This window comes from Saccopteryx bilineata, chromosome X, assembly GCF_036850765.1.
Source record: "Saccopteryx bilineata isolate mSacBil1 chromosome X, mSacBil1_pri_phased_curated, whole genome shotgun sequence".
In the NCBI taxonomy this organism is placed as follows: Eukaryota; Metazoa; Chordata; class Mammalia; order Chiroptera; family Emballonuridae; genus Saccopteryx; species Saccopteryx bilineata.
Genome location: NC_089502.1, coordinates 11,293,113 through 11,365,201, shown reverse-complemented (window position 1 = coordinate 11,365,201; position 72,089 = coordinate 11,293,113). Strand labels below are relative to the sequence as shown.

The window sequence follows — 72,089 nt, the reverse complement described above, 5'->3', positions numbered from 1 at the left end:
TATCCTTTGTTTTAAAGTCCAATTTGTCTGATATAAGTATTGCTACCCCAGCTTTTTTTTCATTTCCATTTGCATGAAATGTTTTTTTCCATCCTTTTACCTTCAATCTATGCGTGTCTTTTGTTCTAAGGTGTGTCTCTTGTAGACAACATATGTATGGGTCCTGTTTTCTTATCCACGCAGCTACCCTATGTCTTTTGATTGGATCATTTAATCCATTTACATTTAAGGTTATTATTGATATGTAGTTGTTTATTGCCATTTTCTTCTTTAAAGGTGTATTGCTTTTTTTGCTATATTCTTTTCCAACTTTGATCTGTTTACAACAGGCCCCTTAACATTTCTTGCAGCGTTGGTTTGGTTGTAATGAATTCCTTGAGTTGTTTTTTGTCTGGGAAGCTTTTTATTTGCCCTTTGATTTTAAACAATAGCCTTGCTGGATAAAGTAGTCTTGGTTGTAGGTTCTTATTCTGCAATACTTTGAATATTTCTTGCCATTCCCTTCTGGCCTCAATTGTTTCTGTTGAGAAGTTGGATGTCATCCTTATGGGGGCTCCTTTGTAGGTGATAACTTTTTTTTTCTCTAGCAGCTTTTAATATTTTCTCTTTATCGCTTAGCTTTGGTATTTTAATTATGATGTGTCTTGGTGTAGGTTTCTTTGGGTTTCTCTTTAATGAAGTTCTCTGTGCTTCTTGGACTTGTAAGAGTTTCTCTTGCATTAATTTAGGGAAGTTTTCAGTTATGATATGATTGAACAAAGTCTCTATCCCTTGTTCATTTTCTTCTTCTTCAGGAACCCCTATGATGCGGATGTTATTTCTCTTCATGTTGTCACAGAGCTCTCTAAGTGTTTCCTCTGACTTTTTGAGTCTTTTTTCTCTTTTCTTCTCTGCTTTCATGCCTTCATTCCAGTTGTCCTCCAACTCGCTGATTCGATCCTCTGCTGTATCCATCCTGTTTTTAATTCCTTCCATTGTGGTCTTCATTTCTGATATTGTATTTGTCATCTCTGACTGATTCTTTTTTAATATTTCAATATCCTCTTTTATACTTGCTATTTCTTTATTTAGGTTTTCAAACTGCCCCTCCATTCTTGTTCTAAGATCCCTAAGTATCCTTACAATCATTATTTTGAACTCCGCATCTGGAAGTTTGATTATTTCCATATCACTCAGCTCATCTCTCAAGGGTGTCTCTTGTGGTTTCATTTGGGTTGCACTCCTTTGTCTTCTCATAATGGTGTTTTATTTGTAGAGTTGCTTGAGTCTAGGCTTGGTGTTTTCTGCCTCCTGTTTTCAGTTGTGTTATTTCTAGGTTTTCTTGGGTTGGTATCAGCTATTATTTGTAATCCACTTTTGGATTTGGGCAGCTTTGAAGTCTTGATTTGTTTGTTTTCTTAACAGGTGATAGTCTTGTTAACTGATCTCAGCAGGGGGCTTCCTTGAAACTGTAACCAAGAATGCTGTGGGTTTAATCTGAGATGCTGCAGGTCTCTTCCACCAACTAATCTCACTGGGGGCAGGGTTTTTTCTCAGCTTCAGTAGGGGGAGGTGTATCTCAGATCTCCATGGAGACCTGAGTTACTGCCCCTCCTCCCCACTTCTTGTTTTCAGCTGTCTTGTTGTGCTGATTGGAGCTGGATAGATGTCCGGAGATCTCTGATCCGGAAGCACTTCAGCTCTGTTTTGTGAAAGGTTCAGTCCCTCCCCCTGCTATGGCCGCCTCCAGCATGAATGAGTCAGCTTTTTTATTTCGTTTCTTGCATACCTTAGCCCCTCACAGTCTGTCCCTCTCCTTGTCCTTTCCACTTGGGAGATAAGCTGGTCTTTTCAACCCACCTTGCTCCCTGGTTGCCAGGTTAGTGGCTGTGAGCAGTAGTTTCTGCTCTTTTTCCTCTGTGAAATCCTCACTGGGCTCACAGCCTCACCCCCCCCCGTCGTTCCTGTAAGCAGAGGAGATTCAGGCACTCCTTACCAGGTTTATTGTGGCTTCCTCTTTGCTCTTTGGTTTTTTAGAGCTGTTCTTGCAGTTCATTGTTGGTTTTTCATGCTGATTTTTCCTAAATTGACTTGTATTCCAGTTTTGTGTTGAGAGCTCGGTGTCTGTGCGTCCGCCTACTCCGCTGCCATCTTCCTGATCGCCAAAGGTTGTCAATCTTGCTTACCTTTTCAAAGAACCAGCTCTTTGTTTCATTGATCTTTTGTATTGTTTTTAAGCCTGTATGTTATTTATTTCTGCTCAGATCTTTATTACTTCTTCCCTTCAATTTCCTGTGGACTTTATTTCTTGTTTTTTCTCTAGTTCTTTTAAGTGCCGGGTTATTTTGTTTATTAGAGCTTTATCATGCTTCTTTTTTATATATAAATTTTTATTAATGTTAATGGGATGACATCAATAAATCAGGGTACATATATTCAAAGAAAACATGTCCAGATTATCTTGTCATTCACTTATGTTGCATACCCATCACCCAAAGTCAGATTGTCCTCCGTCACCTTTTATCTAGTTTACTTTGTGCCCCTCTCCCTCCCCTTCCTCTTCTCCTCATTCCCTCTCGTGCCCCCCTCCCCCCAGCCCCGTAAACACCACACTCTTGTCCATGTCTCTTAGTCTCGTTTTTATGTCCCACCAATGTATGGAATCATGTAGTTCTTGGTTTTTTTTATTTACTAATTTCACTCCGTATAATGTTATTAAGACCCCACCATTTTGTTGTAAATGATCCGATGTCATCATTTCTTATGGCTGAGTAGTATTCCATAGTGTATATGTGCTACATCTTCTTTATCCAGTCTTCTATTGAAGGGCTTTTTGGTTGTTTCCAAGTTTTGGCCACTGTGAACAATGCTGCAATGAACATGGGGCTTCATGTGTCTTTATGTATCAATGTTTCTCAGTTTTGGGGGTATATACCCAGTAGAGGGATCACTAGGTCATAAGGTAGTTCTATTTTCAGTTTTTTGAGGAAACACCATACTTTCTTCCACAATGGCTTCATTACTTTACAGTCCCACCAACAGTGATTGAGAGTTCCTTTTTCTCCACATCCTCTCCAGCATTTGCTATTACCTGTCTTGTTAATAATAGCTAATCTAAAAGGTGTGAGGTGGTATCTCATTGTAGTTTTGATTGGCATTTCTCTAATAACTAATAAAGATGAGCATCTCTTCATATATCTGTTGACTATCTGTATTTCTTCCTGGGAGAAGTGTCTGTTCATGTCTTCTTCCCATTTTTTTATGGGATTGTTTGTTTGTTTGTTGTTGAGTTTTATAAGTACTTTTCAAATTTTGGATATTAGGCCCTTATCTGAGCTGTTGTTTGAAAATATAATTTCCTATTTACTTGGTTCTCTGTTTATTTTGATGTCAGTTTCTCTTGCAGAGCAAAAACTTTTTAGTCTGATGTAGACCTATTCATTTGTTTTTGCCTTCACTTCTCTTGTCTCTGGAGTCAAATTCATAAAATGCTCTTTAAAACACAGGTCCATGAGTTTAGTACCTATGTCTTCTTCTATGTACTTTATTGTTTCAGGTCTTTGATCTATTTTGAATTAATTTTTGTACAAGGGGACAAGCTGTAGTCGAGTTTTATTCTTTTGCATGTGGCTTTCCAGTTTTCCCAGTACCATTTGTTGAAGAGGCTTTCTTTTCTCCATTGTGTGTTGTTGGCTCCTTTATCAAAGATTATTTGACCATATACATGTGGTTTTATTTCTGGACTTTCTATTCTGTTCCATTGGTCTGAGTGTCTATTTTTCTGCCAATACCATTCTGTTTTGATTATCATGGCCCTATAATATTGTTTGAAGCCAGGTATTGTAATGCCCCCAGCTTTCTTCTTTTTCCTTAGGATTGCTTTGGCTAATTGTTTTTTTTTATACTTCCATATAAATCTGATGATTTTTTGTTCCATTTCTTTAAAGAATGTCATAGGAATTTTGATGGGAATTGCATTAAATTTATATATTGCTTTGGGTAATATGGCCATTTTGATTATATTTATTATTCCTACCCACGTACAAGGAATATTTTTTCATCTCATTGTATCTTTTTCAATTTCCCTTAACAATGCTTTGTAGTTTTTGTTATATAGGTCCTTTACATTTTTTTGTTATATTTATTTCTAGGTATTTTTTTTCTGTATTTTTCTGAAGCTGGAAACGGGGAGAGACAGTCAGACAGACTCCCACATGTGCCTGACCGGGATCCACCTAGCACGCCCACCAGGGGGCGATGCTCTGCCCCTCTGGGGCGTCGCTCTGTCATGACCAGAGCCACTCTAGCACCTGGGGCAGAGGCCGAGTAGCCATCCCCAGCGCCTGGGCCATCTTTGCTCAAGTAGAGCCTTGGCTGCGGGAGGGGAACAGAGAGACAGAGAGGAAGGAGTGGGGGAGGGGTGGAGAAGCAGATGGGCGCTTCTCCTGTGTGCCCTGGCCAGGAATCGAACCTGGGACTTCTGCACACCAGGCCGATGCTCTACCACTGAGCCAACCGGCCAGGGCAGTATTTTATTTTTTTTGTTGCAATTGTGAAGGGGATTATTTTTTTTAGTTCATTTTCTAATATTTCATTGTTGGCATAGAGAAAGGCTATGGACTTTTGTATGTTAATTTTCTATCCTGCGACCTTAATGTTTATTGTTTCTAGTAAACTTTTTGTGGAGTCTTTGGGGTTTTCGATGTATAGGATCATATCATCTGCAAAAAGTGATACCTTTACTTCTTCTTTTCCAATATGGATGCCTTTTATTTCTTTGTCTTGTCTGATTGCTCTGGCCAGAACTTTTAGCACCACATTAAATAAGAGGGGAGAGAGTGGACAACCCTGTCTTGTTCCTGATTTAAGGTGGAATGTCCTCAGTTTTATGCCATTTAATATGATGTTGGCTGATGGTTTATCATATGGCCTTTCTCATGTTGAGATATTTTCCTTCTATACCCATTTTGTTGAGTGTCTTAAACATAAAGTTGTGTTGTATTTTATCGAATTCCTTTTCTGCATCTATTGATAAGATCATGTGGTTTTTGTTCTTTGTTTTGTTGATGTGGTGTATTACGTTAACCGTTTTACGTATGTTGAACCATCCTTGAGATTCTGGGATGAATCCCACTTAATCATGATGTATTATTTTTTTAATATGTTGTTGTATTAGATTTGCCAGTATTTTGTTTAGTATTTTAGCATATGTATTCATTAGAGATATTCGTCTGTAGTTTTCTTTTTTTGTGCCATCCTTGCCAGTTTTCGGTATGAGGGTTATGTTGACCTCATAAAATGTGTTTGGAAGTATTGCTTCTTCTTCAATTTTTTGGAAGACTTTGAGTAGAATAGGGACCAAGTCTTCTTTGAATGTTTGATAGAATTCACTTGTATAGCCATCTGGGCCTGGATTTTTATTTTTGGTGAGGTTTTTAATGGTTTTTTCTATTTCTTCTCTACTAATAGGTCTGTTTAGGCTTTCTGCTTCTTCTTGACTCAGTCTAGGAATTTTGTATTGTTCTAAGAATTTATTCATTTCTTCTAGGTTGTTGAATTTAGTGGCATAAAGTTTTTCATAGTAATCTACAATAATTCTTTGTATATCTACGATGTCTATGCTGATTTTACTCTTTCATTTTGGATTTTGTTTATATGAGTTCTTTCTCTTTTTTCCTTGGTAAGTCTTGCCAAGGGTTTGTCAATTTTGTTGATCTTTTCAAAGAACCAGCTCCTTGTTCTATTAATTTTTTCTATAGTTTTTCTGTTCTTTATTTCATGTATTTCTCTTCTGATTTTCATTATCTCCTTTCTTTGGCTGGTTTTGGGTTGTCTTTGTTCTTCTTTTTCCAGTTCCTTAAGGTGTGAAGTTAAGTGGTTCACTTGGGCTCTCTCTTGTTTGTTCATATAGGCCTGAAGTGATATGAACTTTCCTCTTATCACTGCTTTTGCTGCATCCCCGAGATTCTGATATGTCATATTGTCATTTTCATTTGTCTGTATATATCTTTTGATCTCTGTGCTTATTTCTTCTTAGACCCATTCATTTTTTAAAAGTATGTTGTTTAGTTTCCACATTTTTCTGAGTTATTTTTCCTCTTTTTTGTTGTTGAATTCTAGTTTCAAGGCTTTATGATCAGAAAATATGCTTGGTACAATTTCAACTTTTCTGAATTTGCTGATATTATTTTTATGGCTCAACATATGGTCAATTCTTGAGAATGTTCCATGTACACTAGAGAAAAATGTATACGCTGTCGCTTTGGGATGAAGTGTCATGTAGATGTCTATCATATCCAAGTAGGCCACTATATCTTTATTGATTTTCTGTTTGGACGACTGATCTAGAGCCGTCAGCGGTGTATTGATGTCTCTAAGTATGATTGTATTTTTGTCAGTTTTTTCTTTTTTGGTCAATATGTAGCTGTCTTATATATTTTGGTACTACTTGATTTGGTGCACATATATTAAGGATTGTTATGTCTTCTTGATTCAGCATCCCCTTAATCATTATGAAATGACCATTTTTGTCTCTGAGTACTTTTGTTGTCTTGTAGTCAGCATTATTAGATATGAGTATTGCTATGCCTGCTTTTTTTTGGATGATATTTGGTTGGAGTATTGTTTTCTAGCCTTTCACTTTGAATTTGTTTTTATCCTTGTTGCTTAGATGGGTTTCTTGTAGGCAGCATAGAGTTGGATTTTTTTTTAATCCATTCTGCTACTCTGTGTCTTTTTATTGGTGAGTTTAATCTATTTATGTTTAGTGTAATTATTGACACCTGTGGGTTCCCTATTGCCATTTTATAAATTGCTTTCTGTTAGTTTTGTATCTTGTTTGATTCTTCTCTTTTGTTTTTCTATCATTTGTTTTTGTTTGTTTGTATTCCATACTTCTTTCCTCTGTTGCTACCTTTTTTAATTCATTTGCTTTTCTGGTGGTTTTTTCAAGGGTGTTTACCATTAAGTAATTAAAAGGGTACTTACCATATTCATTGTAGTACCCTATCTTGTGAGTTTTTCTGCACTTCATCATCTGTTGCTGCTGTTAATCTCTGTCCTTTCCCCCTTTTTTTGCTTTCGTTGTCACAGTTTAAATTTGGTTTTATTGTGTTCTTGGTGGAGCTTTTACTTGTGGTTTTGTTTTGTTTTGTTCTTTGGATCTGGTTGGAAAACCTCCTTTAGTATTTCCTGGAGTGGGGGTTTTTTGATGATAAATTCCCTCGTCTTTTCTGTATTTGTGAATGTTTTTATATCTCCTTCGTATTTGAAGGATAACTTTGATGGGTATAGTATTCTTGGCTGAGAGTTCCTCTCTTTCAGGACTTTAAATATTGGGGTCCACTCTTTTCTAGCTTGTAGAGTTTCTGCTGAGAAATCTGATGATAATCTAATAGGCCTTCCTTTATATGTTGTATTCTTCCTTTCCCTGGCTGCCTTGAGAATTTTTTCTTTGTCATTGGTTTGTGCCATTTTCATTATGATATGCCTTGGAGGAGGTTTGTTGTGGTTAAGAAAACTCGGTGTTCTGTTTGCTTCTTGAATTTGAGGCTTTAGTTCTTTCCACAGGCTTGGGAAGTTCTCATTTATTATTTGTTTGAATATATTCTCCATTCCATTTTCTCTCTCTTCTCCCTCTGATATACCTATTATTCTTATGTTATTCTTTTTGATGGAGTCAGGCAATTTTTGTAGGGCTTTCTCATTTTTTTTTTAATTTTTGAGTCTCTCCTTCTCTCTGTGTGCCTCAAGTTGCTTGTCTTCTATGTCACTAATCCTATCTTCTATCTGGCCTGTTCTATTAGCTAAGCTTGTTACCTCGTTTTTCAGTTCATCAATTGAGTTTTTCATTTCTGTTTGATTTGTTTTTATAGTTTCAATTTCCTTGCTAATATATTCTTTGTGTTCGTTCAGTTGTTTTCTGAGCTCCCTAAGTTGCCTTTCTGTGTTTTCTTGTATATCTCTGAGTATTTTTAGGATTTCTCTTTTAAATTCTTTGTCATTTAGCTCCAACATTTCCAATATATTAAATTTTTTCTCCATAGATTTTTTCCACATCTATCTGTGTTACTTCTCTTTCTTTTGTATCCATGATATTTGATTTCCTTTTTCTTAATGGCATCTGAGGGTGGTGTTGTTGATAGCACTAATGAGAATTAATAAAGAATAAAAAGGAGAAAAAAAATTAAAAAAAATTGGAAAAAAAACACAAAAACACCCAACAATAATTTATTATTTTCCCCCCTTTTCCTTCTGCTCTTCCCTTCCTCTTCCTTCCTCTTTAGGAATATATTGTGATAAAATGAATTATATTATGCTAAATGAAACAAAAACTGCATATAACAGAGGGCCTGAGTTGGGGGGAACTCTTCAAGGGGCAAAGAAGGAAGTCAGGACCCACAAAATGCAAAAACCGAAAAAATTTGAGTCAATTATAAAATGATTTGCTTGTAAGTAATGGTTGACTACGAGATATAATGAGAAGGATAAGAGAGAAACCAGAAAAAGGGGGAAAAACCAAAGTATTGTATTAAGTGGAGCAAAAGCTGAATAGGATGGAGATTCTGGATTGGGAGGTATGCTACTGAGTTAAAAAGCAAAGTAAAAAGCACCCAAATGCCACAAAAAAATCCAAAAAACTTGAGTCCCAAATTAAATAATTTGTTCATGACTGAGGATTGAATGAGAGGAAAATTAAAAGGAGAAAAGAAGAAACTAGTAGAAAGGGAGAAACAAGAAAAAGGGGAAAAGAAAAGGAAGAAAAAAGAAACAAAAAGAGAAGGAGAGTTAAGGTTTTGGAGTGTAACCCTCATGGAGAGTAAGGAAGAAGAAATAAAATGAAACACTTATGGGTACTGTAGTTCAAGAAAAGGAAAGAGTAAGATGGGCAGAGAATAATAGGACCAAGGTTGAGGAAATAGAAATAATACTAATAAAGGCAAGAGGTTGAAAGGAACAAACAAACAAAGGAAATAGTGGAACAAATTATAAAGTCTGTGGATTTTTCTTGAATTTGAGAGGTTAACTTCTTCTTCCCTTTTCTTTCCTCTCCCTCTTCCTCTTCGGTGACTCTGTACCGCAGGCTCTGCCTCTGTGGCACACTTAGGTAGGGATTTGCAGTTGATGAGACTCTACAGCAATGTCATATATTTTGCTTCAGTCTCGTTGGTATTCAAGGCTTGTTAGCGTTTGCAGGCTCTAACAATGAGAGAGTCCGTTTTCCCGGAGCCTCTCTCCTAGTCTCTCTTTCCTGAATTAGCAGCCTGATGATCCAGCTATGAGGCTGCCGCTGCCTCTGCCTGGGTAGTAATAGGTTTAGAGGGCTGGCAAATCCCCACTCTATCCCCACTTAATGCAGGGCTCTGGGTAAGGCTCTGGCAGTCAGAGTAGCCAGTGTAATCAGGTGGGGCTGGGAGCCAATTGCTCTCAAGGTGACATTCTCTGAGCTTCTAGGGCTGTTCAGCACACGCAGCACTCTGTGGGACCACTGTCCCCAGGATTTCCACACTTTGTAGTCTGTTTTGGCTGGGAAGAAGATGCCCTAGTTGCTGCCTGCAGTACAGGATGTCTTAACACTGCCAAGTCCCTCTTTTTAGCATATGTTCCTGAGTATGAAAGCTTTGCCAATCAGAAGTTGCCCCCACCCATTTAGCAAGAGGCACTAAAAATATCATGCCTCTTGTCTTGGATAGCTGAACTGAGAGAGATCTTGTCAATTATAGCTGTGTAGGTCAGTTGGGAGGTGAGCAGCCTGTGGATTAGGCTAATTTCAGCAATTGGATCCGCGGAGTTTTTCCAGAATGAACTGCAAGCTGCGTGCATGCCCCTCCCCCAATGCTTGATTGTTAGCTTGAATGGCTGGGTGAGGCGCCCCTCCTGCCTAGAGAAGCTCCAGTGTAGGGAAGTTCACTTTGGCACACTCCCCGGGCGCCACTGGCAGCTGCTGCTCGTGGTGCAGGCGATTACTCACATGTGGGTGGTTGCTGGGCTGCTCGCGGCCCAGGGTGGGGAGGCTGGACTGCTCCCAGCATGGTGCACAGGAGGCTGGGCTGCTCACAGCTGGGCATGTGGGAGGCTGGGCTGCCTGCGGCCTGGGGCTTGGGCGGTTGCTCACAGCGCAGGCCGGAGGCTGGGATGCTTGGGGCATGGTGCACTGGCCTTTGCTCATGTGGGCTAATTCACCACAGGCACACTCTTTCCTCGGCCTGAATGAATGTCCGCACTGCAGCCTAGCTACCTCCACATGCCTAGGTCCTCCCGACTCTCAGTTCCAAGTGAAAGCAGCCTTTGCTCAGGTTAGTGAGGAAGGCAGAGAGTTTCTTTGTCTGACTTATTTCCCTCAGGGTTGATCATATATTTAGCCAATTTTTCGCTCAATTCTACCTTTGTCTTCAGGGTGTGAAACTCTCGGATGCTCCAAGAATAGGTTTTTCTGTCTCTGGTTGTTGAACTTGTTGAAATTTTGGGGAGATTTTTCAGTTCGTGTCCTCACGGCGCCATTTCTATGATGTTACTCCTCTCGTGCTTCTTAAGGTATGCCTTTAATGCTATAAAATTCCCTCTCAGGACTGTTTTTGCTTTGTCCCATATATTTTGAACTGTTGTACATTCATTTTCATTTGTTTCAAGGAAATTTTTTATTTCTTCCTTGATGTTTTTGTTAACCCATTCATTATTTAATAACATGCTATTTATCGTCCAAGTGTTTGAATGTTTTTTGGCTTTACTGTTGTAGTTGATTTTTAGTTTCATGACATTGTGATTGGAGAAGATGCTTGATATGATTTCAATCTTAAATTTATTGAAAGTTGTTTTGTGTCTTAGTATGTTCTATCCTAGAGAATGTGCCACTAGCACCTGAACAGAATGTATATTCTGCTTGTTTGGGGAGAAAAGTTCTAAAGATATCAGTTAAATCCATGTGATCTAGAGCTTCATTTAAGGCAATTGTTTCATTGTTAATTTTCTATCTGGAGGATCTATACATAGAAATTAGTAGGGTATTAAAATTGCCTACTATTACAGTATTGCTGCTGATATCACCCTTTATGTTCATCAAACTATGCTTTATATTCTTAGGTTCTCCTACATTAAGTGCATAAATATTTACAATGGTTATATCCTCCTGTTGGATGGCTCTTTTTATCATTATGTAGTGACCTTCTTTATCCCTTACTACAGACTTTGTTTTAAAGCCTATTTTTTCAGATAGAGATGTTGCTACCCCAGCTTGTTTTTCAGTTCCATTTCCATGAAATACTTTTTTCCAACTCTTCACTTTCAGTCTATGTATATCTTTGGTCCTGAGGTGTGTCTCTTGTAGACAGCATATGTATGTGTCTTGTTTTATTATTCATGCAACTACTCTATGACTTTTGATTGGAGTATTTACTCCATTTATATTATAGTTAGTATTGATATGTACTTATTTATTGCCATTTTATTCTTTAAATCTACAATCCTCTTTCTCTCTATTTTTTCCCCTTTGCTTTTTTTATGCCTTAACATTTTCTTTTGGTACTGGTTTAGTTTTAATTAATTTTTTTAGTTCAAGAACATGGGCTTCACATCCCAAGGGCAGGTTGGTCATACCTGAGCAGCATGTACAGTCTACACTAAAAAGAATGGATGAAAGTACTAGGAACATTTCAACCAAGAATTTCAGGCTGCCTCCAGGACCCTGCCTAATATATTCAGTATCCTGAAGGCAGGTGATGAGAAGACACACCAGGTATATCCTTTGATGTTATAAGCTGGCTGTGTAACTGAGTACATGGAAGCTGTATTCAGACAAGCATATAGTTAGAGCTGCTCCCCAATGAAATGGGTTCCCTGGTAAAGTGGTAAGCTCCCTGTCCCTGGAGTTATTCAAACACTGCTGCTGGACCAACACTACCACTTTCTGGTGATGGTTAGCAAAGAATGACAACAAGAATAGATATTCTTTTCATTTTTTGCAAGAGAGACAGAGTCAGAGAGAGAGAGAGACAGAGACAGAAAAACAGGCAGGAAGGAAGAGAGATGAGAAGCATTAATTTCTTTGTTGTGGCACCTTTGCTGTTCATTAATTGCTTCCTCATATGTTCCTTGATGGAGGGGCTCTAGCTGAACGAGTGACTTCTTGCTCAAGCCAGTGGCCATGGGGTCATGTCTATGATCCCAAACTCAATCCAGCACACCTGCACTTAAGCTAGTGAGCATGTGCTCAAACCAGTGACCTCGAAGTTTCAAACCTGGGTCCTCTGCATCCCATTCCAACACTCTATCCGCAGTGCCACTGCCTGGTCAGGCAAGAATCAATATTCTCTACAGTCCCTTCCAGCTTCCAGCAACTGGGTAGCTGGCGTCTGGAAAAGGATTGTGTTCATGTTTCTAGTAGCCAAATTTAAAAAGTTCAACTTGCTTTGATGACAGTGTCAGAAACTATTGTCACTGCAAGCTCAGGGCTGTCCAGGGGATGCCCACTTGTCTCTTTCAATTGTTATCTTTTTCTTTCAGAGGTGCCAAGATTCTTAAGGTCTCTTTTTGATGGTGGCTACAAGAGAAACTTTCAAGGCCAGCAGTTGGACCCCTTGCCAACTCCCAGATGCTGGAGAAACTCTCCCAGGGCAGACAGATGCGCTTGCAACTTGCAGGGCGCCTGCTACCTTCCTGGTGGCAGCATGTCTCGGGACCCAGTGGTGTGAAGTTGCAGCGACCTTGGAACTGTACTTGCTCGAGTTTCAGGAACCTCGAAAACTCTGTTGTGTATTGCTCCATGTTAAGTCCCCCCACAGCCTTGTTAGTTGTAATTGTTCAGCTAACAAAATCTGTTCAATTTTTCTGTTTCTACTTAATTCAGTTTTTGGAAATTACATGTTTCTAGAAATGTATCTATTTCTTCTACTTTGTCCAGTTTGTTGGCATGTAGTTGCCATAATATTTTCATATACTCCTTTGTACTTATGTGGTATCTGCTGGTACTTCTCTTTCATTTCTGATTTTATTTACTTGTGTTCTCTCTTTTTTTTTTCTTGATGAATCTGGCTAAATATTTATCAGTCTTTTTACTTTTTAAAGAATAAACTTGTTTTAATTGACCTTTTGTGTTGTCTTTTTAGGCTCAATTTTGTTTAGTTTTGATCTGATCTTTATTATTTCCTTCCTACTAACTTGAGTTTTGTATACTTTTGTATTTTTTAGTTTCTTTAGATACAAAGTTATATTTTTTGGAAGATTTTTTTTTTTTGAGGTAGACCTATAACACTATGAGTTTTCATTTTAGAACTCTTGTCACTGTGTCCCACAGATACTATTTTTTCTTTTAATTTGTATCAAAGTATTTCTTTATATTTTTCCTTGATTTAATAACCCATTTATTGTTTAAGAACATGTTAATTTGCCTTCAACTCTTTGTGTATTTTCATTTTTTTTGTAATTGATTTCTAGTTTTATATCTTTGTGGTCAGAGACGTTTGATATGATCTCAATTTTCTAAAATTTATCGAGGATTGTTCTGTGTCCTAACATGTGGTCTATCCTGGAAAATGTTCATTGTGAAGTTGAAAAAAATGTACATGCTGCAGCTTTGAGGTGAAATGCCCTATCTTATCTACTGAGTCATTTAAGGTCACTCTTTTCTTGTTGGTTTTCTGTTGAGAAGAAATATCAATTGATGTCAATGGATGTAAAAGTCTCCTAATATGACTGTATTACTTTCAATCTCTCTTTTATTTTCATCATTATTTGTTTCATATATTTAAATGCTACTATGTTGGGTCCATAAATATTAATAAGGAATACATCTTGTTAGACTGCCCTTTTATCATTACATATAATGTTCTTTTTTGTCTGTCTTTTATTATGGCCTTTGCTTTAAAGTCTATTTTTTTACATGAGTATTGCTACCTCAGCTGATTTTTTCTTTACAGTTGCATGAAATATCTTTTTTCATTCCTTTACTTTCAGTGTGGATGTCTTTCCATCTGAAGTAGAAACTTCCAAGGCCAGCAGTTGGACCCCTTACCAACTCCCAGATGCTGGAGAAACTCTCCCACTGCAGACAGATGTGCTTGCAACTTGCAGGGCACCTGCTACCTTCCTGGTGGCAGCATGTCTCTGGATCCAGTGGTGCAAAGTTGCAGGTCTGTTGTAGAAAGTACATCTATGAGTCCTGTTTTCTTATCCACTCAGCTACCATATGTCTTTTTATTGAAGTATTTAAGCTATTTCCATTTAAAGTGACTATTGATAGGTATGTAATTATTGCCATTTTATTGTTTTTAACAATGTTCCTCTTTTTTATTTCTTTTTTTTAAATAAGTCCCTTTAATATTTCTTGTATTACTGGTTCGGTTGTGATAAATTTCTTTAGATTTTTCTCATCTGGGAAGCTCTTTTTCTCCTTTAAATTTAAACGGTAGTCTTGCTAATTCCAGCATTCTTAGTTATAGGCTCTTGCTTTTCGTCACTTTGAATATTATTACCCATCCTTTCCAGCCTGAAGTGGAGTTTTTTTGTGACAGAGACAGAGAGACAGAAAGAGACACAGATAGAGACAGTCAGACAGGAAGTTAAAGAGATGAGAAGCATCAATTCCTTGTTGCAGCACCTCAGTTGTTTATTGATTGCTTTTTCATATGTGCCTTGACTGAGGGGCTACAGCAGAGTAAGTGACCCCTTGCTCAAACCAGTGGCCTTGGGCTTCAAGCCAGTGACCTTTGGGTTCAAATCAGCCACATGAGGTCATGTTTATGATCCCACGCTCAAGCCAGTGACCCTGTGCTCAAGCTGGTGAGCCTGTGCTCAAGGCGGTGACCTCAGGATTTCAAACCTGGATCCTTTGCATCCCAGTCTGATGCTCTATCCACTGCACCACTGCCTGATAAGACTGAAGTGTTTCTGTTGAGAATTAGTTGACAGTCTTAAGGGAGCTCCCTTGTAGGTAACTAACTGCTTTTTTCTTAACTGCTTTTAAGATTTTCTCTTTGTCTTTAAACTTTGGTGTTTTAATTATGATGTGTGTAACCTCTTTGGGTTCATCTTATTTGGGACTCTGCTTCCTGGATTTCTGTGAGTCATTTCCCTTCAAAAGTTAAGTGAAGTTTTCCATCATTATTTCTTTAAATTGGTTGTCAATCCCTGTTCTCTCTCTCTTCCTCCTGGTTCACCTATGTTTCAGATATTGTTAAGTTTCATATTGTTACAGAGGTCCCTTAAACTAGCCTCATTCTTTTAATTCTTTACTTTTCTTTCTGCTACTCTGATTGGAAGTTTTCTGCCATTTTTTGTCTTCCAAGTTACTGTTTCAATAAACTGCTGGTCGATACCTTCTAGTATATGCTTCATTTCAGGTAGTATGACCTTTATTTCTGATATTTTTATGTTTCTTATATTATATTTTATACTTATTATCTCATTGTTTGCATTCTCACTTAGTTTATCCATTCTTTCCCTTAATTCCTTGAGCATCTTTATAACAATTGTTTTGAACTATTGTTAGATTGCTTGCTTCTAATTCATTTAATTTTTTTTCAGTGAATCTTTCTTCTTTTATTTAGGACATGTTTATTTGTCTTCTTATTTGAGCTGTCTCTCTGTATTTCTTTCTGTGTATTAGATATATATGCATTATCTTTCAGTCTTGGTAAGGTGGCCTTATTCAGAAGGTATCCTGTGTGGCTCAGGCACATTCTTCTCAATCACCTGAGTTAGGTACTCAGAGTATGTCCCTTGTGTGAGTTGTGTGAGCCCTCCTGTTGTATTTGTCTTGATTGCTATTGGCCTGTCTATGGGTGGTGTTGACCCTCAGGCTAGATGACTAGGAGGATTAACCCTGACTATAGTGTACAAGCTACTGTGCAGGTGCTGATCCCCAAAAGTGGATTTTTTTTCCAGTACGGTCTGGTCCCTGTTGAGATTTCCCTTTTAGTGTGCTGTTTGTGGAGTTAATTGTGTCTCGTCATGTTGTATTCTGAATCCACCACCAACTTTGTTGGTTCTTAAGCCTGTTGGGAGAGACTCAGATTAATTTCATATATTGCCTGTGACCAGCCCTGGGCTACCTATTAAGAGCTACAAAGCAATACACAGTTTGTGGCTACCTCTGGTTGGCCTCAGTGTTTTGGGGAAGGCCAAGCTTCATACCAAGGCCAACTTCCAGCAATACCAAGCCTTGGGTCAGGTCAGCAAAAGGTCAAGGCACCCTAATATCCACCTTTGCCTGCCTGTTTCATGTTAACCTTAATCAATAGAAGAACCTCTAGCATTCTGCTACTTGCAAAATGTGGGTTCTCAAAGAGTCACCAGGAAAGAGCAAGTGATGTTTACCGGGATAATATAGATTCAAACTCAACACCAGTGCTCAGTCTGTAGCTACTCAGCAAAAGTCTCAGGGTACACTAAGGCCAGCCACCACCTGCCTGAGGCATGTGAGCCTTTAAAATAGCACAAGGTCTCAGAGAGTCATCAGGGTGCACACAGTATAATTTCATAAGGCAATCTTGATGTGGCTTCTTTTGTATATCTTAATTGCAAGAGTTTTATTCAACTAGTCTTCACTTGGTTATTCAAGTTGACTGTTTTACAATTTAGTTGTCATTCCAGTTTTGTCCTGGCAAGAGATTAGTGTAACTTCTATCTATTCTACTGTCATCTTGGAAATTCACCCATACTTTTCTTAGGCATACTGAGTTTGTGGATTTACATAACACATGTGGTATTTACTTTTATGTTTCATCTGGGTGAGCTAAAAGCCCCAGTTATTTAACAAAACAACAACATAGGTGTGAAAGGATTTTGTAGATGTGGTTAACATTTACAATGAGTTGAATTTAAGTAAAGAATACTCTCGAGATTCCAATATGCATGTAGGCAGATGTTCCAACTGCTACCTCCCAGAAACAAATTAGATTACAACTAAATTTAAGAACAATCATCTTGAAAAAAAAAATCAGAGTAACTTAAGAGCGGTTTATAAATAAGAAGTCACACAGAGACTTGTAGGAAGGTCAGAGATGCAAAAAGGGCTGTCCTGCTCCCAGGAGCGTGTAGTGGCTAAGGATCTCGACAGACAGTCAGCTGTGGAGAAGTTTGCTCTAAGAAGGGAGGGTTGTTAGCCCTAGTCTGGGTACCCTAGCCTAGAGCATCAGAGCCTAAAGGAAGATGGCAACATAGCATTTGGTAGTGAAAAGAGGCTAGATTTCTATCTGCAAGAGACAGGAACTCTCAGAGATCCAATCACTGTCTTAAAGGGCCAACACAAAAACTCTCTTTCACACCTACTTACCCGGGACTCTGATGGACGAAGGGTTGAAAAGATTGCAGTTGCTTGAGCAGAGTATGAAGATGGTAGTTCAGGGAGAGATATTGTGGAGGACATCGACTGGAACCCATATGTTAACTCATTTTTTAGATCTGCAGTCATCATCTTTTTTAGGTGAAGCAGTCCCTTCTGTGCAGCATCAGCCTCGGGAAAAGCAACTGCTCCACCTTTCAGTTTTTCTTACCCCACCCTATGCAGATTAGGTTGTTCTGAGAAGTAAAATAGGAAGCAGGTAGTTCATCAGAAACTCAGTTTTTTGATACTGAGGTGAGAGCTTTCACTCACACTGTATGAAGAATAAGACTGATGTTTCTGCTTCAGGGGAAATTCAGTGGAAATGTCCAGACTGAAGTTAGGCTACATCTATGGGTTTCAGAGGCCACACTCACTGGACTTTTCATGGCCAGAGCCTATTGAAGTCTGTGAAAAAATTCTGGACAGACTGATACCTGGGGCAATGTGGTGGGAGCAACTACCATCACCCTTCCTAATCTCTGAATTGCCACAGGATCTAGACTCTATCAGAGGTTTTTTTAGTGACCAAGCCCAACAAGCCACCAGCAGACAGAGGCTGCAGGATGTTGTCTCATTGAGCCATTTACTGACCTTCTCCCAGGCCTAGTGTGAATAAAAGCCAGCCTAGGAGTGTTGCTTGATATTTCCATGTGCACCTGGGCCCATCAGGGGAAGTCACAAACTCTGGATTCCTGGTAGATCCAAGAAGGTCACTGTGGGCCAGTCACAGGCAGTATCCAGCACTGGTATGCACCAGGTTCCCTCCAGGGAGGCCTAGGTCTCACACATCTAGTGGCCAGCTGCAGAGATAAATAATTCAGGACCTAATGACCCTTGCTGGTGACATGTCCTAAGGCAAGGCTCATCAGAGACTGGGTTCAGCTGAGGCTAGTTCTACTTTCTGTGTCAGCACTGGCAAAGTGACACATGCACACATTTGACAAGGTGGAGCTTCACAGTTGGTTTGCCTGAGTCCTCGATATCTTCTCCCACAAGGCTAGGTTTCACAGAGAGAAAGGGAGAGAGGCTTGAAGCACAAATATTTAAAGTGTGGGTCTCCTGGAGCCTATTGTTGGGTCCAGTCAAAGGGCTTAGCCATAATTTGGGGGAGTACAGTCAACCCCAGGAGAAGACTCACAGCCTTCCTTCCTAATAGCATGGGCTTACCAGCTAGAAAAACTTCTGCAGGTGGGACTATAAGTCCCACCCAATATGAACCTGCTGCTCACCACTGGGGAGAAATAGAAATGGAATATCTAGCAGTATCTGAAAGTTTAGGCTTTGAAGTAAGAGCCACTTCCCCATACTGTGCTCCTGACCAAAGTACTCTGGAAGTAGAGGGTCCCACTAAGGTTGTATTCCCAACCTCCACTGCCCTAACCTACCAAGCTTGCAACCTGTAGAGAGATTGGTGAGATGAGCTCAGTCTGAGGTCACACTACAGTCTTTCTACAGAAAACTCTGGGGGAAGACCAGACAGCTACAAGAAAAGGTGGAGCAGCTGAAAAGTGGAGGTTAATGACACAGAGCTTGAGGCTTTTACAGAGCTTCTGTCATCTCTAAGCAGGAGGAAGCAGATCTTCATACACAGATTTTCACCTCCCAAACTACTCAGGTACAGAAAACACAGACGCAAACAACAAAGAGAGCAGTATCTCCAAAGAGATAGCCCACAACAGGTTAAAAGCAATGGCTGATGCCAACCTAAAAAGACCTAGAACAACAATAAAAAAAACCAGTAGGGAGTGGCAGGCCATACTAATGATAAACAAAGAATGTCTCTTAACTTTGGTATTTTAATTAAGGTATGTCTTAGTGTAAGCCTCCTTGGGTTAATCTTTAATGGGACCCTCTGTGTTTCTTGAAATTGTGTGAATTTTTCCTGCATCAGTTTAGGGAGATTTTTAGCTATGATTTCTTCAGACAGGTTCTCTATATCTTGTTTGTTCTCTTCCCTTTCAGGAACCCTTATGGTGCAGATATTTTTCTCTTCATGTTGTCAAATAGTTTTCTCAGAGTTTCATCAGTCTTTTTGAGCCTCTTTTTTCTTTTTATCTACTCTGCTTCTGTGTTTTTATTTATCTTGTACTTCAAATTGCTTATTCAGTCCTCTGCTTTATCCAGCTTGCTGTTGATTCCTTCTAAGGCAGTCTTCATTTCTGATATTGTATTGTCATTTCTGACTGGTTCTTTTTTTATGATTTTAATGTCTTTTTTGATGCTTGCTATCTCTTTGTTTAAGTTCTCATTGTGATCATCTGTTTTTGCTCTAATATCCTTGAGCATCCTAATAAACATTATTTTAAACTCTGCATCTGGTAGTTTTGTTGCTTTCATTTCACTTAGTTCTTATTCTGGGGATTTTTCTTGTTGATTCATCTTGGTCATTTTTCTTTGTCTGCTTGTTTTGTCTGTATAATAGGTAGTTCTGCTCTGACTTCAAAATTTGTTGGAGCTTCTTTTGAGGAGCCACTGAGCCATTTCACCTGCAGATGTCGTAAAGTACCAAAAGGCTACAGAATTAATATTAATATTTTAGGAGGCTTGGAGAACATTTTATTAATTTGGGTTAAGATGTGCAGAGAAATTGTGAGAATAGTCTCTGTACTGTGTGATTGGCATAACCAGGATGGCTCTTGCCATTGTATTGTAAATGAAAAGGGAAGGAAAGCATAGACTCCCTGACATTCCACCACACCTGTGGGGAAAGGAGTGAATGGCTAGCCAGGTGCAGGAAAAGAAAAGCCAAAATAAACCTTTTCTTATAACTATGAGCCATTTGCGGGCATTTGTCCCCACGGAAACTACCTCTCTTATGTAAATGCATGTGGTTAATACGTCTGACTCTGGACAGAGAAATGGCAGATAAACACTAGAAAATATAGGAAGGTCTTTTAATATGTAAAGAGATATCTTTCTACCATTGTGTTGACTTGTAAATTTTGTTTTCTCCAAAATAATGTATGGTTTGCAAATTGAACGTGGTCTTATCATGTTAAAGGACATATGACTATAACCAATAGCAATAAGGGGCTCCTAATTGCAATTTTTACTTCTATACTTCCCACTTACAAAACTATAAAAACTAAGTAGAACAAAGGGCCAGCGCGCTCTCTGTCAAATTTCTGTCGGAGTTCCCGCCGCTTGGCCAAGCTAGACAATAAAGCTTTAATGTGTAATTGACGGACTTTGCTCCTGTCTTCCAAAATTCAGGTCCCTCCGAATTTGGATTAACACTTTATGAGGAAGATGGGCTCAGTGGTACTGACCTCCAGGCCACCTGAGTTTCTTGCTCAAAGAGTGTTTCTTGAGGGTAGTATTTACCCTCCTGTTGTATGTGAATATTGAAAGCAGTTGGCCCTTATGTAGGTAGGGTTATCTTTTCATGCTAGTTGGTTCTAAGGGTTGAACATTATGCAGTGTCTATCCTGTCAGGCACATTTATTTTCCTCAGTGTCTAATGCCTGCTGGACTCCTCCTTTCAGCATTCTGCTTGTGTAACTAGCTGAGTTTATCATTAGTATGGTCTGCCACTCCCTACTGGTTTTTGTTGTTGTTCTAGGTCTTCTTTGGTTGGCATCAGCCACTGTTTTCAACCTGTTGTGAACTACCTCTTGGGAGATACTGCTCTCTTTGTTGTTTGTGTCTGTGTTTTCTGTGCCTGAGTAGTTTGGGAGGTGAAAATCTGTGTATGAAGATCTGCTTCCTTCTGCTTAGAGATGACAGCAGAATATTAAAAGTTGCAAGAGAAAAGCTGTTAATTACCTACGGAGGAGCCCCCATCAGAATGATATCTGACTTTCCAACAGAAATACTTGAGGCCAGAAGGGATTGGCAAGAAATATTCAAAGTGATGCAAAACAAGAACCAACAACCAAGACTACTTTATCCATCAAGGCTACCATTCAAAATTGAAGGAGAAATAAAAAGCTTTTCAGATTAAAAAAAAAAACTCAAGGAATTTATTACTACCAAACCAGTAGTGCAAGAAATGTTAAGGGGCCTGCTGTTGAAAAAAAAAAAGAAAAAAAGGAAAAAATCAAGAGAAAGAGGATTGTAGGTTTAAAGAATAAAACAGCAATAAATAAGTACATATCAATAATAACTTTAAATGTAAATGGATTAAATGCTCCAGTCAAAAGACAAAGGGAATCTATGTGGATAAAAAACAAGACCTGTACATAAGCTGTCTACAACAAAACCACCTCAGAACAAAAGATACACATAGACTGCAAGTGAAAGGATGGAAAATTTATTCTACTCAAATGGAGATAAAAAGAAAAGCTGGGGTAGAAATACTTATATCTGACATAATAACCTTTAAAGCAAAGGCTATAATAAGAGACCAAAGACAATAGGCTATAATTATTGTAAATATTTATGCACCCAATAATTGAGCACCTAAATATATAAAGCAGATTTTGATGAACATAAAGGAGAGATCAACAGCAATATAATAATAGCAGAGAATTTTAACACCCTATTAACATCAATTGATAGATCCTCCAAAGAGAAAATCAACAAAGAAACAGTGGCCTTAAATGACACACTAAATCAACTGTATTTAATTGATATCTTTAGAAAATTTCACCCTAAAGCAGAAGAATATATATTATTTTCAAGTGTTCATGGTACACTTTCTAGGACAGACCACATGTTAAGACACAAAACAAGCCTCAATAAACATAAGATTGAAATCACATCAAACATGTTCTCTGACCACATGGCCTAAAACTAGACATCAACTATAATAGAAAACTGAAAACATTCAAACATCTGGAGACTAAATAGCATGTTACTAATAAAATGGGTTAACAATGAGTTCAAAGAAGAAATAAAATATTTCCTTGATCAAAATAAACATACAACAACCAAAAATCTATGTGTCACAATAAAACCAGTCCTAAGAGGGAAGTACATAGCTTTACAGGCATAACTTAAGAGGCAAGAAAAAGCTCAAATAAACAACCTAGCCCTGCTCCTAAAAGAACTAGAAAAAGAACAAGTAAAGCCCTGAGGAGGTAGAAGGAAATAATAAAGATCAGCATGGAAATAAATGACATAGAGATTTAAAAAACAATACAAAAGACCAATGAAACCAAGAGCTGCATCTTTGTAAAGGTAAACAAGGTCAGAAATGTTTAACCAGACTCATCAAGAAAAAAAGAAGACAGGAACTAAATACCATATTTTTCACTCCAAAAGACGCACATTTTTCTGCCAAAGGTGGAGGGGAAAATGCCCAGGCATTTTATGGAGTGAAAAATATGGTATTTTATTAAATATTTTAACACACCATTTGGTTCAGAATATTTTTTTCTTATTTTCCTTCTTAAAACCCTAGGTGTGTCTTACTGTCAGATGCATCTTATGGAGCAAAAAAAATGTGGTAAATAAAATAAAAATGAAAGAGGAAAAGTAATAATTAACACTGCAGAAATACAAAGGATTGTAAGAAAATACTATGAAGATCTAGATGCCATAAACTTGGACAATCTGAGCTAAATGGATAAATTCCCAGAAATATACAATATTCCAAAACTGTTTTTCGAAAAAATGGGAAAAACTGAGCAGACTGATTATAACAAATGAAGTTGAAACAGTTGTCAAAAAGCTCCCAGGAATCAGAAGTCCTGGACCAGATGGCTTCACAAACACAAACACATTTTACCAAAAATTCAAACAAGAACTGACAACTATCTTTCTGAAGCTATTTCAAAAAATTCAAGAGGGGGGAAGATTTCCAAGCTCATTTTATGAGATAAATATTATTCTAATTCCAAAACCAGGTAAAAACACTACAAAGAAAGAAAACTATAGGCCAATATCCCTGATTAATATAGATGCTAAAATCCTCAACAAAATATTGGCAATACATTAAAAAGATCATACATCATGATCAAATAGAAATTTATTCTGGGGAGGCAAGGCTGGTACAATATTTGCAAATCAATAAATGTGATACACTGCACAAACAAAAGGAAGGATAAAAATCATATGATTATATTAATAGATGCAGGAAAAGCATGCTATAAAATTTAGCACGTATTTATGATCAAAATTCTCAGCAAAGTGAGAATACAGGGAACATCCCTCACCATAATAAAGGTGATGTATGACAAACCGACAGTCAACATCATATTCAATGGTCAAAAATTAAAAGCAATCCTTTTAAGATAAGGAACAAGACAAGGATTTCCCCTTTCAGGACTCTTACTCAAAATAGTATTAGAAGCCCTAGCCACACAAATCAGACAAGAAGAAGAAATAAAAGGCAATCAAAGGTCCTGGCCTGTTGGCTCACCGGTAGAGCATCAGCCCGGTGTGTAGAAAACCTGGGTTTGATTCCCAATCATGACAAAGAGAAGAAGCAATCATCTGCTTTTCCAACCCTCCTATATTTATCTTTCTCTTCTCCTGATGCAGTCATGGCTAGAATTGTTTGAGCAAAGCTGGCCCCAGGCTCTGAAGATGGCTCCATGACCCTAAAATAGCTTGGCTGCTGAGCTATGGAGCAGTGGCCCAGCCAGGCAGAGCATCGCCTGGTAGGGGGCTTGCTGGGTGGATTCCAGTTGGGGCCCATGCGAAAGTCTCTCTCTGTCTCCTGGCCTCTCACTTAAAGAAAAAAGGCATCTAAATTGGAAAAAAAAGTAAAACTGTCATTATTTACTGATGACATGGTAGTGTACATAGAAAACTCTAAAGATTCAGCTAAAAAATTACTAGACATGATGAATAGATTCGGCAGTGTGGCAGTATATAAAATTAACATTCAGAAACCTGTGGCACTTTTCTACACTAAAACTTTCATTAAAAAATTAAGGAAACACTCTCCTTCACTATTGCAAGAACAAAAAATAAATTTAACCAAGGAGGTAAAAAAGTTGTAGTAGGAAAATTATAAGACATTTAAAAAATAAATGGAGGGAAGGTACAAACAAGTGGATCATATATCATTTTCAAGGATAGGAAAAATTAATGTTATTAAAATGTTTATACTACCCAAAGCAATCTACAGATTCAATGCAATTCCTATTAAACTATCAGAGGCATACTTCAAGAATCTAGAACAAATATTCTAAAAATTTATATGGAACCAAAAAAGAATCTGACTAGCCTCAGCAATCTTGAAAATGAAGAATAAAGTGGGAGGTATCACACTTCCTGATATCAAGTTATACTACAAGGCCATTGTACTCAAAACATCTTGGTACTGGCATAAGAACAGGCATACAGATCAATGGAACAGAACAGAGAACCCAGAAATGAGCCCACGTCTTTATGGTCAATTTATATTTGACAAAGGAGATAAGAGAATACAATGGAGTAAAGACAGTCTCTCTAATAAATGGTGTTGAAAAAATTGGACAAGTACATAAAAAATAATGAAACTAGATTACTAACTTACACCATTCACAAAAACAAACTTAAAATGGATGAAACATTTAAATGCAGGTAATAAAACCATAAAAATCTTGGAAGAAAGCAGGCAGCAGACAGATATCTCTCACAGCAAACTTTTTGCTGCTATATCTCTAAGGTCAAATAAAATAAAGAAAAAAAAATTAATGGGACTATATAAAACTAAAAAGATAAAGCTTTTGCACAACAAAAGACACCATTAACAAAATAAAAAGACAACCCACTTAGTAGGAGAACATATTTGCCAATATTTCTTATAAGAAATTTAATAACTGAATTTTATAAAGAACTTATATAACACAACACCAGTATAGTAAATAATCCAGTTTAAAAATGAACAAAGGACCTGAATAGATGCTTCTCCAAAGAGGACATACAGGCATATGAAAAAATGCTCAACATCATTAATCATTAGAGAAATGCAAATTAAATCCACAATGAGATATCACCTCACACCGGTTAGAATGGCACTCATCAACAAAACAACACATAATAAGTGCTGGCGAGGATGTGGAGGAAAAGGAACCCTCCTGCACTGATGGTGGGAATGCAGACTGGTACAGCCACTGTGGAAAACATTATGGCATTCCCTCAAAAAAATTAAAAATGGATTTGCCTTATTTATTGGTCTATCCCACTTTGAGGAGTATATCTTATGAATCCCAAAACTCTATTTCAAAATAAGTACCCCCATGTTCACTGAAGCACTGATTACTTCACTGAAACAAAGATCTGGAAACAGCCCAAGTGTCCATCAGAAAATGAGTGGATAAAAAGCCGTGGTACATATACACAAAGGAATACTATGTGGCTGTGAAAAAGAAGGAAATATTATCTTTTGTATAGGCATGGATGGACCTTGAGATTATTATGGTAAATGAAATAAGTCAGGCAGAGAATGAGAAATACATTATCTCACTTATATATGGAATCTAATGAACAGAGGAACAAAATAGAAACAGAGACAGAATTATAGGGAACAGATGCACAACTGTCAGAGGGAAGGGGGAAGATGTGACAGGATCAAAGAAGGTGAAATGTTTAGCTAAATTATATATACATAACACATAGATACAGACAACAGAGTAGCAATTCTCAGAGAGAAAAGGGTGATGGAGGTAGGGAAGGGGACCAAAGGGGTTGAAAAGGGAATGGAAAAAGGCTTTGCATGGGGCATGGGGGGCATGATGCGAGGAGCTGAGGGTTGTTTTATTGAGTGGGACACTTGAAACCATATCAACACAATAGAGTAAAAATAAAAAAATAAGAAGGAATAGAGAAAAAGTGAATGGTAAATATATAGAAATAGACATATGCATACAATAAACATTGAGAAACTATTCAGCTACTGTAGCTCATATTTCTGTAATTGGCTGAAAAATCTGTGTTCTTCAATTAGCAATTAAAATTTTCCTCACTCCTGTATAAAACCTCAGAGGATATGAACTCTTCACCTGGCAGAGTGATCAAAACCATTTCCCAGGGATCTGAGTCCCATATCATTCTGCGTTTGTTGTTATGACAGTTATCCATTAACTTTTAGTGTTCTGTTCAGGCTGAATAAGGGTCTCACAAAATTATCCACAATTTTGCTCTTGGAAACTGTGAATGTATTCTACAAGACAAATGGCAATTAAAGTTGCTAACTAGCTTATTTTAAAATAGGGAAATAATCCTGGATTATGCAGGTGAACCAACTCTCCCTGTAGTTCTTAAAAGTGGAAGAGAAAGGAAGAAGGAGAATCAGAGACAGCAGTGTGACAACTCACCCTGACATTACTGGCATTGAAGATGGAGAAATGAAGCCATAAATAAGGACAATTTCTAAAAGCCGGGAAAGGTGAGGAAATAGATCGTCTCCTTAGATAACTGCAAAGGACTGCAGCCCTGCCAATGTCTTAATTTTTTTAAAATTTATTTATTAAATTTAATGCAGTGACATTGATAAATCAGGGTACATATGTTGAGAGAAAACATCTCTAGATTATTTTGACATTTGCTTATGCTGTGTACCCCTCCCCCAAAGTTAAATTGTCTTTTCTCACCTTCTATCTGGTTTCCTTGTGCCCCTCCCCTCCCCCAACCCCTCTCTCTTTCTTCGCCCCCTCCCCCCTTCCCCCACCCCCACTCCTGTTGCCATCACATTCTTGTTCATATCTCTGAGTCTCATTTTTATGTCCCTTCTATGTATAAATTCATATAGTTCCTAGTTTTTTTTGTTCTGATTTACTTATTTCACTCCGTATAATGTTATCAAGGTCCACCCATGTTATTGTAAATGATCCAGTGTCATCATTTCATATGGCTGAGTAGTATTCCATAGTATATATGTACCAAAGCCTTTTAATCCACTCGTCCTCTGTCGGACACTTGGGCTGTTTCCAGATCTTTGCTATTGTGAACAATGTTGCCACAAACATGGGGGTGCATTTCTCCTTATGGAGCCGTTCTATGGTGTTCTTGGGGTATATTCCTAAAAGTGAAATAGCTGGGTCAAAAGGCAGTTCGATTTTCAGTTTTTTGAGGAATGTCCATACTGTTTTCCACAGTGGCTGCACCAGTCTGCATTCCCACCAGCAGTGCGGGAGGGTTCCATTTTTCTCCACATCCTTGCCAGCACTTATTCTGTGTTGTTTTGTTGATGAGCGCCATTCTGGCTGGTGTGAGGTAATATCTTATTGTGGTTTTAATTTGCATTTCTCTAATGATTAGTGATGTTGAGCATTTTCTCATATGCTTATTGGCCATCTGTATGTCCTCTTTGGAGAAGTGTCTATTCATCTCTTTTGCCCATTTTTGGATTGGGTTGTTTGTCTTCCTTGATTTACAAGTTCTTTATAAATTTTGGTTATTAACCCCTTATCAGATGTATTGTCAAATATATTCTCCCATTGTGAGTTTGTCTTTTTATTCTGTTCTTGTTGTCTTTAGATGTGCAAAAGCTTTTTAGTTTGATATAGTCCCATCTGTTTATCCTGTCTTTTATTTCACTTCCCTGTGGAGAAAAATCAGCAAATATATTGCTCCAAGAGATGTCGATAGCTTACTGCCTATGTTTTCTTCTAAGATGCTTATGGTTTCATGTCCTACATTTAAGTCTTTTATCCATTTTGAGTTTATTTTTGTGAGTGGTGTAAGCTGGTGATCTAGTTTCATTTTTCTGCAGGTAGCTTTCCAATTTTCCCAACACTATTTGTTAAAGAGGCTGTCTTTACTCCATTGTATTTTCTTACCTCCTTTGTCAAATATCAGTTGTCCATAAAACTGTGGGTTTATTTTTGGGTTCTCTGTTCTGTTCCATTGATCTATATGCCTGTTTTTATGCCAGTAACAGGCTGCTTTGAGTGCGATGGCCTTGTAGTATAACTTGATATCAGGAAGTGTGATACCTCCCACTTATTCTTCTTTTTTAAGATTGCTGAGGCTATTCATGTTCTCTTTTGGTTCCATATAAACTTTTGGAATATGTGTTCTATATCTTTAAAGTATGTCATTGGTATTTTAATTGGTATTGCATTGAATTTATAGATTGCTTTGGGTAATATAGACATTTTAATGATGTTTATTCTTCCTAACCATGAGCACGGTATATGCTTCCACTTGTTTGTATCTTCCTTGATTACTTTTATCAATGCTTTGTAATTTTCCAAGTACAAGTCTTTAGTCTCCTTGGTTAAGTTTACTCCTAGGTACTTTATTTTTTTGGTTGTAATTGTGAAGGGGATTGTTTCATTAATTTCTCTTTCTGACTGTTCATTGTTGGTGTATAAAAATGCCTCTTATTTCTGAGTATTGATTTTATATCCTGCCACTTTGCTGAATTTATTTATCAGGTCCAGTAGTTTTTTGATTGAGACTTTAGGGTTTTCTATATACAATATCATATCATCTGCAAATAATGATAGTTTTACTTCTTCTTTTCCAACTTGAATGCCTTTTATTTCTTCTTCTTGTCTGATTGCTGTGGCTATGACTTCCAGGACTATGTTAAATAAGAGTGGTGAAAGGGAGCACCCCTGCCTTGTTCCTGATCTTAAGGGTATTGCTTTTAATTTTTGCCCATTGAGTATGATGTTGGCTGTGAGTTTCCCATAGATGGCTTTTATCATGTTGAGGTATGTTCCCTGTATTCCCACTTTGCTGAGAGTTTTGATCATGAATGGGTGCTGGATTTTATCAAATAATTTTTCTGCATCTATTGAAATTATCATATGGTTTTTCTGCTTCTTTTTGTTTATGTAATGAAACACATTGATTGATTTCCGAATATTGTACCAGCCTTGCCTCCCCAGAATAAATCTCACTTGATCATGGTGTATGATTTTTTCGATATATTGTTGAATCCGGTTTGCTAATATTTTGTTGAGGATTTTAGCACCTATATTCATCAGAGATATTGGCCTATAATTTTCTTTCTTTGTGTTGTTTTTGCCTGGTTTTGGAATCAGAATTATGCTTGCCTCATAAAAGGAATTTGGAAGTCTTCCTTCCTCTTGAATTTTTTGAAATAGTTTGAGAAGGATAGGCGTTAGTTCTTTGAATATTTGGTAGAATTCCATTGTGAAGCCATCGGGCCCCAGACTTTTCTTTGTTGGGAGTTTTTTGATAACTGTTTCGATCTCCTTTGTTGTAATCGGTCTGTTTAGGTTTTCTGATTCTTCCAGATTTATTTTTGGAAGATTGTATGTTTCAAGGAATTTGTCCATTTCATCTAGGTTGTCTAGTTTTTTGGAATATGGTTCTTCATAGTATTTTCTTAGAATATTTTGTATTTCTGTTGTGTCAGTTGTTATTTCTCCTCTCTCATTTCTAATTTTATTTATTTGAGTCCTCTCTCTCTTTTTCTTGGTGAGTGTAGTTAAAGGTTCATCAATCTTGTTTACGTTTTCAAAGAACCAGCTCCTAGTTTCATTGATCCTCTGTATTGTTTCTTTATCCTCTATGTCATTTATTTCTGCTCTGATCTTTCTTATTTCCTTCCTTCTACTACATTTGGGCTTTACTTGCTGTTCTTTCTCTAATTCTTTTAGATGCAGGGTTAAGTTGTTTATTTGAGCTTTTTCTAGCTTATTAAAGTGTGCCTGTAGTGCTATGAACTTCCCTCTCAGTACAGCTTTTGTTGTGTCCCATAAATTTGAGTTGTATGCTCATTGTCATTCGTTTCTAGGAATTTTTTTATTTCTTCTTTGATCTCACTCTTTTTTTTGTATTTTTCTGAAGCTGGAATCGGGGAGAGACAGTCAGACAGACTCCCGCATGTGCCCGACCAGGATCCACCCAGCATGCCCACCAGGAGGCGATGCTCTGCCCACCAGGGGGTGATGCTCTGCCCCTCTGTGGCATCACTCTGTTGCAACCAGAGCCACTCTAGCACCTGGTGCAGAGGACAAAAAGCCATCCCCAGCGCCCGGGCCATCTTTGCTACAATGGAGCCTCGGCTGTGGGAGGGGAAGAGAGAGACAGAGAAAAGGAGAGGGAGAGTGATGGAAAAGCAGATGGGCGCTTCTCCTGTGTGCCCTGGCCAGGAATCGAACCCGGTACTTCTGCACGCCAGGCCGACGCTCTACCAGTGACCCAACCGGCCAGGGCCTGATCTCATTCTTAATCCATTCATTATTTAACAACCTGCTATTTAGTTTCCATGTGTTTGAGAATTTTTGAGCTTTTCTGTTGTGGTTCATTTCTAGTTTCATGCCATTGTGATCGGAGAAGGTGCTTGATATGATTTCAGTCTTCTTAAACTTGTTGAGAGAACTTTTGTGCCTAACTTGTGGTCTATCCTAGAGAATGTACCATGAGCACTTGAAAAGAATGTATATTCTGCTGCTTTAGGGTGAAAGGTTCTGAAGATATCTATTAAATCGAGTTGATCTAGTTTTTCCAATAAGTCTGCTGTTTCTTTGTTAATTTTCTTTCTTGAGGATCTATCTAGTGATGTTAGTAGGGTATTGAAATCCCCTACTATTATAGTATTGCTATTGATCTCGCCCTTTAAATCCATCAAAGTCTGCTTTATATATTTGGGTGCTCCTATATTAGGTGCATAGATATATATAATAGTTATATCTTCCTGTTGGATTACTCCCTTTATCATTATGTAGTGGCCTTCTTTATCTCTTACTATATCCTTTGTTTTAAAGTCCAACTTGTCTGATATAAGTATTGCTACCTCAACTTTTTTTTTTCATTTCCATTTGCATGAAATGTTTTTTTTCATCCTTTTACCTTCAATCTATGTGTATCTTTTGTTCTAAGGTGTGTCTCTTGTAGACGACATATGTATGGGTCCTGTTTTCTTATCCATGCAGCTATTCTATGTCTTTTGATTGGATCATTTAATCCATTTTTGTTTAAGATTATTATTGATATGAAGTTTTTAATTGCCATTTTCTTCTTTAAAGGTGTATTCCTTTTTTGCTATATTCTTTTCCAACTTTGATCTGTTTACAACAGGCCCCTTAACATTTCCTGCAGCATTGGTTTGGTTGTAATGAATTCCTTGAGTTGTTTTTTGTTTGGAAAGCTTTTTATTTCTCCTTCGATTTTAAACGATAGCCTTGCTGGATAAAGTAATCTTGGTTATAGGTTCTTGTTCTGCATTACTTTGAATATTTCTTGCCATTCCCTTCTGGCCTCAAGTGTTTCTGTTGAGAAGTCGGATGTCATCCTTATGGGGGCTCCTTTGTAGGTGATAACTTTTTTTTCTCTAGCAGCTTTTAATATTTTCTCTTTATCGCTTAGCTTTGGTATTTTAATTATAATGTGTCTTGGTGTAGGTTTCTTTGGGTTTCTCTTTAATGGAGTCCTCCATGCTTCTTGGACTTGTAAGAGTTTCTCTTGCATTAATTTAGGGAAGTTTTCAGCTATGATATGATTGAACAAAGTCTCTATCCCTTGTTCTTTTTTTTATTCTTCAGGAACCCTTATGATGTGGATGTTATTTCTCTTCATGTTGTCATAGAGCTCTCGAAGGGTTTCCTTTGACTTTTTGAGTCTCTTTTCTCTTTTCTTCTCTGCTTTCATGCTTTCATTTCCAGTTGTCCTCCAACTCGCTGATTCAAACCTCAGCTCTATCTATCCTGTTTTTAATTCCTTCCATTGTGGTATTTATTTCTGATATTGTATTTGTCATCTCCCACTGATTCTTTTTTATACTTGCTATTTCTTTATTTAGGTGTTCATAGTGACCATCCATTGTTGTTCTAAGATCCCTAAGCATCCTTACAATCATTATTTTGAACTCCACATCTGGAAGTTTGATTATTTCCATATCATTCAGTTCATCTTTTGAAGGTATCTCTTGTGGTTTCATTTGGATTGCACTCCTTTGTCTTCTCATCCTCTTTTTTTTGTTTTATTTGTAAAGTTGGTTGAGTCTAGGCTTGGTGTTGTCTGCCTCCAGTTTTCAGTTGTGTTATTTCTAGGTCTTCTTGGGTTGGTATCAGCTGTTATCTGTAATCTACTTTTGGATTTGGGCAGCTTTGAAGACTTGATTTGTCTGTTTTCTTAACAGGTGAGTCTTGTTTACTGATCTCAGCAGGGGGCTTCCTTGAAACTGTATCCAGGAATGCAGTGGGTGTAACCTGAGACTCTGAAGGCCTCTTTAGCCAGCTAGACTCACTGCAAGCAGAGTGTTTTCTCAGCTTCAGTAGGGGGAGGTGTATCTCAGATCTCCATGGAGACCTGAGTTACTGCCCCTCCTCCCCACTTCTTGTTTTCTGCTGTGTCTTGTTGCGCTCATTGGAGCTGGATAGATGTCTGGAGATCTCTGATCTGGAAGCACTTCAGCTCTGTTTTGTGAAAGGTTCAGTCCCTCCCCCAGCTATGGCCGCCTCCAGCATGGATGAGTCAGCTTTTTTAGTTCGTCTCCTGCATTCCTAGCTCCTCACAGTCTGTCCCTCTCTGTGTCCTTTCCACTTGGGAGATAAGCTGGTCTTTTCAACACACCTCGCTTTGTGGTCGCCAGGCAAGTGGCGGTGAGCAGTAGTTTCTGCCCTTTTCCCTTGTGTGAGATCCCCTCTCGGCTCTCAGCCTCACCTCCCCTCCATTCCTGTAAGCAGGGGAGATTCAGGTGCTCCCTACCAGGTTTTTTGTGGCTTCTTCTTTGCTCCTTGGTTTTTGAGAATTGTTCTTGCAGTTCAGAGTTGGTTTTTCATGCTGATTTTTCCTAAATTGATTAGTATTCCAGTTTCGTGGTGAGAGCTGGGCGTCTGTGCATCTGCCTACTCCGCTGCCATCTTTTCAGTTCCCCCAATTTCTTAATTTTAATCCAGTGACATCCATCTCAAACTTCTGACTTACAGAATTGTAATAAGATAAATTTACATTGTTTTAAGCCTTAAATTTATGGTAATTTGATATAGAAACAATAGAAAATGAATACACTGAATGTCAAAGAAAGTTTTCATAGTCATGGATAACCTAGAAACCTGATCTGTAAATTTGAGAACCAATTACAAATCTATAAGAAATAACAGCCACTAAGTCACTGAAAAAATCTTTTAATCTTTTATTTGCAATAGCAATTTAACAGGTAGATAGTACATAGCCACTCACTGTGCAGTCAGAATTTCTTCTCATAGAGCAATGATGAATTCAATCCAAACCATGTATCCAAGTAAGATACTGCAACTCTCTTCTTTACCTTTTGATTTCCCTACACGTGGAAGTGCTACATGCTAAAGAGCAGCATATTCAAGATGTATAATACCCTATCCACCACACCAAAAAATTTTAAGTCTCTGAAAACTATTGGCATCTTCATTATCCTTTCAAAACAAAATGACTTTCCCCTAACTCTTACCAAAACTCCTGTGTTGGTGGCTATGTACTAAGCTTAGATTTAACTATTCTAAAGAAGTCAAAAGCCTGAAATTAAGAAACAAAACTGTCACTCCTATCTTCTAAATGTAACTTCAGCCTTATCCTTTAACTGAGCAACTGCTGAAATACTACACAAGTTGAACTAATCTCTCATTGTCGTGTCTGCAACACCTTCTTCCATGAGAGTGATTAATTCAATCTAGGAAACGTCCCCCTATTTATCTCAACAATCTTCATGTGACATTCAGACTTAGATACAGCATGTTCTGAACAATAGCATTCCCAAACTTTGGAATCTGGTTTTCCCCTCAGAAGGCATTTTCTAACTTTCCCACACCACTAAATTCTAGTTCATACCTTTAAACATGTCAGGGATTAGGAGCATTAATAAACACTTGGATCAATAAAGACCATACTCCATATACAAGGTGAGATACCCATGTTGGTAAAGGTAGGACCAAAATTCAATCCCTTGGTGTGATGTGAAATATCTCCATAGTAACAAAGGTACAAATGTTACAGATTCACTGCATGAAAGGCAGAACAAGGTTAGGATACAGAGGTGGTACATGCATAATATTGGAATTACTAGATACATAAATCACAGGGAGCTCCAACAGAACATGACCAACCCAGGACCCATGAAGCTTTTACCCAGAAGCTGATCATATTCGGCCACAATTATTTTTTGACATTGTATCAAATCAGTAACAAGTAACAGTTTCAAACTGTACAAATACACTTTAAAGTATGTATCTCTTACTCATTGAAAGAAAAAAGTCACCATGCCAAAAGGTACAAAGAAGCAAGAGAAATATTGAATCAGTCCTATAATGTTGAATGAAGAAGATTGTTCAAGGTTTCAGATAAAGTTCTGTTAATCAACATTCCTTTGAGGCAATGCAAACATCCCTCTAACACCAGAATGGCAAGGTGAGCCTAGATCACCAAGAACAGCTTGCTAGCAGACAAATAGGAAAAGTGGCTCAATTTCTTGAGGGCAAGTTAACTTCCCTATCTTCAAGGTTTAAGCTTGATGATATATAGCCCCTTTAACATAGAAGAAAAGGAGAAGTTTAGCAAACAATTTGAAGACTTGACCTGGTGTCAGTCTCATCTATATATGCCCAAGAGCAGTGGTCCTCAACCTTTTTTGGGCCATGGACCGGTTTAATGTCAGAAAATATTTTCATGGACCAGTCTTAAGGGTAGGACAGATAAATGTATCACATGACCAAGACAAGCATCAAAAGTGAGTCTTAGATGGATGTAACAGAGGGAATCTGGTCATTTTCTAAAAATAAAACATCGTTCAGACTTAAATATAAATAAAATGAAAATAATGTAAGTTATTTATTCTTTCTCTGAGGACCGGTACCAAATGGCCCATGGACGGGTACTAGTCTGTGGCTTGGGGGTTGGGGACCACTGCCCAAGAGGATACACAAGTTTCTCTCTTCATTTACTATTTGTTTCCAGGATCTCAGCAACTATATTTTATTGCCAGGACCTTAACACTGTTTTGTTTTGTTTTGCTAAGAGTACCAAAACTATTTTTCTATCAAACTACTGAGTATGATCAGCAGAAGAGTAATTTGTATTTGTGTGTTTATTGAATTTATTGGGGTGATATTGGTAATAAGATAAGTTTTAGATGCACAATTCTACAACACATCATTTGTATATTGCATTGTGTGTTATATACCCTTTTGATATTAACAAGTACAAAGGGAGGACACACATGAATATAAGAAGCAAAAATGTAGTCAAGCCTCATTACAAAATATACACATGTCAAATATAAAACAGCAAAGCACACCAAGATACTCTACACACTATAGTAGTAGTTCTACTTTCTCAAGCATCAGAATCAACATGAAATTCCTACCTGTCCCCCAGAATTTCTTAGTAAGTAGGTCTGTGGTGGAATCCAAGAATGTGCATTTTAACAAGTTCCTCCATACTCTTGATGCTGCTGGTTCAACTACTGCACTTGGAATTCTCTGCATTAGAATATGAAAAGCACAACTCTAGTCTCATAGCATAAAAGCATGCTCATTGACCAGAATTATGTGATTGAAGTGTTTCAATGAGGGTTAAAATGGAGATGTTCCTGTAAGTGTTCCTGTTTGAACTTTATCGTGCATGCAAATTGCCTCTTTATCTTTGGCTAAAATTCAGAGTTTTCCTTCCCTGGAAGAAGTGGTAGCTAGTGAGGCAGTCAAGCAGATCTGTGCAACTAGGAGTCTGTTCTTTTATTCCTTTTGACTGTTTTTTTCCTGCCTTTGTGCTGTGAGATTGGGAGTTTCCTTCCCTTTTTAACAGCTCCTCAAAGAGTTCATTGTGCATGTAAAAGAAGATGTACTCTGTGCAAAGCCTGGCTTCCTGCATCAGAGCCTCCTGGATTCTTGATACTTGCATATTATTGTGAGTGAACTAGACTTTCCTCTCAAAGTCATGGGCATCACTGATATAATGGCCTGGATCTGATGTATTCCCAAGATGGCTGACAACACTAGTAAGCTGATAGGTATAACAACCTCTCATCTTGGGATTTCCTTTTGATTTCTCGGCTTCAGTTTCTGCCTTCTTGTTACATAAAAAAATCTTTGTGTCCAAGGTCTTTAATGGAACCTGATGCACCTAAGGAATTTACACTGGCCTCCTGGAGACTTATTTCTGTAGGTCTTCTAAGGTTCTTTGTATTCCACTGGACATCAGGCTTCTGAATACTTTGAAGCAGTGGCTACTGAAGGACATGTTCATAGATTCTCATTTTTTCACTCTGCTGGGTCTGTCCAGCTACATTTGAGAACTTCTCTGAAAATTTGGTTATTTTATCTTCTTAAAACCTTTAGTAGTCTCAATGACACTATCAACAGTTGTAAATATATTGGTTTTCTTGTATTTCTTTACTTTTGGATTTCTAGGTACTTCTTGAAGAGGAATCTCTGTAGGATGTGTGTCTGGGCCACTGCTGGGTTTATCTTCATGGGTCACAGAAAAGTTGGTATCTTCCAGACTCCTCATTAAACCTGGTACTAATAGCTTTTGTTCCATGGCTGTGTCAAATCCTGAGTTTATCAATGTAAACTCTGTTATATTCTATTTAGAATCTTTTTGCAGGTCATCTTGCTGCTGTTCTTTGCTTGACCCTAAAACCTATTATTTCTGTGGTTCAGACTCTTCATCTAATTAAATATGTGGAGCCAGACAATCTTTGGATTCTGAGGTTAACTTTATTAAATGTGTCAATGACCTGAAATTTTCAGAATTCATCTTTTGAAAGAATTTTAAGAATTGGAAATCCCTAATATGTGCATTTTTGTTCAAAGTAAGAGGTGGTTTGGCACTTTCCTTGCAATGAGAAGACAACTTTAATTAAAAAAAATTTTTTTACATAGACAGAGAGAGAGAGTCATAAAAAGGGATAGATAGGGACAGACAGACAGGAATGGAGAGAGATGAGAAGCACCAATCATCAGTTTTTTGCTGTGACACCTTAGTTATTCATTGATTGCTTTCTCATATGTGTCTTAACCACGGGACTTCAGCAGACTGAGTGACCCCTTGCTTGAGCCAGTGACCTTGGGTCCAAGCTGGTGAGCTTTGCTCAAACCAGATGAGCCCTCGCTCAAGCTGGTGACCTCAGGGTCTCGAACCTCGGTCCTTCCGCATCCCAGTCCGATGCTCTATCCACTGCACCACCGCCTGGTCAGGTGAGAAGACAACTTTAAATATTTAAAAACAATAACTTCCTGGTTATCCTTCTTTAAAGGCCAAAACTCATTAAAGCTATAGCATTTCAGATGAACAATGAGGACTCTGGGTAGACTACTGAATTTGTGTATTACAACAGAACTCTTATGTTACACTTTGCACATTTATTCTCAAGTTCTTCTGCTCCAAAGAAAAGATCAAAAGTAGATTGAATAGACAAAGACTGTGTTCTTGTTCTTCGGGAAAGGTTGATAGAGAGATAATTATTCACTTCTGTCTTGAGAACAACCTGACCACAGGCTTTACAAATAATAGAGTGCAGCAACTCAACCTCAAAATTAGTAATGACAGGACAAATAAGCATTTTGGAGACAGCATTGTCAGCAAAAATAACTGTTGAGATGGATTTTCTTCCTCAGATTAAATTTTAGTCTTCCAAATTTTCTTTTAATTGTTCTGTATTCTCTTTCATCTGATCTAAACAGTGACCTAAAAACTCATGAGAATCTTTCTGTGTGTTGTCAGAGAATATCTCTGCAACTGTTGAAATGACATTTTTAATATTGACAAGTAACTTCTTAATTTTTATGCTGTAAATATCTTTCAAAACAAGTAGATGTGACAGGCACATGTTAAGAACATCAAGGGGAATTTTACTACATGGGAAACCCTGATAGAGTAAATCACAAGCAAAGGATGGAATCAAAAATAGGGACTGTAAAACTGCATTTATACAACAGGTGTTTCCCAAATTAGGAAAGCCTTGACATAGTTTCTCTGGGTAAATGTCAAAGGTCATCTTGAGTCTGTCCCACCCTGGGTCGTCCTCACTATAGAATAGTGCCAAATATATTTACTCAGAGGGAGTTTGGAGAAGACAAATGTCATCTAGGTAAGGGTTTTTAGTAGAACTGGTCTTGAATAGAAGTCCAAAATCTAGTTTCTTGCTTTCTTTTAACTCTTTTAACCATGTTTTTTCCTTCTCATTTTGACTGACATACTTCAAACATTTTGTCTTGGATTTCTTGTTTCTTACAGATATTTTCCTGGAATTTCTCATATCTCTGAACCAGATGATATCATCCTTTTTCTCTTTCTCCATCCATTTTCTAGTAACTTTTTACAAGTAAGTATTGATGATTCTGATGTATACAAATGCATCTTCTGAAGATCAGGTATACTTCCTTCTCCTATCTCAAAAAACCCACTTCTTGATTTATTATATATTATATTGTTGATTTACTTCTGCATTTTTGTGCTGGTAAAGACACTCCTATTTCCATTAGGTCTCATGGGTGGTTGAAGTTTATTTTGATGAACTCTATCCAGGAACATCTTCAACTCTTCAGCATCTCTGGAACATAATCTTTTAATAAACAAAAAGCTATTATGTTGGAAAGTTCAATGCAGGCAATTTTTTTTTGCTCCATAAGATCTAAAGACAACATTTTAAATATTATTTCTAGCATAAAAGTTTTAAGTTCTCCAGTGCTAAAATAAACCATCAATCTAACTTTCTCCTTTTTTCCCACTGTTTCAATGAATGCTTCTTTTAACTTAGACATACAATCTTCATGTTCCATATTTGGACAAAACATGTGCCATTAGAGCAGTCATGTTTTCTTTACAAATAAAATACAAGTATCCTGAATTACTTAGAATCTTGAAATTCCAAATTGTTTCGAGTTACCCTCTAGAGACAACACTAAAGAAATGTTTCACTAAAGAAAAGTTCTCTATACAGAATGATCTCTTTCCTAGTGTTTATTTTATACTAGAGCTTCTTTAGGTTTTGGATACTCACTTCCTTATTGATAAAACCAATACTCTTCAAGGGATGTTCAAAGTTGCATGAAGGCAGAGTCTTGATTCCCAAGGCAATGCCACTGTTGAAAAAAATCGTAAAAATTATTTAAGTTTTCAGAGAACTGTTTGGCTAGAACTTGGTGGATCCCCGTAGGGCGCATGCAGGAGTCTATCTGTCTGATGCCCCTCTCCCCCTGCTTCTCACTTTGGAAAAATACAAAAAAAATGGAAAGCACTATTTGGTCCTCAACTCAATAACATATAAATATCTCTTAATGCCCAGAAATCTAGACGACTTCATACACAGGTCACTAATAATCAATCTTTCTCATTCCAAATCCAGTTGTGTTCTTTTCTTTCTCATGGAACTGGGGAAGTCTACTACTGTACCCCACATGTGGTCCTAAACTACCACTGCTTAAAGCAAGTATCAAATAATTGGTTACCTCTAGCTCCCACAAGCTAAAGTGACCTGGTATAGTCTAAGCAATCTAAATTTTTATAACTGCCAGGTAATTAAAAATATAAAATCATTCTCAGAAAGACCTTAAAAAAAACTCATCACAATTTTGAAAGTTGTTTAAAATGATGATCGAGACTCAGTTCAAGATTATGTTTATTATGTTTTGCTACAGAATAACAAACACATAGTATAAAAGATTTAAAAAAACAGGCTATGATGGATAATTTCTTGTAGGCTTCACTGTTCTTATGGAAGCATGTCAAAAGTTTCAAGGTCAATATAATCCATGCAGAGTGAAGAATTTCCCAGGTACAAAAACAAAGAACTCAATAGCCTGGTGTCATTTAAGTCATTATAACAAAGGCAAAACCAAGTCAGCACTCAAGAGACTATACATTTCTTAAGTCCTAATTAACACAATTATACCTTTTATTTTGTTTTTTTTTAATATTTTTTTAATTTTTTGAGAAAGACACACAGAGAGAGAGACAGATAGGGACAACCTGGAAGGGAAAGAGATGAGAAGCATCGATTCTTCATTGTGGCATCTTAGTTATTCAATGATTGTTTTCTCATATATGCCTTGACTGGTGGGGGGTTAAAGCAGAGCGAGTGCCCCCTTGTTCTAGTCAGCAACCTTTGGGCTCAAGCAAGTGGCCATGAGATCGTGTCTATGATCCCATGCTTAATCATGCAACCCCACGCTCAAGCTGGTGAGCCAGTGCTCAAGCCAGATGAGCCTGTGCTCAAGCAGGCGACCTCAGGATTTTGAACCTGGATCCTCGGTGTCTCAGTTTGATGCTTTATCCACTGTGCCACCACCTGGTCAGGCTACCTTCTATTTCTTAATGCATCATCAAATGACCTACAGGAAAACTGGTTATGGTCAATATAGGTGAAATATGTACTAAACAACACTGTTCCAAGATCTGTAGTCCTGTTTTCTTCATAACAGCAACACCTGTCTAAAGTAAAATCACAGTAGATTCCCTGGGTCAGCTGAGCTGAGGAATACTGTCAAGAAACCTTGTATTATAATTGGACCACCAACATAGGCAGATGGGAAAACCATATAAAACAACTTCTAGCTGGCCTTGAGTCTCATACTCTCTTTTGTAGAAAATACTATCTGAAAACCTTCATGACAGAGCCACCCAGGGACAAGTAAGTACAAGGCATTTTAGCTAATACTAATTATGGTACCTGATAAAGTGAGTGTGAGATCTCTTTGTGCTCCAGACTACATGGAATTCAAATTGTAAAGTAATATTTTTTATAATCACAGTCTAGCAGTGTCTTTTTTTAAATGAGAGAGATAGCAACAGAGAGAGACTGAGAGAGGGACAGATAAGGACATACAGATAAGTAGGGAGAGAAATGAGAAGCATCAATTCATCGTTGCATCACTTTAGTTGTTCTTTGATTGCTTTCTCATACATGCCTTGACCAAGGATCCCCAGCAGAGCCAGTGATCCCTTGCTCAAGTTATCAACCTTAAGCTCATGCCAGTGACCTTTAGGCTCAAGTCAGTGACCATGGTGCCATGTCTATGATCCCATGCTCAAGTCAGCAACCCCACGCTTAAGCTTGTGAGCCTCTACTCAAGCTAGATGAGCCCACAGTCAAGCTGGAGACTTCAGGGTCTTGAACCTGGGTCCTCTGTGTACCAGGCTGATATTCTGTTCACTGTTCCTCTGCCTGGTCAGGCTAACATTGTCTTTTGATTGCCTAAAATTGTTTCCACATTCTCCTCCAATTGATTATATTTTGAAACTAACATGAAGTACCTGGTATTCACCTTCCATAAGGTAAATTAAAATTAAGTCAATATCTTAAAATAACCTAATTTCTCTACTTCCCATCTTCCATCCTTTTCAATCCACCAGTGAGACATATATTCCAACAAGTTGGGTGTACTAACTTTACCTGAGTTGGATTATTTCTGGCCTGAGAACTCATAGCATTCTGAACTTCAATCCAAGAACTCTCCAAACAAGTATTGAGTCTTTGCAAACACACAACTCATTTTCTCCTTAGAACCATTTAATTAATCTAAGTGATACATCTGTGACCCCAACTTTTTTCATATTAACACTCCCACATATGATGCCTACTTTAGGGCAAATCAGATGCATCTGATAATTGTGCTCACGATCCTGTGGGGTTGTGTTATGAAGAACAGCACCATGACACTGCACTAAGATCACTACATCTTACATGTAAAAAGTCAAGGTATAACCAAAATCTTAACCTGCCATTAATTGTCTCAAAAGTATGACAGAAAAAGTCAACAAAAATGACTCACAAAGAGTAACTCTACTTGTCATCAAAATGGGAACATCAAAATGGTCAAATGGTCAAAACTATACAGAAAACTTTCAGTCAAATGCTCTAGCTTTCCAAAAACATATTCAAAATTTTATGTGAACACTTAATAAACTTGTTATAATATGTTCAAGGTAAGGACAGACTCTTGAGTAACAGGGCAGTAAAGGAACCATTCCCAAAGGCCTGAATTTTCTAAGATATTAAAATGGACTTCAGAAATACTGTTGTTCCTTATTAACCAAGATATTACCCTGTTGGTGATGAATATTTCTCCCTAAAGTAGAATGGCTCCTTCCAATGGCCTCCAGTATAAGCCTATTAGTACTCAGCACTGAACAAATATGTTAAAAAGACAATGTTTAGTGATCCTCCAAAATTTTAGGCTACAAGGTATTAAAATCTATGCCTCCACCTGCTTCTTTCAAGCTTAGCCTTCCATAGGACATGCCATTGTCTTCAAAAATGTTATACCAATGACTAATATCCCACTGATACCATGGTCAACTGCAGAGTATCTGGCTCACTGAAAAAAATAAATTAAAGTACCAATTTCTTGCTCATTATATATAGGTTAGAGAGGTTTCTACAGCTAGATCTGGCCACAGCATCCATACAATGTGAGCTAGCTCCTTCTACTCAAAACCAGTGGGGCTGGGCCAAGAGGTGGCACAGTGGATAGAACATTGAATTGGGATGCAGAAGACCCAGGTTTGAAACCCTGAGGTCACGTGTATGAGCGCGGGCTCATCTGACTTGAGCATGGGCTTACTAGGATGAGCAAGAGGTCACTGGCTTGAGTGTGGAATCATAGACATGACTCCATAGTTGCTGGCTTAAGCCCAAAGGTTTCTGGCTTGAAGCCCAAGGTTGTTGGTGTGAATCTAAAGTTGCTGGCTTGAGCAAGGGGTCACTTGTTCTGCTGCAGTCCCTCGGTCAAAGCACATACGAGAAAGCAATCACTGAACAATTAAGGAGCTGCAATGAAGAATTGATGCTTCTCATCTCTCTGCCTTCCTGTCTATATGTCCCTATCTGTCCCTCTCTCTGACTCTCTGTCTCTGTCACACACAAAAAAATGATTAAGAAAAAGTGACAGGGGGAAATATCAGATATACTTAATTACTCAAAATTAAAATATTCTGAATAACTCGGTAGTAGACCAATCTGAATTAATGAATAACTTAGCACTTAGCACAACAAAAGTTTGTATCAGAAAGCATGTGTCCAAGGATTGATTAGAAGTTCACTTTTTTCCTCCTACATAGTTAAATAGTCTTCCTGATTCTTGTCTATGTTATTATCTTGCTCAGCATACCTTAGTCTTTATGAGTGACACTAAAGGAAACTTCTGCTCAGTCCCTGTTTAAATTATCAAAAACTACAAATTCATGGAATCAGTTAAAGAGAGTTATGTTTATATACTGTTTTATCTATTAACATATGTTCAGTGAAGTAGAGATTACACCCATCCATATACAAAAGTGCATATACATCCAAGTGAGAGAATGATCATATCGATCATGTAGAAATGAGGCCATAAAAATTTTCAAGCATAACTACAAATTCAAGTAATCTGGATTATTCATATTATAGTTCTCACTGTTTTACTATAATGTTAAGTAAAAGTTTAAACTATTTCTTCTCCATAAAACAACAAAACAAAAGTTTTAATTGCTCTTATTTTGACCACTGGAGTGAACAAAACTGTTACACCAGAAACATTTCCAGTCTGCATTCAAAAATTTTGCAATCTCAGCCAATATGTATTTAACAAAAATTTTTGTCTGTTCTTTCTAAGGATAGCTGAAATAATCTCATATCTTCATGGCATTTCCATTCTCTGCCTTGTAAAAACACAGTTAAGAGACATGTGTATCTAAAAATGATCTCTAATTCATTGTTCCTTCTTTACAATTCAACCAGTTTATATTCCATTCCAGAATAAAGGAGAGTTCTTTGAGCCCACTGAAAATGGAAAGTGAGGGGGGAGTAAAGAGAAATAAATATACAATGAAGGAAAATGATTTGACTTGGTGTGATGGGCACAAATGCTACACAAATGTTTACCTGAAACCTATATACTCTTACTGATCATTGTAGCCTCATTAAATTTAATTTTCTAAATAAAAACAGAAATTGAAGTTTAAGAAACATCTTGCTGATGCATAGCTGAGGGGTCTAACCACTATTTACTTTTCCAAGCACATCTTAAAGCTGAAATCCAATTCTTCATTCTGTCTTATTACTCAAAGGCTTTTGCGGCTTCTTTTGATACTTTTTTGAAGGCTTTAAACTAAAATTTATCAGTTCTCTAAGACTCCATAGTTTTTAACTCCAATGAAGAGCACTATGTGACTATTCTACGCAACCTAAAATAACCTTTGGCAGTGATGATATTCCTCTTCCCTTGCCACTGCACACCAGATTCAAAACATATGGATAATAGCTATATTCAAGTTATGAAAGCCAAAGTGTTTTTCTCTCATTTACCCATAAACTCAGTTAATTAGATTTCATTGACCACCTACTAGTGCAACACACTGGGCTAGCTGCTGATCTTAAAGCACAGCCAGAAACTCATAAAGCTGCACTACTCTTACGAGATCTGGAGCTATGGCCTATGGTGTCAATAAACTGGCTGTAAGGTTAAAAATACTCCTGGTACTCATTGTCTGCTTCACTGTTAATTTACTAATTCACTTTATAATGATCTTCTTGGTCATCAGGTATTTGCTGAGCATCAGCTCTATGCTGAATATTATGATTTCCTGAGTATCTGCTCATGCTGGGTATTGTGGCTAGTATGCTTAAGAACAAAAGGATATGGGCACTTACTGTTCTAAACAACAAAGAATTCAAACATCAAGAATAAACATCACAATCAAAAATGACATTATTTTCAGTTGAGACAAAGGATCTGGAAAAATATCTTTTCACTGCCAGAGTTTGGAGCTTGACACATACCCAGGGTAGGAGCAGTGTTCTGTAAAAAAGAGATTACCTGGATTGAGATTTCTCAGGTCCTACACCTCAACTCTGCAAAATAATGAGGCATAGCCTCATCTTTATAGAAAAAAATGAGAAAATGGCTCTTGAGATAAATGCCTGACAGCACAAGAACCCAGAAATCCAGGGTATTATTCTTTATTAAGATAATTTAATGAGGAGTTTTGAGGTTTTTGGAATATGTACCCTCTGTAAATACTGCATTTCCCATCAAATGATTTGTGTTTTCATAATTTCAAGAGCAAGAAACACGTCAAAACCAATGAGAATATACCTTCTCAGTTTGAATATGCATTTCTCATTCCCAAAGCACTCAACACAAAAGGAGATAACTTGGAGGCAGTTCTATCAGGGAGGCAGATGAATAAAACCCAGAAGTCTCTTTAGGCTCAATGACTATGAGAAAGTAACATCTTTACTTCAAATGTCTTCCATTGACATCTAATTACAACTGTATCACATATAAAATCAAGTACTGTATTTTTTTTCCCCACTGAATAGGTGAGGGTCATGGTAGTTTGGTACAAGTGATGAGCTTTAATTATCATTTTATTTCACAATTTCTTACATTTGAAATATGTGCAGAGAACAAAAATATTCCTCACATATAGTGAGAGATTTATACTCAGCCATTCAAGCAAACCTCACTGGGTAGAAATGGTGAAGGGCCCATGAGATAGTATGTAAGTCCTTGTAGGCTATAGGTAGATAATTACTGTAGAAGTTTCCAATAATTTCTGGCTATCCTCAATAATCCCAAACAAGAGCTTGGAAAAACCAAACAACTTTAACTCACATTTATTTTAAACTAAAACAGTGCCCTTGGATGAGAATTCTACTATCAGAGCCCATCAAACTAATTGCAAAATAATCGTCTAAGCATCCATTGAGTACTCTATTATATGAAACTATAATCCTATGTAGAATATACTTAAAAACACATCAGATTTCCTAAGATACTCTAAATAAAATATATTTTCTCCACCAATTAGATGGCATGTATTAAAGTTGGATTTGGGACCTATGGTCACCATATAAAAAATATTAGAAGGTGAGGAGGTGAATATGCTGGGTTTGGCAAATGGGAAGAAGGGATTCTCAAACTGCAACAGGCATTAATTTATCCATTCATTTCCAAAACAGATATGTGTGGTATACTAGGAACTATTGTATTAAGTGATAGGCATAGAGAAATAAAAAGAAAGAAAACAAACATGCTCTCACAAAAACTTTCATTCTAGCAAAGGAATATAAAATATATACCCATACATTATGTGGAATACTAGAGGGTGGTAACTGCTAAAAAAAACCCAGGAACTTAAGGGAGCAGGATATGCCAGTGGTGGGAATGTGCTTGCTGCCTTTATATAAAGTGATTTGGGAAGGTCTGACTCATAATGATGAGATAGAGGGGTCTTGAAGAAAGTGAAGGAACAAATAAATAGATAGATGCAGAGTGCTCCAAGCAGGAAAAAGAATGAATAAAAACACCCTCAGGAGAGTGTCGTTGGCATATTATAAGCAGAAAGCAGACCAGTATGGTTAGATAACAGTGAAAAAAATTGAAGAGAAAAAAAGTGTGAAAATTTTGTAAAAGAGCAAGAAAGAGAATGGACCTATAACCTTGCTGAGTAATACAAAAAGGCAACTGAGTGTGGTGGACATGAATTTACAATAAGACCAATCAGCGTGATTGTGTGTGTGTGTGTGTGTGTGTGTGTGTGTGTGTGTGTGGTGTGGTGTGTTTTCTCCAGCCACATTCAGCTGCCCAGCTGCCAGGAAGCATATGCACAATGGAATGAGCCTTGAATTTAACTGTTCTTGAGATTTTGCCGTTCATAAATGACCAAGTAATAGGAGAAGGAAGCTGAGGGTATAGAGGAGTTCAATAAAAATATCGACCAGAAAGGGTAAAATGGGAAGAGAGAATAGAAAGATGGGGAAGCCTAAATCTCATGAAATATTGGGGTGGGTGTGGTAGAAGCATTGGGAGACCAGGTGTTCAGCTCTCATTTCAGTAGCTGCAATCTGCCCCCTGCTGCTGTCAAGTAACTGCTTGCAGACTTCCTTCTCTAATTCCTCTGCCACCTTCTTTTCTGCTTTATCCATTCTCACCCTGGCCTTAAAGCAGGAAATAACTAATGAAAACGGAGGTGGAAAGTTGAATATTAGTAGTATGTGGGCAGGACCGGTATGATCAGATGGAGGAAGGGGAAGAAGAAGAGTAAGGAAAATCATCTCTCTCGCTTTCTCTCTCTCTCTCTCTCTCTCTCTCTCTCTCTCTCTCTCTCTCTCTCTCACACACACACACACACACATATACACAAGTTTGGGTTAAAGGTCAACATATCAAGAGGTTCATTGCCTCTACAGCAGTGGTCCCCAACCTTTTTTGGGCCATGGACCGGTTTAATGTCAGAAAATATTTTCACTGATCGGCCTTTAGGGTGGGATGAATAAATGTACCACATGACCGACACAAGCATCAAGAGTGAGTCTTAGGTGGATATAACAGAAAGAATCTGGTCATTTAAAAAAAATAAAACATCGTTCAGACTTAAATATAAATAAAATGGAAATAATGTAAGTTTATTTATTCTTTCTCTGCGGACTGGTACCAAATGGCCCACAAACCGGTACCAGTCTGCACGTAGCCCAGAGGTGGGGGACCACTGCTCTATAGCATTAGCAATTAAGTCTTGTCATTATGTTTGGTCCCAGCTTCAGTGTGCATGGCTTTTCAAAATGATAGAATCAGGGCAGACAGACTCCGCTTCTTTCTCTGGTTTAAAAGTGCACTTCTGCACTCAGGAAATGTAAATGGCATTTCTTTGTCTCCTGACATACACTGCACATGAATCTCTCTATAGGAGGCCCTGAGCAAAATGGGAAGAATTCTCTAGACTAGCAAATTTTTCCCATACAGTATTCACATTTTGAACCCATTCTGAGAGACAGTTTGGCAAACTTTTTTTTGTTTTATTTTTCATTTAAAATTATTGTGTTAGTATTAATAAAACATAGCTTATTAAAAGACCAGAATGCAGATTATTGTCCAGAAGTTAAATATGATTTCATTTAAAGTGGTATTTCATTAGAAAGTGTATACTTGTTACATTGAAATCATGATAAATGAGGCTTTCTGAAAATTAGTTTTTTCTTATTACAATCTTCCTAGTATTTTTCAGTACTTTCTGCTAAATTCATTGCATTTATTTGTTTGTTTACTTACCCACCAAAATATTTGTTAATAACTAGTCAACAGTGGATGTTGATTATGAACAAGATCCGAAGATGAAGCAATGAAATATTTCTGTCTTCAGATAAGTTGTAAAACAAATATGCAAAAAATGGCAGTACAAGGAAAAACATATTAAGTAAAATTCAACTAATGTTAAGAGTTCAGGTATTTTCTGTCATCTCAACATCTTGTATTATTACTTCTCTGCATGGAATCCCTAATAATCTCCTTACTTCTCTCTTAGTTCTACCCTTCCTTTTAAGACTCTGAGTCTCACTTCATTCAGAAGACTGCCAGGTCTGATTTTTCCTGACTCAGAATCAAAAAGCATTAACTTTTTGTAAGACTGCCATTTAGCATGTTCTATCTTGCATTGCTGCTTCATATGCTGCAACCACAAAGTTAATAGATATTAGTTTGTTTCAGTCTGTGTGGAATGAAACTTTCCTTTACCAAGGAAAACCATAAAGTTAGACAAGTAAGAATGCTTTAACAGTTGAGACCAAAGAATTCTAACTTCCCTTAAGAAAAGTGTCCAAAGTATTAAAATACGGGCTGGCAGGGCAGAAAGGAATGAAATTAAATAAGATGGAACTGTTACTGGAAGATCAAGCTGACTATGATATGAAGACCAGGTTATATAAGACAGGAGACTGAGCAGGTGAGGACTACTATCTAACAAATTTTACTGCGTACATACACTCTTAATGAAGCAATTCTATGAAGGTATTGTCATATAGATATAATTGCAAAACTGTGCAAATCTTTTTAACAATCATCATCTTTTACTTATATAATTTTTAAAACTACCTATAAATTGAGACTTTCTCCTTTGTTTTGCAATATTGGCAAAGGTGCCAAATCAGGAACAAGAACCACATGACATAAAATTGCTTCACATATGAAGAATACTGATAGCTTTCAAAGATTATTTGAAGTAAGAAAATTCATTAATAGGAAGCACTGTGACATTTCCATTGTTCTTATGCTCAAGTCAAGTGTGGAGCTGAGATTAAGGTAGTGTTTTCAAAAAAGATGTGTAATTGTATTTCACACCCTGGCTACATACTTATTGAGTAGTCAAACTGTTTAAGTCCAAACTCATATCCTAGAGTGTGAGAGATTTGGAGAAACTTGACATATTTATTCTGGAGGTAGATGGGCAAGAAAACTTGTGCTGACTTAAACTGAGAAGTCATGATACAGAGAAGTGGTACCCATGACAAGGTAAGATGAGGCAATAGTGAATTCAAATTTCACTCCCTCTATTTGTAGAGAACATAGCAAAAGATATGATATACTAGACCAGGAACTTACACATTATACAAGCATAAACTCAAAATAAATAAAAGATTTAAATGTAAGTCACTAAGCCATAAGAATCCTAGAAAAAAAAACATAAGCAGTAAAATCTCAGACATTTCTCATAGCAGTATTATTGCCAATATATCTTCTCAGGAAAAAATAAACAAATAGGATTATATGAAACTAAAAAGCTTAAGAAAACAACAACAAAATGAAAAGGGAACCCACTGCATGGGAGAACATATTTGCTAATACATCTGACAAGGGGTTAATTTCCAAAATGTATAAACAACTTATACAACTCAACATCAGGAAGACAAACAACCAAATTTCAAAATGATCAAAGTACCTGAATAGACATTTCACCAAAGAGGACATACAGATGATCAACAAACATATAAAAAAATGCTCAACTTCACTAATCATCAATAAAATGCAAATTAAAAACACAATGAGATACCACCTCACACCTATCAGAATGGTGCTCATTAACAAATGAACACACAAGTGCTGGCAAAGGTGTGGGGAAAAGGGAACCCTCCCACGCTGCTGGTGGGAATGCAGATTGATACAACCACTGTAGAAATCAGTATGGTGTTTCTTCAAAGAAATTAAAAATGAAATGGCCTTATTGCCCAGCAATTCCACTTCTGGGAATATATTTGAAGAAACTTATAATATTAATTTGAAAGAATATATGCACCCCTATGTTCACTGCAACATTATTTACACTAGCCAAGATCTGGAAACAGCCCAAGTGTCCATCAGTAGATGAGTGGATAAAAAAGCTGTTGTACATTTACACAATGGAATACTACTCAGACATAAAAAAGAAGGAAATCTTACCTTTGCAACAAATGAATGGACCTGGAAATTATATGTTAAGTGAAATAAGCCCATCAGAGAAAGACCAGTACTAAATTTTCTCAATTATATGTGGAATCTAATGAACAAAATAAACTGATAAACAAAAACAAAATAGAAATAGAGGCATGGATACATGGAACAGACTGACAGTTGTCAGAGGGGATGGAGTTTGGAGGACTGGATAAAAGAAAGTGAGGTGATTAAACAGAAAACACACAGACATATGGTGGTGAAGGATGGGGATGGAAAAAGACTTTGCTTGGGGCAATTGGCACACAATGCAGTTTTCAGATGTTTTGTTAATTTGTATCCTTGAAACCTGTATGGTTTTGCAAACCAGTGGCATCCCAATAAATTCAATTTTTAAAATGGGCAAAAGACAAAAAGAGACATTTCACCAAAGATGATATATGGATGGAAAATAAACACCTGAAAAGAAGAAAAAAGGTTCAGTATATTAAGTGGAAGGTAATAGGAGTATAACTTCATGAATAAAATCATCTCAAAAGAATTGCCAGAAAAATATGGCCTTACATGAAAGACTCTTAGATATATAGCAAAGAATGGGAAATAAAGTGGGAGGTGTAAAAGACTAGCTGGATCCTCTGGTATTTTCCTCTATAGCAAAGTCCCCCCTAAAAAAAAAGTTTTGAGAAGATATTTTGAGAATACTGATGGAGTGGATACTGTGGCTGTGGGTCAATCGACAATGATTTTGGCCTCACACAACACAAGGGGGAGCTATAACATTTTTCTTTCAGAAGTAAAGAGGGCAGCACTTCAACGCATTTTCAGCTTGGTTAAAAATATATGACACCGCTTAGTAAGTGCTGTGAGGAAACTTAATATTGACATGTTTTTTTGTTTTGTTTTTGTTTTTAAAATAAACTGGAAAATATATTAAAGGCCACGAATAAAAATCTCTTATTATGCTTTGAAATAACCAATCTGTTTTATCTGAAGGATCAGTTCCCTAGCCAGGAGAATGCAGAGTTGCCTAATTTGTTCATTGTGTTTTTTAAAACTTGTCCAGAGATATTCTTAAGAACAGATTCCCAAAACTTAAATCATACCTCTAACCCCTAAAAAAGTGCTTCTCATTTATCTTTCTAGTTAAGTTGTCCCTCATTCTGCATACATGATATTCTTCTCCTTTGCTGCCATTAAAATAAAAATGTGAAAGTGTGTGTGTGAGAGAGAGGGAAGAAGGGAGGGGTGGAAGAAGGGAGGGATGAACAAAGGGAGGTAGGGAAGAAAGAAGAGACAGAGAGAGAGAGAGAGAGATGCAAAATAAGGAAAGTTATTGCTTCCAGTTATTGGGAGCTTTGCAGCTCCTGCTTCTGCGGTCTCTTACCCACTGTTTGACAAAAACAGGGTCCTGTTCTAAGCTTAGTCATCTTGGTGAGAAAAGGAACTCATGAAGCCCAAATGAGATAATGAACAGCTGCTCTGGATGTGCATCCTTGAAGAGAGTCCCTCTGAGTCCAACAAACCATCTCACCCCTCTTCTTCCTCTGCTGATATTTTAGGGATTTTTATATGGTGCTGTTAATGAAGGCTATCCTCAAAGTAAAGAAGACAGAGTGCTAAAAATCTGCTTCAAGTTTTGAGCTACATTAAAAATAAAATAAAAAGAAGAAGGAAGATGGCAGCGGAGTAGGCGGATGCACAGACACCCAGCTCTCACCACCAAACTGGAATACAAATCAATTTAGGAAAAATCAGCATGAAAAACCAACTCTGAACTGCAAAAGCAGCTTTCAAAAACCAAGGAGCAAAGAAGAAGCCACAATCCTGGTAGGGAGCGCCTGAATCTCCCCTGCTTACAGGAACGAGGGGGGGGGGTGAGGCTGAGAGCCCAGAGAGGATCTGACATAGAAAAAAGAGCAGAAACTACTGCTCACAGACACTTACCTGGCGACCAGGGAGCGAGGTGTGTTGAAAAGACCAGCTTATCTCCCAAGTGGAAAGGACAGGGAGAGGGACAGACTGTGAGGGGCTCAGGAATGCAGGAAATGAAATAAAATGCTGACTCATTCATGCTGGAGGCGGCCATAGCTGAGGGAGGGACTGAACCTTTCACAAAACAGAGCTGAAGTGCTTCCGGGCCAGAGATCTCTGGACATCTATCCAGATTCAACGAGTGCAACAAGACACAGCTGAAAACAAGAAGTGGGGAGGAGGGGCAGTAACTCAGGTCTCCATGGAGATCTGAGATACACCTCCCCCTACTGAAGCTGAGAAAACACCCTGCCCCCAGTGAGATTAGCTGGTTAAAGAGGCCTTCAGAGTCTCAGGTTACACCCATCACATTCCTGGATACAGTTTCAAGAAAGCCCCCTGCTGAGATCAGTAAACAAGACTATCACCTGTTAAGAAAACAAACAAATCAAGACTTCAAAGCTGCCCAAATCCGAAAGTGGATTACAGATAACAGCTGATACCAACCCAAGAAGACCTAGAAATAACACAACTGAAAACTGGAGGTAGACAACACCAAGCCTAGACTCAACCAACTCTACAAATAAAACACCATGAGAAGACAAAAAAGTGCAATCCAAATGAAACCACAAGTGACACCTTCAGGAGATGAACTGAGTGATATGGAAATAACCAAACTTCCAGATGCGGAGTTCAAAATAATGATTGTAAGGATGCTTAGGGATCTTAGAACAACAATGGATGGTCACTATGAACACCTAAATAAAGAAATAGCAAGTATAAAAAAGAATCAGTTGGAGAAGACAAATACAATATCAGAAATAAAGACCACAATGGAAGGAATTAAAAACAGGATAGATAGAGCAGAGGATCGAATCAGTGAATTAGAGGACAACTGGAATGAAGGCATGAAAACAGAGAAGAAAAGAGAAAAGAGACTCAAAAAGTCAGAGGAAATCCTTAGAGAGCTTTGTGACAACATGAAGAGAAATAAAATATGCATCATAGGGGTTCCTAAAGAAGAATTAAAAAAAACAAGGAATAAAGAGGTTGTTCAATCATATCATAGCTGAAAACTTCCCTAAATTAATGCAAGAGAAACTCTCACAAGTCCAAGAAGCACAGAGGACTCCATTAAAGAAAAACCCAAAGAAACCTACACCAAAAAAATCATATTTAAAATACCAAAGCTAAGCGATAAAGAGAAAATATTAAAAGCTGAAAGAGAAAAAAAAGGCTATCACCTACAAAGGAGCCACCATAAGGATGACATCCGACTTATCAACAGAAACACTTGAGGCCAGAAGGGAATGGCAAGTAATATTCAAAGTAATGCAGAACAAGAACCTACAACCAAGATTACTTTATCCAGCAAGGCTATCGTTTAAAATCGAAGGAGAAATAAAAAGCTTCCCAGACAAAAAACAACTCAAGGAATTCATTACAACCAAACCAATGCTGCAGGAAATGTTCAGGGGCCTGTTGTAAACAGAACAAAGTGGGAAAATAATATAGCAAAAAAGGAATACACCTTTAAAGAAGAAAATGGCAATAAACAACTTCATATCAATAATAATCTTAAACAAAAATGGATTAAATGATCCAATCAAAAGACATAGGGTAGCTGCATGGATAAGAAAACAGGACCCATACATATGTTGTCTACAAGAGACACACCTTAGAACAAAAGATACACATAGATTGAAAGTAAAAGGATGGGCCACGGACGTCAGCGTGATTGCACGGTAGGAAGCGACACCGAAAATCTCCCCATAAACTCAACAAATTCTTCAACCAGAAACAGAAAAACCTATCCTTGGAGTCTTCAGATGCTTCACAACACACCCAAAGGTAGGATCGAGCGAAAGATTGGCTAGATATATGGTCAAACCCCGGGGGGAAATAAGGAGTAAGAAATGCTCTGCCTTCCTCTCTAATCCAAACAGAATGGCTTTCACTGAGAACTGAGAATATAGAAACTAAGGAGGGCATAGGGAATGAATAGATCCAGGCCGCAGTACAAACAGCCAAACCAGACTGTGGCATGGAGATCCAAGCCGCGGAAAAACCTGGGCAATTCAAGCTAACACGCGCGCCAAACCCAGACAAAGAAAGACAAGTGGGGCAGCCATTTTCGGCATCTCCTGGTTGGCGCGCGTGATTAGTGGGCAAGAGATTCCTACGAACACTTCAGGGGTGGGCGCAGACCATGCTAACCCACAGAGAAGCAGAGTCAGAGGCCTCTGTGTGGGCAAAAAGTGGCATCTCCTAGGAGCCCCAGTGCCCTGAGGGGACTGGGCACGGGGAGGGAGCTGGAGCCAACTCCAATGGCGAAAATTTTCTGTGCGGGAGGAGGGCTTTCTCGGAGCGAGAGGCGTCCCGCCTGAGCCTCATAATCTGGTCAGCGTGCACGCACGGAGAGTGGGCAGGAGATTCCTCCAAACTCCTCAGGGGTGGGTGCCCATGTTTTCCCACAGAGGAGCAGAGTCAGAGGCCTGTGAGCAGGCAAGGAGTGGAAGCCCCAGTGCCCTGGGAAAGCCGCATGGGGACAGAGCAAAAGCCAATTCCAACCCAGTAACTTTTCCGTGTGGGCAGAGGGCTTTCTCGGAGTGAGAGGCGTCCCGCCTGAGCCTCATAATCTGGTCAGCGCGCACGCACAGAGAGTGGGCAGGAGATTCCTCCAAACTCCTCAGGGGTGGGTGCCCGTGTTTTCCCACAGAGGAGCAGAGTCAGAGGTCTGTGAGTGGGCCAGGAGCGGAATCTCAGGCAGCCCAAGCCCCCTGGGAAAGCCGCACAGGGATAGAGTGAAAGCCAATTCCAAAGCTCGATCTTTTCCGTGTGGGTAGGCATTTCACTCGACGTGTGACCTGGCTGGTCTGACATCCTGGTGGGTGCACACGGAGAATGGGCAAGAGATTCCTCCAAATGCCTCAGGAGTGGGCACCCGAGTTATCCCACAGAGGGGCAGAGCCAGAGGTCTTTGAGTGGGAGGTAGCCATGCCTGATTATGCTAGCACCTCTGACTGACTGAGCCTTACTCAGAGCCCTGTGCTGAGTGGGAATAGAGTGGGGAGTTGCCAGCTCTTTGAGACTCTTACTATCCAGGCAGAGGCAGCAGCAACCCCATAGCTGGACTATCAGGCTTCTAATTGTGGAAGGAAAGACTAGGAGAGAGGCTCCAGGAACACTCACACAGTGAGAGATCCTCTCACTGTTGGAGCCTATAAACACTAATGAGCCTCGACTGCCAACGAGACTGAAGCCCAATACATGACATCGCCATAGAGAATTATCAACTGCAAACCTCTTCCAGAGCGTGCCACAGGGGCAGAACGCGGGGTACAAAGTCACCGACCAGAAAGACAGAAAAGAAAAAGCAAGATGACAACCTCTCAAAATCAAGAATAATCTGCAAACTTTATAACCTATCCCATTTTATAATATTTGTTCGTCTGTGTCCCTTTTCTTCATTCTTGATTTTTTTTTCTTTTCTACTCCAATTTGGTCATTTAATTCTCTCTCAGTCTTACTCTCGCCTCTCTTTGAACTACACTACCCATAAGTGTTACATCTCCCATTATCTTTTCTTTCCTCCTCTTTTCTCTCTATGAGGGTTGCAATCCAAAAACCCTAACTCTCTCTTTCTCTCTCCTCCTTTTTCTTTTTTCTTCTTTAAGTGGTTCCATCTTTTCTCTCTCTCTCTCTCTCTCTCTCTCTCTCTCATTCTTTTCTCCCTCTATATTAGTTTCTTTCTTTCTCCTTTACGTCTTCTCTCATTCAAACCTCAATAACAAACAAATTATCTTATCTGGGACTCAAACTTAAGTTTGTGGCATTTTGGAAAGTTTTTACTACACCTTTTTAAAACATTAGCAGTGCTCCCATCCCTGGCTCTCCATTTTATCTAGTTCTTGTTCCACTAAATACAATATTAATTTTTTAATTTTCCACCCCTTTTTCCTGTTTCCCTCTTATTCGTCTCATCATAACTCTGAGTAAGCCAACACCTAAAAGCAAATCATTTTATTCTTGACCCAATTTTTTTTAATTTGTTTTTTGTGGGTCTATACTGCTCCCCCCCTTTTTTATATATAAATATTTTTTTCTTTTCTTTTTTTCTTTTTCCTTTACCCCTTTATTACTTCTCCCCAATTCAGGCCCTCGACTACAGGTATTGTTTGTTCTATTTAGTACAATATAATTCACAGTTCATCACAAGATTTTCTCAAGAAAGAGAAGAGAGAAGAGGAGAGGAAAAAAGGAGGGGAAGGAATTATTCCCTTTTTTTCTCAAATTTTTATCTTATTTTATTTTTGTTTATTTAATGATTAATTTTTTAAAAAAACGCAATATTTTATTTTTATTTTTTTATCTTTTTATTCCTTATAAAATCTCATTAATACTATAAAGAAAACCACACTCAGATGCCATTAAAGAAGAGAAAATCAAATATCATGGATACAAAAGAAAGAGAGGTAACACAGAGAGATGAGAAAAAAATCTATGAAGAAAAAATTTAAGATATTGAAAACCATAGAGTTAAACGACAGAGAATTTAAAATAGAAATCCTAAAAATACTCAGAGATATACAAGAAAACACAGAAAGGCAATTTAGGGAGCTCAGAAAACAACTTGATGAACACAAAGAGTATAACTTCAAGAAAATTGAAACTATAAAAACAAATCAAACAGAGATGAAAAACTCAATTCATGAGCTGAAAAATGAGGTAACAAGCTTAGCTAATAGAACAAGCCAAATAGAAGAGAGGATTAGTGAAATAGAAGACAAGCAACTTGAGGCTCAACAAAGAGAAGAAGAAAGAGATTCAAAAATTAAAAAAAATGAAATAGCCCTGCAGGAATTATCTGACTCCATCAAAAAGAATAACATAAGAATAATAGGTATATCAGAGGAAGAAGAGAGAGAAAATGGAATGGAGATCATACTCAAACAAATAATAGATGAGAACTTCCCAAGCCTGTGGAAAGAATTAAACTTCAAATTCTAGAAGCAAACAGAACTCCAAGTTTTCTTAACCCCAACAAACCTACTTCAAGGCATATCATAATAAAATTGGCACAAACCAACTGCAAAGAAAAAATTCTCAAGGCAGCCAGGGAAAAGAAGAATACAACATATAAAGGAAGGCCCATTAGATTATCATCAGATTTCTCAACAGAAACTCTACAAGCTAGAAGAGAGTGGACCCCAATATTTAAAGTCTTGAAAGAGAGGAACTTTCAGCCACGAATACTATACCCATCAAAGCTATCCTACAAATATGAAGTAGAAATAAAAACATTTACAGATACAGAAAAGATGAGAGAATTTATCACCAGAAAACCCCCACTCCAGGAAATACTAAAGGGGGTTCTCCAATCAGATACAAAGAACAAAAAAAAAAAACAGAGCCACAAGTAAAAGCTCCAAGAAGAACATAACAAAACCAACTTTAAACTGTGACAACAATAAGAAAGGGGGGAGAGGATGGAGATTAACAGTAGCAAAGGGCGATGGAGTGCAAAAGAACACACAAAATAGTGCACTACACTGAAGAGGGTAGGAACCCTTTTCATTACTTAATGGTAACCACCATTGAAAAAACCACCACAGAAGCACATGATTTAAAAAAGATAGCAACAGAGGAACAATGTATGGAACACAACCAAATAAAAACAAAAGATAGAAAAATGAAAGAGAAGAATAAAACAAGGCACAAAACCAACAGAAAGCAATCTATAAAATGGCAATGAGGAACTCACAAGTGTCAATAATTACACTAAATGTAAACGGATTAAACTCACCAATAAAAAGGAACAGAGTAGCCGAATGGATCAAAAAAGAAAATCCAACTGTATGCTGCCTACAAGAAACTCATCTAAGTAACAAGGATAAAAACAAATTCAAAGTGAAAGGCTAGAAAACAATGCTCCAAGCAAATAACATCCACAAAAAAGCAGGTGTAGCAATACATATATTTGATGATGCTGACTACAAGACAGCAAAAGTACTCAGACACAAAAATGGCCATTTCATAATGGCTAAGGGGACACTGAATCAAGAAGACATAACAATTCTTAATATATATGCACCAAACCAAGGAGCACCAAAATATATAAGACAGCTACTTATTGACCTAAAAACAAAAACTGACAAAAATACAGTCATACTTGGAGACCTCAATACACTACTGTCGGCTTTAGATCAGTCATCCAAACAGAGAATCATCGAAGATATAGCGGCCTTAAACAAAACACTAGAGTACCTGGATATGATAGACATCTACAGGACATTTCATCCCAAAGTGACTGAGTATGCATTTTTCTCCAATGTACATAAATCATTCTCACGAATTGACCATATGTTGGGCCATAAAAACAACATCAGCAAATTCAGAAAAATCGAAGTTGTTTCAAGCATATTTTCTGATCATAAAGCCCTGAAACTAGAATTCAACAGCAAAAAAGAGGGAAAAAAATCCCACAAAAATGTGGAAACTAAACAACATACTTTTAAAGAATGAATGGGTCAAAGAAGAAATAAGTGCAGAGATCAAAAGATATATACAGACAAATGAAAATGACAATACAACATATCAGAATCTATGGGATGCAGCAAAAGCAGTGATAAGAGGGAAGTTCATATCACTTCAGGCCTATATGAACAAACAAGAGAGAGTCCAAGTGAACCACTTAACTTCACACCTTAAGGAACTAGAAAATAAAGAACAAAGACAACCCAAAACAAGCTGAAGAAAGGAGATAATAAAAATCAGAGCAGAAATAAATGAAATAGAGAACAGATAAACTATAGAAAAAATTAATAGAAAAAGGAGCTGGTTCTTTGGAAAGATCAACAAAATTGACAAACCCTTCACAAGACTTACCAAGGAAAAAATAGAAAAAACTCATATAAACAAAATCCAAAATGAAAGAGAAGAAATCACCGCGGACATCGTAGATATACAAAGAATTATTGTAGAATACTATGAAAAACTTTATGCCACTAAATTCAACAACCTAGAAGAAATGGATAAATTCCTAGAACAATACAACCTTCCTAGACTGAGTCAAGAAGAAGCAGAAAGCCTAAACAAACCTATTGGTAGAGAAGAAATAGAAAAATCCATTGAAAACATCCCCAAAAATAAAAGTCCAGGCCCAGACGGTTATACCAGCAAATTTTATCAAACCTTCAAAGAAGACTTGGTTCCTATTCTACAGAAAGTCTTCCAAAAAATTGAAGAAGAAGCAATACTTCCAAACACATTTTATGAGGCCAACATAACCCTTATACCAAAACCAGGCAAGGATGGCACAAAAAAAGAAAACTACAGACCAATATCTCTAATGAATACAGATGCTAAAATACTAAACAAAATACTAGCAAATCGAATACAACAACATATTAAAAAAATAACACATCATGATCAAGTGGGATTCATCCCAGAATCTCAAGGATGGTTCAACATAAGTAAAACGGTTAACACAATACACCATATCAACAAAACAAAGAACAAGAACCACATGATATTATCATTAGATGCAGAAAAGGCTTTTGATAAAATACAACACAATTTTATGTTTAAGACTCTCAACAAAATGCGTATAGAAGGAAAATATCTCAACATGATAAAGGCCATATATGATAAACCATCAGCTAACATCATACTAAATGACACAAAACTGAAGGCTTTCTTCATTAAATCAGGAGCAAGACAGGGTTGTCCACTCTTTCCGCTCTTATTTAATGTGGTACTAGAGGTTCTTGCCCCAGCAATCAGACAAGACAAAGAAATAAAAGGCATTCATATCGGAAAAGAAGAAGTAAAGGTATCACTTTTTGCAGATGATATGATCCTATACATCGAAAACCCCAAAGAATCCACAAAAAGACTTCTAGAAAAAATAAGCCAATACAGTAAGGTCGCAGGATACAAAATTAACATACAGAAGTCAATAGCGTTTCTATATGCCAACAATGAAACGTTTGAGAATGAACTCAAAAGAGTAATCCCCTTCACGATTGCAACAAAAAAAATAAAATACCTAGGAATAAACATAACAAAGAATGTAAAGGACTTCTCCAACAAAAACTATAAACCACTGTTAAGGGAAATCGAAAAAGACATTATGAGATGAAAGAATATTCCTTGTTCTTGGTTAGGTGGAATAAATATAATCAAGATGGCCATATTACCCAAAGCTATATACAAATTTAATGCAATTCCCATCAAAATTCCAATGACATTTTTTAAAGAAATGGAGCAAAAAATAATCAGATTTATATGGAATTATAAAAAACCCCGAGTAGCCAAAGCAATCCTAAAGAAAAGGAATAAAGCTGGGGGCATTACAATACCTGACTTCAAACTCTATTATAGGGCCACGACAATCAAAACAACATGGTATTGGCAGAAAAATAGACACTCAGACCAATGGAACAAAATAGAAAGCCCAGAAATAAAACCACATATATATAGTCAAATAATTTTTGATAAAGGGGCCAACAACACTCAATGGAGAAAAGAAAGCCTCTTCAACAAATGGTGCTGGCAAAACTGGAAAGCCACATGCAAAAGAATGAAGCTGGACTACAGTTTGTCCCCCTGCACTAAAATTAACTCAAAATGAATCAAAGATCTAAACATAAGACCTGAAAGAATGAAGTACATAGAAAAAGACATAGGTACCAATCTCATGGACCTGGGCTTTAAAGAGTATTTTATGAATTTGACTCCACAGGCAAGAGAAGTGAAAGCAAAAATTAATGAATGGGACTACATCAGACTAAGAAGTTTTTGCTCAGCAAGAGAAATTGATAACAAGATAAACAGACAGCCAACTAATGGGGAAATGATATTTTTAAACACCTGCTCAGATAAGGGCCTAATATCCAAAATATACAAAGAACTCATAAAACTCAACAACAAACAAACAAACAATCCAATAAAAAAATGGGAAGAGGATATGAACAGACACTTCTCCCAGGAAGAAATACGAATGGCCAACAGATATGTGAAAAGATGCTCATCTTCTTTAGTTATTAGAGAAATGCAAATCAAAAGTGCAATGAGATAACACCTCACACCTGTTAGACTAGCTATTATTAACAAGATAGGTAATAGCAAATGTTGGAGCGGTTGTGGAGAAAAAGGAACCCTCATCCACTGTTGGTGGGAATGTAAAGTAGTACAACCATTATGGAAGAAAGTATGGTGGTTCTTCAAAAAACTGAAAATAGAACTACCTTATGACCCAGCAATCCCTCTACTGGGTATATACCCCCAAAACTCAGAAACATTGATAGGTAAAGAGACATGCAGCCCCATGTTCATTGCAGTATTGTTCACAGTGGCCAGTACATGGAAACAACCAAAAAGCCCATCAATAGATGACTGGATAAAGAAGATGCGGCACATATACACTATGGAATACTACTCAGCCATAAGAAATGATGACATCGGATCATTTATAGCAAAATGGTGGGACCTTGACAACATTATACGGAGTGAAATAAGTAAATCAGAAAAAAACAGGAACTGCATTATTCCATACATAGATGGGACATAAAAGTGAGACCAAGAGACATTGATAAGAGTGTGGTGGTTATGGGGGAAGGAGGGAGAGGGAGAGGGGAGGGGAGGGGCACAAAGAGAACTAGATAGAGGGTGAAAGGACAATCTGACTTTGGGTGATGGGTATACAATATAATTGAACGATAAGATAACCTGGACATGTTATCTTTGAATATATGTATCTTGATATACTGATGTCACCCCATTAAAAATAAATACAATAAAAAAAAAGAAAGTAAAAGGATGGAAAAAAACATTTCATGCAAACAGAAATGAAAAAAAAAGCTGGGGTAGCAATACTTATATCAGACAAATTGGACTTTAAACAAAGGATATAGTAAGAGATAAGGACGGCCACTACATAATGATTAAGGGAGCAATCCAACAGGAAGATATAACTATTATAAATATCTATGCACCTAATATAGGAGCATACAAATATATAAAGCAGACTTTGATGGATTTAAAGGGCGAGATCAACAGCAATACTATAATAGTAGGAAATTTCAATACCCCACTAACATCACTAGATAGATCCTCAAGAAAGAAAATTAACAAAGAAACAGCAGACTTATTGGAAACACTAGATCAACTAGATTTAATAGATATCTTCAGAACCTGTCACCCTAAAGCCGCAGAATATACATTCTTTCAAGTGCTCATGGTACATTTTCTAGCATAGACCACAAGTTAGGGCACAAAAGTGCTCTCAAGAAATTTAAGAAGACTGAAATCATATCAAGCACTTTCTCCGATCACAACGGCATGAAACTAGAAATGAATCACAGCAGGAAAGCTCAAAAATTCTCAAAGACATAGAAACTAAATAACAGGGTGTTAAATAATGAATGGATTAAGAATGAGATTAAAGAAGAAATAAAAAAATTTCTAGAAATGAATGACAATGAGCATACAACAACTCAGAATTTATGGGACACAGCAAAAGCAGTGCTGAGAGGGAAGTTCACAGCACTACAGGCACACTTTCAGAAGCTAGAAAAAGCTCAAATAAACAACTTACCCCTGCATCTAAAAGAATTAGAGAAAGAACAGCAAGTAAAGCCCAAATGTAGTAGAAGGAAGGAAATAAGAAAGATCAGAGCAGAAATAAATGACATAGAGGCTAAAGAAACAATACAGAGGATCAATGAAACTAGGAGCTGGTTCTTTGAAAATGTAAACAAGATTGATGAACCTTTAACTACACTCACCAAGAAAAAGAGAGAGAGGACTCAAATAAATAAAATTAGATATGAGAGAGGAGAAATAACAACTGACACAACAGAAATACAAAATATTCTAAGAAAATACTATGAAGAACCGTATTCCAAAAAACTAGACAACCTAGATGAAATGGACAAATTCCTTGAAACATACAATCTTCCAAAAATCAATCTGGAAGAATCAGAAAACCTAAACAGACCGATTACAACAAATGAGAAAGAAACAGTTATCAAAAAACTCCCAACAAAGAAAAGTCCGGGGCCCGATGGCTTCACAACGGAATTCTACCAAATATTCAAAGAAGAACTAACTCCTATCCTTCTCAAAGTATTTCAAAAAATTCAAGAGGAAGGAAGACTTCCAAGCTCCTTTTATGAGGCGAGCATAATTCTGATTCCAAAACCAGGCAAAGACAACACAAAGAAAGAAAATTATAGGCCAATATCTCTGATGAATATAGATGCTAAAATCCTCAATAAAATATTAGCAAACCTGATCCAATAATATATGGAAAAAATCATACACTATGATCAAGTGGGATTTATTCTGGGGAGGCAAGGCTGGTACAATATTCGTAAATCAATCAATGTGATTCATCACATAAACAAAAAGAATGAGCAAAACCATATGATAATTTCAATAGATGCAGAAAAAGTATTTGATAAAATCCAGCACCCATTCATGATCAAAACTCTCAGCAAAGTGGGAATACAGGGAACTTACCTCAACATGATAAAAGCCATCTATGAGAAACCCACAGCCAACATCATTCTCAATGGGCAAAAATTAAAAGCAATACCCTTAAGATCAGGAACAAGGCAGGGGTGCCCCCTTTCACCACTCTTATTTAACATATTCCTGGAAGTCCTAGCCACAGCAATCAGACAAGAAGAAGAAATAAAAGGCATTCAAGTTGGAAAAGAAGAAATAAAACTATCATTATTTGCCGATGATATGATATTGTATATAGAAAATTCTAAAGTCTCAGTCAAAAAGCTACTGGACCTGATAAATGAATTCAGCAAAGTGGCAGGATATAAAATCAATACTCAGAAATCAGAGGCATTTTTATACACCAACAATGAACAGTCAGAAAGAGAAATTAAGGAAACAATCCCCTTCACAATTACAACCAAAAAAATAAAGTACCTAGGAATAAACTTAACCAAGGAGACTAAAGACTTTGTACTCAGAAAATTACAAAGCATTGATAAAAGAAATCAAGGAAGATACAAACAAGTGGAAGCATATACCGTGCTCATGGTTAGGAAGAATAAACATCATTAAAATGTCTATATTACCCAAAGCAATCTATAAATTCAATGCAATACCAATTAAAATACCAATGACATACTTCAAAGATATAGAACACATATTCCAAAAATTTATATGGAACCAAAAGAGATCATGAAAAACCTCAGCAATCTTAAAAAAGAAGAATAAAGTGGGAGGTATCACACTTCCTGATATTAAGTTCATACTACAAGGCCGTTGTACTCAAAACAGCCTGGTACTGGCATAAGAACAGGCATATATTCAATAGATCAATGGAACAGAACAGAGAACCCAAAAATAAACCCACAGTTCTATGGACAACTGATATTTGACAAAGGAGGTAAGGAAATACAATGGAGTAAAGACAGCCTCTTTAACAAATGGTGTTGGGAAAATTGGACCGCTACCTGCAAAAAAATGAAACTAGATCACCAGCTTATACCACTCACAAAAATAAACTCAAAATGGATAAAAGACTTAAATGTAGGCCATGAAACCATAAGCATCTTAGAAGAAAACATAGGCAGTAAGCTCTCCGACATCTCTCGGAGCAATATATTTGCTGATTTATCTCCACGGGGAAGTGAAATAAAGACAGGATAAACAAATGGGACTATATTAAACTAAAAAGCTTTTGCACAGCTAAAGACAACAAGAACAGAATAAAAAGACAAACTACACAATGGGAGAACATATTTGACAATACGTCTGATAAGGGGTTAATAACCAAAATTTATAAAGAACTTGTAAAACTCAACACCAGGACGACAACCCAATCCAAAAATGGGCAAAAGAGATGAATAGACACTTCTCCAAAGAGGACATACAGATGGCCAATAGGCATATGAAAAAATGCTCAACATCACGAATCATTAGAGAATTGCAAATTAAAACCACAATGAGATATCACCTCACACCAGTCAGAATGGCGCTTATCAATAAAACAACACAGAATAAGTGCTGGCGAGAATGTGGAGAAAAGGGAACCTTCCTGCACTGCTGGTGGGAATGCAGACTGGTGCAGCCACTGTAGAAAACAGTATGGACATTCCTCAAAAAACTGAAAATCGAACTGCCTTTTGACCCAGCTCTCCCACTTTTAGGAATATACCCCAAGGACACCATAGAACAGCTCCAAAAGGAGAAATGCACCCGCATGTTTGTGGCAGCATTGTTCACAATAGCAAAGATCTGGAAACAGCCCAAGTGTCCATCAGAGGACGAGTGGATTAAAAAGCTTTGGTACATATATACTATGGAGTACTACTCAGCCATAAGAAATGATGACATCGGATCATTTTCAATAACATGGATGGACCATGATAACATTATACGGAGTGAAATAAGTAAATCAGAAAAAAAAACTAAGATGTATATGAATCCATACATAGAAGGGACATAAAATGAGACTCAGAGACATGAACAAGAATGTGATGGCAACAGGGGTGGAGGGTTGGGGGAGGGGGAAGGCGGTGAGGAAGGAGACTGGGGTTGGGGGAGGGGTGGGGCACAAACCAGATAGAAGGTGACAGAGGACAATTTAACTTTGGGGGAGAGGTATACAGCACAATCAAATGTCAAAATAATCTAGAGATGTTTTCTCTCAACATATGTACCCTAATTTATCAATGTCACTGCATTAAATTTAATAAAAAATTTTTAAAAAATTAATAAATAAAATAAAAAAGAGAGAAGGATACATGCCACCTTGCTTCAGAAGCCCCAGGAGCATTAAAAATATGTGCTGGACCTCATCCAATGACTCTGCTTCCATTTCTGCTCCACAGGGATATGTAAAATGGGAAAATTTTTACTTGCCTTGAATGAGCACTTAAAGAAGAAAAGAAGTCATGACTAGCCAAGCAATAATAGCCTTTAAAAAGAAACACTAGGCTATCGTTCAAACTCTCTAAACTTATAAGCAATGATCAGAGCCTATCTCAAATGTTAGCTCCTTCATGAAATTGCCCATCATTCTCTCAACCTAGTGCTGTCCCTGTCCCCTCAATTCTTGCTTCTTAACTCTGTGAATTTTAAAATACAGTGTGGGAAATGGGAGATTCATAGTTGTTTACATGGAAACTAATACAATACTTAGTAAGTAATAATACAAAAGTAAACTCTGTGTTTTGTATACTCACAACTGTAAACCTACTTTTGCTTACCGTGTACACAAGCACCTGAAGAGCAGCAGAACACATGCATTCCCCCAGTACAGAAGTACTGACAACCAGAATGATATGTCCCACACAGCTTACCATCTACATTAACATGTCTACAATTCTACCATTTTCACGATGATGATTTCACTATTTGTAAAGACTCTTGCCAAGCAAGAGTCATTTCAAATAGCTTTATTATTCATTCCAGCAACTCTTCAATAGAAACCACCTACTCACAGTTTATAACCTAACACTTTTGAACCTCTTGCCTTCAAATCCCTGACCTACCATGTCCACCTGTTCTAACCCATTTCATATCATGAACTTAATCAATCTTAATCAAGACCCCATGTCCCCCTAGGGCAGTCTTCAAAGTTTCATTATCCCAGGCTTTCCCTTAGTCTCCTAAAATACTTAGAGTCTATCAATATGGAATTCTCCCTTACAAATGGTAAGCAATAAATTCAGCTAGATTTTTCTTGGCCACAGCTTGTTCCAATGATATTTTGTGAAGCCAGTATTTCACATGTCCATTCAATGAATGCTAAGTCAAGTAATGATGGGTTGTTTTGGACTTGGTGAGCACAGGGTGATTGTAAAATGAGTTCTTACTTTGGGCTGAATTTGAAGCCATTGGAAGGGACTAGGACTTGATTGTTTTTATATTCCTATTTTATAATTATACCTTATAGGTTTCACTTTTCCGTGCCTTTAACTGAACATATGAGAGCACATGTGACAGAGTCCACATACCCTAGACTGCAAAGGCTAATTTAAAGCCAACACTACAGTAGAACAGCTGTTTTCTTTACCTTAGAGTCTACTTTTTTCTGTTCAATAAGCTAAACACCTGTCGAATTTGGGGACTGACCTATGTTTACTTCTTTGAGGAGCTTCTGGGTAAGTGTGCAGGCTTTGGCTGAACATGTCACTCAAAATATAGGTATAGAGAAGGAAAGAAAAATAGATACATAGCAGTAGGTCAATCAATAATACATTGATTTACTCAGTGCCTCCTGATGGAGGTCAGGAATTCATGAGAATTTCCTTGGTACTTGCAATTTTCTCACTAAAAGAGACCATAAATTGTATTGATCATTTCCTATTGCAGATTTTTAAAGCAATTTCCAGTGCATTGTTTCATTTGTGCTGCAAGTAACATAACTAGCAATTTCCAAACACTGAAAAGCAGGGATATTTCCTACACAGAATCATGAAATTTGTGCCACAAAAAATTTGTCCAAGCTCCTCATTTCCAAATGAAGAAAATAAACCCATGGAGAAATGACTTGATCAGGAGCACCAATTTCTTTATATTCTTTAATGATCAGTCTGCATGCTGTCAAAGCACACATCTCATGGCTAAGATCTGAACTCAGTTCTGTGCAGTTTTTCTCCAAGATACAATGAGGATTTCCATTTACATTTTCATGGTATGTGAAAATAAACAAAGTAGAAATCTAGAAAGAATCATAATCTTTTCACCTTATAGATGCTTATGCTGGCTACTTAGTTCCTTGCTAAAGGCTTGAATACCATGCATCGAGACTGAATGAACCAGTAGAATGAGTCATGGGAAAAGTTGGATTTCCTTGGTATGGAAAACATGATACTGGTACTCAAGAACAATGGGCATGTCCTCACTAATGTGCTATAATGGGTTACTGCCAAGTAATTGATTTTAAGTTTCATTATAAAAAAGGGGTTACAAATGAAGGCCTGCTCCCAAAAGATGTTTACTGTTCTGAGATGCTTTCACATCTGGCTATAGCCACAAGGTCAATAATTACAACTGAGGTAGCATAAACAAATCACTTTAATTTATATTAAGAAATCAAGAATGACAGCAGAAATCAGATAATGTGCTCATATACTTTTATATGGATAATAAAATAATCAGTTTGATGTATTCCATTTACTATTTGTAGAATAGGCTAGTTAAATAAATGGTGACAAAAAAAGAAAAAGAAATTCAAATGCATGGCTATTCTTATCTCTTAATTCCTTCAAATATTTTTCTAGGTAATGCCCTTTCTTCTGTTCCCCTCTCCTACCCAAAGCTATTTTCACATGCTTTAAATCAGATGTTTCTACTTAAGCCTAGCTATTATATACATAGAATCTCAGGCATCTCTTATTTGTTACTCTTATAACATCTTAGCTTCTGCACCTTTCTCTTTGATTCTAGCTTTTCAACAAGCTAAGGATCCAAAGGGCATACAACATTCATGCCTTTAACTATTCTTCATTCACTTATTTAATTCCAGAAGCAAGTAATTTATCCATCTGATTTCTGAAAAGGGCACTGCCTTTTACCCATCACATAAAGTAAAACAGACATAAAGCTAAAACAAGTTTCTCCAATGTCACCACAATTCTTACCAACTCTCAACTGACTTGCCATACTGTAATGTTAAGTGTCAATGCATTATGAGTAAAAACACTTTTAGTTACCCTTGTCAGTATCCTCTGCCACTCATATACACTAGAGCACAGAAGAACAACAAAACATAGGTACAATCTCTTGAAAATGAGAAGCAATATTAAGCAGAAAGACACAAAGGTTTAGAAAGCCGTACTTAACGTTAGAAGACATCTGTCTGGTAACTGCTTCATTACTAGCCAACTCTAAAAATTGGGAGTTAATACTTTTCCCTTCATGGATCCCATTTCATCCAGCACACCACTGCACAATAGAACTTTCTGCACAGTTAGAAAAGTGCTATATCTGTGCTGTCTAAAATGGTAGCCACATGTAGTTACTGAACACTTGAATACAGCTAATGAGGCTGAGGACCAGAATTTTACTTGCATTTAATTTTAATTTAAATAGATATCACTAGCTATTAGCTATCATAAAACTATAAGATATGGAAGTTGTAGACATAGCTAAATACCTTACCAATTCTTGAAATTCTATTATGGTATCTACTTCTATGTGGCACATGCTGTAGGTTGGCTGACCCAACTCCCATCCACAACATTTCCCTTCCCAACTTCACTTCCAGAGTGTTGAGGACATTTACTACAGCTGTCAATAAATAGAAGCAGAAGTCTACTAAGTTTGTTCACCTGATAATGAGGAGAGATGCTTAGAAAGATCTGTTTTGCCATTCAACATGCATTTTTTTTTTCACCATCTGACTATAATATGACAGCTATAAAAAGGAAGTCTTCTTATCTTGTGAGACAACAATATTAAGATGAACACTGCAATAAAGCCTTATTAGTTCCAGGAGACAACAGAACTATGAAGATGAAATTTTTTAAAAAAAGAATTAAAGGGTAGAAAGATTTCTTAAGAACGAGGTTACTTGAAGATATCATTGAGCCACTGCAATAACCATCATATTTACTTAAGCTACTGTAGTCCTGCTTCACTTGCAATTGAAAACCCAGGACCACTGGATATGGAATACTATGAGATTTAAGTCTGAAGACTGAGAGAGGAAAAGTTGTTTTAGATTAGTTGATTGGAAAGCTAGCAAGTTCAAGATGGCAGAGTAAAATGAAAGATCATTAGAGAATGGATCCTTAATGATCTGGAGCTACTTACACAAGATAAATGACTTTACTATCAACATACTTTCTATGATGTGACCTTATATTTGGGGTCCATGTAGCAAAACATTTTGGTATATGCAATCAAACATGCCTAATGATATTTAGTTTTAATCAATTCCATGGTCATGTTGAGAAAAACTTTAACTAAATTTTTGACAGCCCAAAATATAGTCGTTATATGAAAAATGAAATAATTAAATCTCTACTTACTTAAACCACCAGAGTTACTTCCAGTGAATGATTTTCTATCTGTCTCTATTTTACATTTGTTTGCTTTTAGTATGAAATAGATGAGATTTTGACAGTCAATGATAGAGCAATAAAAAAAGAGAGAGATTAGATTGTAGAAATGAGTGATCAGCATCAACAAGGGTAAGGCAAGATGCAAGAACAGTTAATAGATAGAGAGTTTGGTGTTATGATTCACTAGGATGTGAAATTTTGTGAATCCAAAGTGTGGTTCCAGAGATTGAGGATGAAAAAATATGTTATGAAGGTGGAGTTTGAGATCGAAAGAGATTGCACTAAACAATTCATGATATATTAAGGGAGCTCAGACAGCACAACTGGATGGGAATGCAGATGACATTCATATCACAAGTGGCATCTGATACTGTATATGTGACCGATTGAACACAGTTGGTCTAAATGTTTCTAGAGTCTCAGAACCACTTAAAAAGCTGAATTTAAAGTACAGAAAAGGGAATGAATGTCTGTGACTTCCAAAAATATGCTTAAAAGTTGATTTTTATTCCTGTTAAAGACATCACAAAATGAATTTCAAAACTTGGGGAAAAAAATCCCTCCATAGATAACAATGGAAACTTTGACTTGATTGTTTTTGGGATATTTTTAGTTGGAAAGAGAGTGAATATATTTGGGATTCCAGCCTGGAGGTTATTTATACAAAGATTTCCAGGAAAAGGAGGGAAACTTTTGTGTGCATTTCAGTGAGAGTGTTGAGCAGAACAGGAATAGAATGTAATAAACTACATATTATTGATTTTGTCAGATAGCAGGCAATGAGAGGACTGCCTGCCCATCATGGTAATCCCTGTACCCTGTACACGAAGATTGGTGTAAGGCAGTGGTCCCCAAACCCCGGGCCATGAATTCGTACCGGTCCGTGGGCCATTTGGTACCAGTCCACAGAGAAAGAATAAATAACTTACATTATTTCTGTTTTATTTATATTTAAGTCTGAACGATGTTTTATTTTTTAAAAATGACCAGATTCCCTCTGTTACATCCGTCTAAGACTCACTCTTGACGCTTATCTCGGTCATGTGATACATTTATCTGTCCCACCCAAAAGGCCGGTCTGTTAAAATATTTTCTGACATTAAACCGGTCCGTGGCCCAAAAAAGATTGGGGACCACTGTTAGGGGAAAACACATTATTGATGGTGATGTCTTCTTGGAGAACTGCCTTTTTTTGTTATCATTATGTAATACTCCCTTTTATCCCGATAATTTTCCTTGTTCTGAAGTCACTTAGTCTGAAAATAATGCAGATACTTAGGCTTTATTTCGTTTAGTGTTAGCATATTTCTTCATTCTTTTACTCATGAACTAACGGCATATTTATATTTGAATTAGCTTTCTCATAGACTATATAGTTGTCATAAATTTTCATCAGCTCTGAAAATTTTTTTGAATTGAAGTATTTAGACCATTTATACTTAATTAGATATTGTCAGTAACTATTTTCTATTCACTGTTCTTATTTGTCTTTTTTCTTCCTATTTTTTTCTTCTCAAGGTTTAATTGAACATTTTCTATGATTCCATTTTTTTTTGTATTTTTCTGAAGTTGGAAATGGGGAGGCAGTCAGACAGACTCCCGCATGTGACCGACTAGGATCCACTCGGCACGCCCACCAGGGGGCGATGCTCTGCCCATCTGAGGCGTTGCTCTGTTGCAACCAGAGCCATTCTAGCACCTGAGGCAGAGGCTACAGAGCCATCCTCAGCGCCCAGGCCAACTTTGCTCCAATGGAGCCTTGGCTGTGGGAGGGGAAGAGAGAGACAGAGAGGAAGGAGAGGGGGAGGGGTGGAGAAGCAGATG

At 37.4% G+C, this 72,089-nt stretch overlaps 1 protein-coding gene across 1 annotated transcript; it reads right to left on the bottom strand.

Moving 5' to 3' along the window:
* Positions 1 to 35,701: 35,701 nt before the first annotated feature.
* Positions 35,702 to 41,067, bottom strand: USP26 (ubiquitin specific peptidase 26). The gene is given in 9 exon segments (XM_066250005.1): positions 35,702 to 36,139; positions 36,141 to 36,388; positions 36,391 to 36,893; positions 37,247 to 37,412; positions 37,415 to 38,314; positions 38,317 to 38,724; positions 38,727 to 38,828; positions 38,831 to 38,883; positions 41,024 to 41,067. Coding segments are annotated over 9 exon segments (2,862 nt in total).
* Positions 41,068 to 72,089: the final 31,022 nt, after the last annotated feature.